General features: G+C 35.6%; 1 protein-coding gene and 1 long non-coding RNA gene across 2 annotated transcripts; both read left to right on the forward strand.

Annotated features, from left to right (window-relative positions):
* Positions 1 to 4,226: 4,226 nt before the first annotated feature.
* LOC131551511 (integrin alpha-M-like) lies at positions 4,227 to 44,636 on the forward strand. The gene is given in 24 exon segments (XM_058794515.1): positions 4,227 to 4,345; positions 4,925 to 5,030; positions 11,089 to 11,192; positions 11,313 to 11,383; positions 11,698 to 11,809; positions 11,911 to 12,041; positions 12,118 to 12,263; positions 12,660 to 12,807; positions 19,264 to 19,414; positions 19,604 to 19,677; positions 28,219 to 28,336; positions 28,420 to 28,443; positions 28,446 to 28,558; positions 28,664 to 28,810; positions 29,491 to 29,694; positions 30,431 to 30,564; positions 30,653 to 30,789; positions 41,213 to 41,364; positions 41,551 to 41,682; positions 42,200 to 42,273; positions 43,635 to 43,776; positions 44,154 to 44,252; positions 44,323 to 44,409; positions 44,550 to 44,636. Coding segments are annotated over 23 exon segments (2,598 nt in total). The 5' UTR covers positions 4,227 to 4,305; the 3' UTR covers positions 44,362 to 44,409; positions 44,550 to 44,636.
* On the forward strand, positions 8,878 to 10,773 carry LOC131551512 (uncharacterized). Its single transcript, XR_009273787.1, has 3 exons — positions 8,878 to 9,076; positions 9,961 to 9,995; positions 10,391 to 10,773. It is a non-coding gene; the product is annotated as an uncharacterized LOC131551512 (long non-coding RNA).
* Positions 44,637 to 52,636: the final 8,000 nt, after the last annotated feature.

The following is a 52,636-nucleotide window of genomic DNA, read 5'->3' on the forward strand; positions in this document are numbered from 1 at the left end:
GCCCTCCACCTCAGCCAGATGCGTGAGGTTGACAGGTGTAAACAAAGCCAGGAGGGACAGATTGATTAAGCTGCGAAAAATCATGGGATTGTTGCCAAGTTTCACTAAGACAAAGGAAGTCAAACTTACTGTCATTCAGGAGATCATAAATAAGAGGTCCTTTGTTTGCTAAGCAGCGAATATTGAATAAACCAAAAGTAAGATCAGTCATACCGGATTCGATGCTAGTTGTCCTGGAGATATTGGCCAGCACACTGTGGTCAACAGTCTGTATTGACTTCTTTGGCGGACGCTGAGTGGACGACCAGAACGATCATATTGGACCGGTGTCATCGTAGATATAATTCCATCATGACCCATCCTTTAAGTTAAAAACGCTCGGCAACGTCGGACCACTCAGTCAGGTACAAGTGAACTTTTATGTTAAAATGACCAGGAAAAGGCAACAGTTGCAAACAGGGTCCGAGATAACTCTGTGAAAAGAGAGCGTCGTCATAGGTCGTGTTTAAAAGCATCAGGTTTACCAGTCAGTAAGGATCACTGAGTCGCAGATTTTCTTATTAGGTATAAACGGTCCTTTGATCCTTCTAGTTATGACAACCAAAAAAGCAACAGTAATCAAACATTTAAAATAAACAAACAAACAAACTAAAGCCATCGAGGAGCAGCGGCAGCAGTACGTGTCAGCGTTCACTCCGGAAGTATGACCACAGAGAGTCAGGACCTCGGTTTAACATCTCATCTGAAGGACGGTGCTTTTTAAAGTATAGTGTCCCCATCATACCGGGGCATTAGGACCCACACAGACCACAGGGTGAGCACCCCCTGCTGGCCTCACTAATAACTCTTCCAGCAGCAACCAAATTTTCCCTGCAGGTCCCAGGCTTAACCTTGCTTAGCTTCAAAGGGCAACCAGTCTTGGAATGCAGGGTGATGTGGCTGTGGCCACATAGGACAAAAACAGTTCATATACAGAATTTATTTGATTCAGTGGCAAGGCAGTCTTTTGCAATCATAAAATACTCAAAAAACATTTAGTAAATGTTTTAGGGTGGGATAGGAGCAGCAACAGCAGCCAAAGGGAGTCTTTGGTTAGAAAACTGCTATCAGTATGTGTTACAGTTCATTAAATGACGATCTTATTGTCAGGTACAGAAAAACTACCCAGCACCTGCGTAAAAAAATATTACAAAATAACCCAATTAAATGATCCAACAGGCTGAACCCAGCATTTAGGTAAAAAACTAAACAAAACAAACAATAATAATAATAATAACCCAACATTTTTTAGAGTGTAGTAAGAATTGTTTTGTCTTTTTAACTCTACAGTGGCCATTTTGACTAGTCATAATGTAAGGGTGGGGGCAGCTGTGACTAGTAAGATAAGAATTGTTACTAGCAACAATTAAAATAGACGCTAGAGTCTAAAAAAAAGTACTAGTGCCTAATGAATGGCTACTAGTATCTTTTAAATAGGTAGTAGTATGTACTGAAAAGTAATAGTATTTAATAAACAAGTGCTCATATCTAATGAATGCTTACTAGTTATATTTAAAAATACATTAGCCACAACTGGAATAGCCTACATAATAGTCAAAACTGAATAGTTGATATCTGAATGAAAGATCTTTGTAGAGGATATTGGGAAAATTTGAAATGTGTTTCAAAAATAACAATTTTAAATAGTAACAATAGAATAGTCACTATTTACTATTGAAAAAAGTAATAGTATCTAATAAAAAGAACTACCATCTAATGAATAAGTACTAGTATCTTTAAAAAAAGATACTAGTACAGAAAGAATAAGCATTGGTACCTAAAGAATAAACACTAGTAGCCAACAAATAAGTACTAGTAGCTAATGTAATAGATACGATTAGCTAAAAAATAAGTACGTTTTATTTTGGACGTTTTATAGATTAAGTATTAAACGGCTCGCCATAACAGTTTGATTCGACTGCCCAGTCAGCAAACAAATTTGGCCCAGATTTGTCATGCATCTGGCACAGCTGGCATTCATCCGACACTGGCATACAGCATGTGGGCCAAACATGGCCCGGGTTTGGCAGAGATGGTACCGGGTTTAAGACGGCACACAAGAATGGGCCAGATGTCAAATGTAGTATTTGGCCCAGATGTCAAATATAGATATGTGGGCCACATAAGTATTGCCGATCTTAACCCACATTTAAAATCCATTTCAAATATTTTTGAGTAAAATGCCAATGTTTTCCCATACAGAAAGGTAATATATTCACATATATGTGAAACACTGTTAAATATATTTTGAAAATATACTTTGAAAATGCATAACATAAAGCTCATGTTGTGTGTTATTATGTGTTTACTTGTATGCAAAATTATATTCGTCTCATATGATATTATATAATATATGATATCATATAGTATATTATAGAATAGTATATTCTGTTGTTTTATATATACAGTGGGTACGGAAAGTATTCAGACCCCCTTAAATTTGTCATTCTTTGTTATATTGCAGCCATTTGCGAAAATCATTTAAGTTCTTTTTTCCTCATTAATGTACACACAGCACCATCTTGGAGTTCTCACCATCTTGGAGTCTTTCAGGTGTTTTTTAGCAAACTCCATGCGGGCTTTCATGTGTCTTGTACTGAGGAGAGGCTTCCGTCGGGCCACCCTGCCATAAAGCCCCGATTGGTGGAGGGCTGCAATGATGGTTGACTTTCTACAACTTTCTCCCATCTCCCGACTGCATCTCTGGAGCTCAGCCACAGTGATCTTTGGGTTCTTCTTTACCTCTCTCACCAAGGCTCTTCTCCCCCGATAGCTCAGTTTGGCCGGACAGCCAGCTCTAGGAAGGGTTCTGGTCATCCCAAACGTCTTCCATTTAAGGATTATGGAGGCCACTGTGTTCTTAGGAACCTTAAGTGCAGCAGAATTTTTTTGGTAACCTTGGCCAGATCTGTGCCTTACCACAATTCTGTCTCTGAGCTCTTCAGGCAGTTCCTTTGACCTCATGATTCTCATTTGCTCTGACATGCACTGTGAGCTGTAAGGTCTTATATAGACAGGTGTGTGGCTTTCCTAATCAAGTCCAATCAGTATAATCAAACACAGCTGGACTCAAATGAAGGTGTAGAACCATCTCAAGGATGATCAGAAGAAATGGACAGCACCTGAGTTAAATATATGAGTGTCACAGCAAAGGGTCTGAATACTTAGGACCATGTGATATTTCAGTTTTCTTTTTAATAAATCTGCAAAATGTCAACAATTCTGTGTTTTCTGTCAATATGGGGTGCTGTGTGTACATTAATGAGGGAAAAAATGAACTTAAATGATTTTAGCAAATGGCTGCAATATAACAAAGAGTGAAAAATTTAAGGGGTCTGAATACTTTCCGTACCCACTGTATATATATATATATATATATATATATATATATATATATATATATATAGCAAAAGCTGATTGTGTGGGCCGGAGCTGGGCCAGAGAAAAATTGCTATGTGGGTGGTTGGTATTATTCACTATGGGGTTTTCAAAACATTTCTCTCTGAGTCAAAGGCATTTTTTTCTATGCAGAAACAATCATAGTCCTCAGTATCACATCAATCTTAGTGATTCACTTTAAAGGAAAATTAAATAAATAAATACAAAAATTGAGGTTGTAAATAAAGATTATTGGAGTATGTTTTACAAGAAAATACTTTTTCAGTTTTTCCACTTCAGTTTTACTACTTTTCAAGTTGAATGTTTAATTCAATTATTTGTGCAATATGCTAGCAATTTCTGAGTTAAAACTGTTTCCTTCCAAGTAAATCCTACCATTTATGTTCCTCAGTGTAGCACCAAAACCAAGCATTTTAATCAGATGGTCAGGGACTGGGGAAATAGTTATGACCTTAATCAAAATAATATATATTAGCTGTGGTCCATTTAAAAACATTTGTAAACAACTTTAGTTAATGTTTATTTACTATTGCACTATTGTTATTATTATTTTAGCATTTTAGTTTCACCTGCTTGTATGTCAAAATCATTGCTGTTTGTTTTGATTTCAAGGTACACAAAATAGTACTTTCAATACGCTGAAAATTATTTGTCATTATTTTTAGTCATTATTTTCGTTTGAGGAAAAAGAGGTTTTATTGGTAAAATCTTGTTTCCTCTGTGGTAGTTCCTCTTTAGTCATATGCGTCACGCTATTTCCATTTGATTTTTCTCTCAGTCCCACCTAATATTCTTCACTCTGTCTTGCGACTCAAGTATCAGTCTCTGTTGTTCATACTCCTCCTCTGTTTGTACCTTGATGCAGAAATGGACTGGAATTTCCGGTGGCTCTTATGTTTGTTTTATGGTAAGATCAAATTTATTTGTAATTAAATGTGGCATAAGCTGTACTGAAATGACCTAATGCCATAAAGAACATAAACACAAACAAAAAATCTTTTCTTCAGTTGTATATTTGCTGTAAGCTGAACACATTGTGGTTTCTATGTGATATGCTACCTGTCCTTTGTTTGATTCATCAAACAAAATTACTGTCCATTTTGTTTGATGAATTTTAATAGCCTGATAATGTCAAATAGCAAATTTCTGTATGCAGTAATTTTCTCTAATCTGTTGGATATGCATTGTTGTCAAGTCTTCTGTATCATATTTGATACGCAAATTTCTAAGGCCTCTTTGCTGAAAAACCTGTTGCACACAATCTACTACATGCCTTCTTAGACATTTTTTTTTGAGAGATGTGGAGTGGCAACTGATATGTTTAGGCAGTTTGTGTACATAGTCATGGATTTACATTATACACAGAATTTCATCTTACTCTTTGGCTATAAAAACATCAATATCAGCACCAAACCGTTACAGGGGAAGGTGCTTAGTTTCATAATTCATTTCAAGATTTGTCATTTTCCTTTCTTTTGCATTTTAGTATGTCATTCATTAACAGCCTTCAACATTGATCCTGTGACCTGGAAGACCTTCACAAACAATGAAAACACTGGCTTTGGCTATAAAGTGATACAGAAAGATACAAGGTGAGCTCACTCAACATTACCACAGATCACTCAAAACATACAGCTGAACTGTTGAAAACAAATACACGGCTGACTTTTAGAGCTACAGAACATTTAAATCCAAGACTGATGTGGATGTTAAAGCCACTAATCAAAAGCCTTACTGATACCTGTAACAAATTAAAGAATTACTCTTAAGATGACAATCTCAGACAATGTATCTAACAGAAAGCCTTCATTTGAATTTCTAAGCTAAACTTTCTACATCTGAGTTGCACAATTGTGTTTCAGTTTTTGTTTTTTGTTTTTAGCCAGAAGGCACTGCAAATTAAATTACATCTTTACTTTACAGTTCTCACTGTAATGTACCCAGTCAACAATTTGATCTCACAGTGATGTCACCATGAGCTCACAGGATACTCGTGATGAGCTCACAATGTGAGGTAACAGTGAGCTAAAAGTGTAACCTCACAGCGCCCTCACTGTGTGCTCATACTAATGTGAGGTCAAAGTGCACTCACTGCACAGAGACTAGGTACCCAGCATGCATTGCAGCATGAAGCTTTTGATTGTCACCATTGTTGAGATTCATACACCGATTCTTGATGTATCTCTTTGTGTTTAAATGACACAGTATTTCAAAGTGTGTGTCTTATCATGCTTTTAAAATTCTTCTTAAATGATTATAACACTGCTGGGTCTTATACTGTATAATCACAGAGCTATCATAAAAACTTAAGTTTAATAACTTCTCACAAAGACTGCATACTGAATCTAGGTGATGGTTGCACTGTTATCATCAGTAACAAACCAATATCACCTGGTTGCAGTCTCTTTTTGGTTTTCCTTGCCATAACAAATGTGCTTTTCAAACACAGTTACAGCAGCCCCAAAAAACATAATGTTATAAAGTCAAGGGTCAAGAGCCCAACTAAAGCAAACACTAATCACTATGATGGTAATGTCAAACAAAACAATAAAACATCATCATCTAAATCTCTGTTAATTCTCAATAAGCGCTTTTGTAGACGTCTGACAGAAATAAAGTCAGTCTGGTTAATAATAAGTGAAGCTGGTGATTCGTTTATTTTAGTTGATTTCATCGAAGGCTGTGTCTGGAAGTCAGTTGTATGTTTGGAGAAGGTTCTTATAACAGAAATCTGTCAGCTGGGCGTGCACTCGTGAGCTCATCATGTGAGAGCACTGTGATATCTTTGTGATAGTGTTGAGAAACAGGAAGTAGAATGTCCCCCGGTGACTGATATTTGAGCTGCCTCCTCTCAACCTGCTCATCGTTTTGGGTTCACAATGAGCTCATATATTACTCACACTGTGAGGATCACCGTATGAGAATGGTGTGATGTCACTGTGATCATCGCGTGATCTCACGTGTTGACTGGGTAGTCATGCTAGTCAATTACATGCTTGTCAATTGCTAAATTAAAATAAAAAATAAAAAATAAAAATAAAGTCACTGCAGACTGTTCTGGTCCAGTTAAAAAATATTCTTTGAACATTAATAGAGTTTAATCAGAAAGCAAACCTTTTGAATCCTGCCTTTGCCAGTATTTTTAATTTCCCCTTTCTCTAATTTTCCTAACATAGAAATATTTTGCAACGCTGACCAAAAGAATACATTCTCACTCTCAACTCGTCACATGTTGACACTTGGTCAGGACCTTTTGGTGTCACTTTTTGATGCACTTTTAAGTTACCCCTTTAGTGTCATTTTTCGACATGCAGGGACCTCCATTGCTTTACATAAGAAATCTTTGGTGTCAATATGCAGACGTGAAAGGCATTGAGAATTTTATCATCATGATTAAATTATATATTGGGTAATAATATTGCCATTATTGCATATATGTTGGGGTGTGATTTTTCAATGTAAACATTCACAATTTTATTTACATTACATTATTTACACATTTATGAGCACGTAACCCAATACCCTGCCCCTAAACCTACCATTTCTCAATAAAACATAGGATATAGCAGGTAGATACAGCTAGTCATCATTTATTTAAAAAAATATTAATATTCCAAGTCTACCGCGGCAAAACGATTGATTTGTGAGAGGAATAGACGCAATCACCGTCTCCATCTGCTGTAAAGCTCAGATCCTGTGTGCAGTCAAGTCACCTTTATTTATATAGCGCTTTTACATTTACATTTACATTTATGCATTTAGCAGACGCTTTTATCCAAAGTGACTTACATTGCATTCAAGTTACAGTTTTTTTACATTTTATCAGCTCTTGCTTTCCCTGGGAATCGAACCCATGATCTTGGTGTTGCTAGTGCCATGCTCTACTATTTGAGCTACAGGAAAGCTTTTAACAATACAGATTGTGTCAAAGCACGTAACAGTATCAAATTGAAAGATAGAGTGTCAGTAATGTATAATGGTAAGATTAAACACTCAATTTTCAGTTAAAGGCATTTCGTTATTGAATTCAGAGATGTCATTGGCTAGCTCAGTTTAGTTTAAATAGTATCTGTGCAATCAAATCGACGATAATCGCTAGAAATTAAGTGTCCCCAACTGAACAGTCTGTGCACAAATTCAAAAATTGCCGCCAGAAGAAGCCTTACATCAGCTTTGGTTGTGAAATGCCATTGGCTCTTTTGTGTCTCGTGACCAATTCCATCATGCTATGGAGTATCTTTTTGAATGAGATGTGAGCGCTTCGAGTGAGCGGGATCATTTTCAGTGATTAAAGCCTTCTTATTTACTCTGTTCTTCACATAAAGATATCATATGAGACTTGGAAAGCAACACGTTTTGTTTGTAATACTTATGTATATTGCTTTTTTCATGGTCAGTTTTTAATAAATATCTGTGACTGTCACTGTAATGTTACTTTTATTTGCCTGTTATGTGTTTTATATTGTTCAGAAGTGAGTAGGTTTAGGGTAGGGGTGGGGTTACGTGCTTCAATGAAAGTATACATTTATATAAAATGATTTCTACTTTTACAAATGCATGCAAACCATTACATTAAGGCAAACAACTGAAAGCAATGGAGTACCCACTACGAAAAGTGACGCTAAAGTTGGGTGACCAGATTTCTCATGGTGGAATATGGGACAGGTGGGCAAGAGGTGGGCAAGGGGTGGGCAATATGACTATGACATGATAAATTTTATTATCTAAATGATATTCATATATATATATATATATATATATATATATATATATATATATATATTTGTTATATAAAAAATAACAAAGAAGCTGGTCACTCTAAGCTAAAAGGCCCAGCCGGCACATGACCGAACTTCAACGTTGAAATATGGTTGAAATAAGGTTGAAATAAGGTCAGTTGTTGTTTTAACGTTGAAACAATGTTAATATAATGTTTAATGCTGAACGGTTGAAAACCAGCCGGCACATGACCAACCTTCAATGTTGAAATATGGTTGAAATAATGACAGTTGTTATTTCAACATTTCAACAAATGCTAAATGGTTGAAAAAGGTTACCAAAAACACTTGTAAATCAATGTTGATTTGTTTTTTGTGTTTTACAAGAACTGTATGTTGAATCAACTTAATGTCTTCAACAGCATACAAAAGAAAATTCTGCCTTTTAAATTATTATTACTAAATTATTTAAGATCATTATTATTATTTTATTAGCATTTTACAATATTTTGATCGTTAAACCTATTCTAAAATCTAAAGGTATATGTTAAAATATTATCATCATTAACAACAATAAAAATACATTTCACTGCGTTTACCTTATTGCTTTGATCATGATTGGTTAATCTGGCTGTCATCCAGGAAACTGGCCAATGAAACTGTTCGCGCCTTTCTAAGTTTGAAAATATGACCGTTTTTATTGTCTTTCTGAGTGAGGCGGCTGACTGACTGTGTGTGTGTGAGCTGCTGCTCATTGAGATTGCTTGGTCGGGCCCGAGTTATTTTATATTTGCCTGTTAAATTTTTATTTTGAGCAAATTTGAGTCGTGACATGTCAACAGAGAACAAAAACTAGAATGTGAACACAGGAAGGGTCAGGTGTGATCTGCGAGGTCCAGCAAACACACGGACAAAATCAGGTAAGAAAATCGCTATCTTACCTTTCAAAAATAGTAAAGTATAATGTTACCAGAGTTTACAAATGGGTAAATGACATGTAACGTTAACCTGCAGAAGATAAATACCTGTGTGTGTATTTTGTATTGCTTTATCACAGATGCTAATGTTAATGTGTGTGTTGCTAGTAAGTTGTGTTAATGTCTGTCTTAGAGATTTTTCACATTTTTCTGATGTGAATGCCATGCATTGTGTTATATTTTTAATCGTGTAATAGTCTCAAAGATAACATACTCTGTTCATGTTTTCTAAATATCATATAATCACAAATTTAAACGAATTAAGATTGTTTAAAGCAGTGAGTCTCAAAGTGTGGTATGAGTACCACTATCTCAGACTTCCTCTAGTGGTACGCAGAGGAATCACTAAATTAAATATAAATGAATGTTAATACATTTTAAGTTCATCTTTATTTGAGTAAAGTGTTTTGTTGTTGTTGTTGTAGTTGTTTACATTTAAGTATAGTACAGTTTTTATTTAACTTTTGGTACAACATATTTTAATTGAATCATTATTTAAGTTTTGTTTTTACCTGTATGTAAGCACCGTGCAGTGTTTATGTTCAAACTGTATTTACAATGTTAAAGTGGCTGACAACAATACATATTCTTATTAGGAATAAAACTGCCTCGTTTTGAACTGTGCAGAGCTGTAGCTAAATAGTTGGGCCTATTACGCTACTGTATTTTAATGTTGGACATTATGGTGGTACATGGAGAGCCAAATATTTTCTGAGGTGGTACTTGATATAAAAAGTTTGAGAACCACTGTTTTAAAGGAATGGTATAAAATGAAAAACTGCTTTTTAAGAACTTTTCAGTAAACCATTTCTTCTTTCCCCTTGTAGAGTCATCAAGGATCCAGCTGTTTATTGGCAATTTGGTAAGGCACTGTCACTTCTAGTAGAGATTCATTGACCTTTTGTGAAAGGTTTTGATTTTACTTAGTTTAATAAAAATTTACTTGATTTGATTTTACCTGTTTTACTAAATCCACTGTATAGTTAGGATTCTGATTTAAAACAGTGTAACTGGGGGCTCTGAAAAAACTGCTTTTGAATAATTTAATATTGCAAACTTTCATCTGAATACATTAAATAGGTGTTTAATGAATAGTGTTGTGCACTTTGTTTCCAACCCCACTGTTATTGAACTTAAAGTGAAAATATTGTATGTGATTTGTTTTGTATTCAGTTTTCAGTTAAAGATATTTCACAATATCAAAGTTGATATTTTATGAGTATTTATTGTTGGTGTTTTTATTATTTATACATACAGGACAGTACAGAAAGTGCACAAGTGTGAGAGAGAGGAGGAGACGGCATCAGAAAGGACCTAGAGCTGGGACTCTTACAAGGATCACCCAAAGCACAACCATGCTATATGCACAAGGCAGTTGGTTCTAACATTTTACCAGAATTTAAAGAAACATTTCTACTTAAAATATTAAATGCATTTCATTCAAGGATTTGGATTTTACAGGTTTTTAACAATACATCCAAGCACAAACACTGCAAGCTAATGTTTGGGATTATTTTCATCAGTTTTATACAGTATGTTTCCAAAATAAAACTGCTGTTTTACAATTTTCAGCTTGTGGTAGTTTATTGAAGTTGATCGTAAAGCCATTGCTGCCAGTTCTACAGGTTTTTAACAATACATCCAAGCACAAACACTACAAACTAAAGTTTAAGATTATTTTCATGTGTTTTATACAGTATGTTTCCAAAACAAAGTTTTGGGGGGTACCCTGTGCATTAAAAAAATTATGCTAAAGGGGTACCTTGAATGTCAAAAAGTGACACTAAGGGATTCTGAGAAAGCGTCAATATGTGCCGGGTGAGAACATGTTGACCAAAGCCATGCTGATACCCACACTTTTTCGTCTTTCATTTTTTGCATCATACTCAAACAGCATACCCAGCCAAGAATGCCACAGATTTGTCTTTTTTAACCAGTTCTCTATTCTTCCATAGACTGCTTGTGAGTGATCCTTTAATACAACACAGTCAGACTCAAAGAGGACAAATTTATCACTGTTCTGTTACCAGAGGAAACTGCATGCCACTGGCCATTACTGGTACTAAGTTTTTATATGATGCTTTCAAGTATGTGAAATAGGATACTAGATTTATTATACACAATAATAAATGCTTCCAAATATATTTCCAAAAAACATCCACTTTTTAATTCAACAAAGTCCCAGATGAGGCTGTCAACATGTCCCTTGGACTTTCAATGTCTCTAGATCCTCAGTCTTCAAGAGCAGTGGTAAATTTCATATGTTATTTAATCCCTGTTAATGTCAGAATATAAAATGTTAGTACTGTTTATATGCATTTCTAAGAGAAATTCTATTATGATGTCCTAAACAAATGCTATCAATTTTACTCCAAAAACATGAAAGAAAAATGCTAGATTTGGTGCATGTATATATTTGTATTATTTGAATTTTTGTTAGATTTAAACCTACTTGCAGACAATCATACATTTGGTCAAAATAATTAAATTTTTCACCTCCAATTTCACCCTAGTATCCAAATTAGAGTTTGTCATGTTGAAAATAACATTTTAATTTCTCTCAGGTTTGTGGTCCAACCATACCTAAGAACTGTGACGTAACCACTTACAATGGCATGTGCTATAAAATAAGTTCAGATAATCTTGTGAGCAGATCTGTGCCAAGGACTCTGAGAGGTATTTGTAAGGGGTTGTATCAAATCAGTCTTCATACTGTATATGACATGAGCAGCTTCAGACTGATGAAAACGTGAGTTTCTTTGTTTCTCCAACCTCAGAATGCCCAGCATCACAAATTGATATTGCTTTTTTAATGGATGGATCTGGAAGTGTAGAAGGTGTGGATTTTAATAAGATGAAGGCTTTTGTTATAGAAATGATCAAAAGTTTTATAGACCATGATACACAGGTAGGATAATCAATGCATTTATTTTACCCAAAATTTCCATGGCATCAGGAACTAAATCTACCTATCTGTCTTACAGTTTGCCATTGCACAGTTTTCTACAGATTGTTACATTCATTACAAGTTTCAACAAGTCAAAAAAGGCAAGTGGTGGGAAGATGCAGTGACTCGGATACCTCGACATAAAGGATGGACTAACACCGCAACAGCTATAAGACAACTTGTGTAAGACATGCTTGCTGATATTATATTAAAATTGTATTTAACCATGAGATACTTCTGACAGAAAAACCATTGAGACTGATGCGCACAGCCCAAAATTATTACAAAAAATAGACGACCTGTGCAAAAAGTAACACTCATAATGCAAAGTATAATGCATGTATTAATGCATGAATGAACAGATACACAGTGTTTCAGCTTTGTTTTTGTTGTTGTTGTTGTTGTTGTTGTTTTTTGCGTAGTGAGAGTCAGTCTAAGAGCCCTAAATGTTTTACAACACTTAATAATTGAACAATTTATTGATAACAATTTAGCATTTTTAACCTAATGAGAAATGTTATACATATGCATAATTAAACTGTTTTTGATTAAATATTCTGTGTTATTTTCTATTAACAGGAGGGAGCTATTCGTAAGTCAAGGAGGTGCAAGACCATCAGCCAGTAAAGTTTTGGTTGTTATCACAGATGGTGAATCAACTGATAAGTACTTGTCTGAAGCTGTTGAACAAGCACAATCAAACAATATAACACGATATGCTATCGGGGTAAGATTTGATTTGCACTTTAATTTTGTCTCTGCTAGATTAGAAAAGCTCAGAAAAAGTCAGTACACTCCTGACTGTGCATAAAACGATTAATTTTATTTAGGGGTGTCAACGTTAACGCATGCGATTAATCTAAAAATTTTAACTCGTTTATATTTTTTTAACGCAAATTAATCATTTGATAAGGTTTGACCCCAACTTCTTCCCGTCATCGCAGTGCAGAAGGCTATCTATCATTGTGTGATGAGGGTACAGTGAACCAGCATTGCCAGGGTAGTGGCACAAGTGGGCTATTTTTAAAATACAGTCGCGGGAAAAATTACAGAGCCGTGGGTTGCGGTTTTTTGGGCTACTTTTATAATGTACCATGGCCGCCCAAGGTGTATATTGTCAGAGAGTCACAGTCACAGTCACCGCCATCAACAGCAATCACCAGATCACAATCACCTGAGTTCTAATCACCCGCACTTGTAATCCCTCATCAGCACTCCCATATGTACCACTCTCTCTCTGACACTCATCGTCCGGTCTATGGTTCACTACCCTGGACAGTAACCCAACTCCACTCGTGCTTACCTGTGTTGACTTTCCTGTTGTTTCCCGAACTTCTCCTGCGATCCTCCAGCGTTGATTCCAGTTCTTCCAAGTTCACAATATCCTGGTTCCCTGTGAAAGAGACTCCATTCAGTTCCCCGCCGTGTCACTCTACTGGATTCCACTTCTAGTCCTGGAGGAGCTGGTCAACACTCTTCGGGCCTCGCTCCTGCTAGCACCGCTTCCTCAATCTGCCTCTGCCAGTCCCATGGCATTACCGACTGCCTATGCGGGTGATTCGGCTGAGTATGGCGGCTTTCTCCTACAACTGGCATTGTATATTGAGATGTAGCCACAGAAGTTTCCCACCGAGCGCTCCATGGTAGCCTTTTTAATCACCCTTCTCTCAGGTAGAGCATTAACATGGGCTAGAGCCATATGGAGCTCCAATACTGCCATAATAAATTCCTTTGAAGCATTCACTAACCATTTCAAAGAGGTGTTTGGATCAGCTACCGGAGCACTCTCGGTGTCGGACCAGCTACTGCGCCTGCGTCAAGGCACTTCCTCTACCAACGAGTACACGTTGCAATTCCGCACTCTGGCGGCATCTAGCGGTTGGAACGAAGTGGCTCTCCTCAGCGCTTATCGGCAGGGATTGGATACTGGTATCCGCTCTCAGATGGCGATATATGACGATTCCATATGATTGGAAAGCTTTATGTAAAGAGCTAACTGAATCTCCCAACGCCTATCTGCCTGCCACACCGCCGAAGCCGCTCACCATCCTGTCTCACCCGCCACCGGTTTCCCAGTACCAGAACCCATGCAAATAGACACAGCTCGTCTCTCCAGCCACGAACGTGCCCGCCGATTGGCAGCTGGGCTGTGTCTCTACTGTGCATCTGCAGACCACTTCATCAGATCCTGCCCCATCAGACCCCCACGTCCAGTGGTGAGCACTCTCCAGACAGATCCTATAATTTCCAAGCTTTCTGTGCTTACTGTTCAACTATTCACTCCAGGCCAATCTGTTGCAGCCTCTGCCTTGGTTGACTCGGGCTCCTTGGGCAATTTCATCTCCCAAGACCTCCTAAGTCGTTTACGCCTACCCCCCCAGCAGCATGCCCGGGAGCTCCGAGTCGAGACAGTCAATGGAAAACTGCTAGGACGTGGGTATGTGAAGTTCGAGTCTCCTCCGATGAAGCTTCAGATCGGCAATCTGCATGAGGAAGAGATCAAATTTCTGGTACTGGAAGGACCAACTGTGGATATCATCCTGGGACGCTCCTGGCTCATACTCCATTCTGCAGAGATCAGATGGGAGTCAAGTGAGGTAATTTGCTGGAGTGAATGGTGTCATCAACACTGTCTCAGGGAAATTCTACGTCCACCTCTCAAGTTACCCGCCGCTCAGGTTGCCTCCACAAGGGTTGAGAGTCCCGAGTACAGCGAGACTCCCACGATCCCGTCTGATTATAGGGCGTTCCAGGATGTCTTCAGCAAGCAGGCAGCCACTCAGTTACCACCTCATCGGCCATGGGACTGTGCCATTGATCTGCTGCCTGGATATAAACTCCCCAAAGGTAGAGTATATCCTCTGTCCATCCCGGAGCGCAAGGCTATGGAGGATTATATCAAGGAGGCTCTTAATCAGGGTTACATCCGGCCATCCAGTTCACCAGCGGCAGCAAGCTTCTTCTTCGTGGGTAAGAAGGACGGGGGCTTGAGGCCATGCATTGATTATCGCCTTATTTACTCCCAGAACCTGGCCGACCATCGCCACCACGTTGCGCAGGTCCTTCAAAAGCTCCGTCAATTCCATCTGTACTTAAAGCTGGAGAAATGCGAGTTCCATCGTCCCGCGGTGCAGTTCCCCGGCTATATCATTGGAGAGGAGGGTATTCAGATGGACCAGGGGAAGGTAACAGCAGTTACGGAATGGCCGAATCCCCAGTCTGTTAAGGAACTGCAGAGATTCCCTGGATTCGCCAATTTGTAACGCCGTTTCATCAAGGGTTTTAGTCTGCTTACAGCCCTGCTTACCACCCTGCTCTGCGGAAAGCCCAAGTCCCTGTCCTGGAGTTCCAGTGCCCACGAAGCCTTCAAAACCCTCAAGACTGCATTCAGCATGGCCCCCATCCTTCGTCATCCAGACCCCCATGTGCCATTCGTGGTGGAAGTAGACACCTACACCACGGGAGTCGGGGCCGTGCTGTCCCAGCAGTATGGTGAGCCTCCACGCCTCCAGCCTTGCGCTTATTATTCTAAGAAACTGACCCCAGCGTAGCAAAATTATGACATCGGTAACAGGGAGCTATTAGCCATCAAGCTGGCCCTAGAGGAGTGGCGGCATTGGCTGGAGGGAGCTAATCATCCGTTCACGGTCATCACCGATCACAAAAATCTCCATTACCTCCGGGAAGCAAAAAGGCTCAATCCCCGACAAGCCCACTGGCCCTGTTCTTTACCAGGTTTAACTTCACCATTACCTACCGTCCTGGAAACCGTAACTGCAAGGCTGATGCTCTATCCCGTATATACTCGCCTGATTCTCCCACAGATCCCAAGCCAATTCTCCCTCATTGTCAACCTCATTGTCTGGAACATCGACCAGGACATCAGAACCGCCACTCTCACCAAACCTGCTCCGCTGGGAGGCCCAGGCTCAGTTCACAATGTACCGGACTCTGGACATCCAGGCAGCCAACGGACCCTCTCGCTCCTACAAGCTCGGTACTGGTGGCCCAGTATGTCCCATGACATCATCAGGTACGTCTGTAGTTGCTCAGTCTGTGCCATGTCCTTGACTCCTCGTCATCTGCCGGTGGGCAAGCGCGTACCTCTCCCCATTCCTCGTTGACCCTGGCCACACATGGGAATTGATTTTGTGACTGACCTCCCTGACTCCGAGGGAAATACCTGCATCCTAGTAGCAGTGGACCGCTTCTCAAAGGCATGCAAACTGATTCCTCTCCGTGGATTGCCAACGGCCCTAGAGACTGCGGAATACTTATTCCATCATATTCAGGAACTTCAGAGTACCAGAAGACATTGTGTCAGATCGCGGTCCACAGTTCATCTCCCATGTGTGGAAAGCCTTCTTCCACCTGCTAGGAGTCATGGTGAGCTTGTCCTCCGGTTACCATCCACAGACAAACGGCCAGGCTGAGCAGAAGATCCAAGAACTCGGACGGTACCTCCGGGCATACTGCCAGGAAGATCAGTACAGCTGGACCCTTTTCCTCCCGTGGGCCGAGTATGCACAGAATTCCCTCCGTCAGAACACCATGGGCCTTCCAGTGCATACTCGGCTACCAACCCCAGCTCTTCCCGTGGACGGGAGAGCCATCTGAGGTTCCAGCTGTAGACCACTGGTTCCTGGCGAGCGAGAGAGTGTGGGACTCAGCTCACATCCACCTCCAGCGGGCAGTGCGAAGACATAAGGACTTCACGGATGCCCGGCGTGCTCCAACTCCCATCTACCACCCTGGAGACTGGGTGTGGTTATCCACCCGAGATCTGCGACTCCGCCTGCCCTGCAAGAAGCTGAGTCCCCACTATATTGGTCCGTTCTCGATCCAGAGGCAGATCAACAAGGTCACGTACCAGCTCCAACTACCCCCCAGGTATCGAATTCACCCCACATCCCACGTTTCCCTGCTCAAACCATGCGCTTCTCTCACTCCAGATCAGCACGAGCCGGATGAGCCTCCTCCTCCAGAAATTCTGGATCAGTTGTCGGTATACCAGGTCCACAACATCATGGACTCGTGGCGACGGGGTGGCTGGCTGGAATATCTCGTGGAGTGGGAGGGCTACTGACCTGAAGAGCGATCCTGGGTGGCCCAGGATGATATCCTTGATCCTATGTTATTGCAGGAATTCCATCGCATCCATCCTGATCGTCCCGCACCCAGAGGCTGTGGTCGCCCCCGTCGCCGCATGAGGGCCCCAGGAGCCACCCTGGAGGAGGGGTAGTGTCAGAGAGTCACAGTCACCGCCATCAACAGCAATCACCAGATCACAATCACCTGAGTTCTAATCACCCGCACCTGCAATCCCTCATCAGCACTCCCATAAGTACCACTCTCTCTCTGACACTCATCGTCCGGTTTACGGTTCACTACCCTGAACAGTAACCTGACTCCACTCATACTTACCTAAGTTGACTTACCTGTTGTTTCCCAGAACTTCTCCTGCGATCCTCCAGCGTTGATTCCAGTTCTCCCGAGTTCACGATATCCTGGTTCCCTGTGAAAGAGACTCCATTCAGTTCCCCGCCGTGTCACTCTACTGGATTCCACTTCTAGTCACTCACTCCGCCATCTGCTTTCAGTTAATAAAACCATTGTATTTCTACTTACCTGTTTCTCCTGGCTCTGTTTGTGACATATATATAGACAAATAAAAATAAAAATAGATCCTTTTACTAATGTGTATTATGCTTGGAATGTATACCTGGCAACTTAAGAACGGAGAGGCGGTTGTAACATCACAAACAACGTGAGTTTCAGCCAGAGCATACATGTCAAGGCTTTTACACAGCAGAAATAAACATGACAACAGCCACTATAGATTATATAAGATAAGAAACACACGATTACGATAGGATATTTGTATGTGATTTTCTTGAGAAGAATGTGTACATCTGAAATGCTAATTTGTGTAGCGATATAAGAGGCTATAAATAGCATATTTTTACAACAGTAAACGACCAAATTCCACATGTGATCATAAAAGGAAATTATTACAAACACTCGATGGTGGTTTGAAGTGAGTTCTGAGTAAAAGTGTACTAATAATCTCATAAATTGTCTTATGAAGCATGATACTTATATTAGCTCTAATGCACCTCCAGAACAGGTCCAATTCTTCTTCATAATGCATTTTGTAATAATACTTTATGTAAGGTCGCAAGAAAATGTTTTGTTGTATTTATTTAGAAATACTTTTGATAATAGTTGGGTAAATGTATACAGGGATTGAAGCGATGTGGCTTGGTAAACGTTTTATTGCCAGTATAAAGGCTGATAATGGCTGAATAAAAACAAAAGAATAATGATAAAAGAATAATAAGGATTATGTCTCATACCTGGCGGAAGTGTGAAAGGTTCTGTTTCCTTAAACTAGTTTGTCATGCATTTCTTTATTTCAACACATTTACAGGTAAATCCTAGTATTTTAAATTTGTGATTAATCATAGTCCATGACTGTGGTTAACGCGATTAAATTTTTTAATCGATTGACAGCACTAATTTTATTCTGATTCAAGTCAAGTCAAGTCACCTTTATTTATATAGCGCTTTTACAATACAGATTGTGTCAAAGCACTTAACAGTATCAAATTGGAGGATAGAGTGTCAGTAATGTATAATGATAAGATTAAACACTCAATTTTCAGTTAAAGGCATTTCATTATTGAATTCAGAGATGTCATTGTCTAGCTCAGTTTAGTTTAAATAGTATCTGTGCAATCAAATCGGCGATAATCGCTAGAAATTAAGTGTCCCCACTTAAGTCCCCAAGAAGTGTCATTCAGATCTAGATACTCAGGCACAATCAATATGTAACTCTTCCTGATGTGTTTTCAATGTTATTTGTACACTTTGTAAATTAAATTTATAACTTAATTTAATTGGATATGCTTAAAAAGGAAATGCTATCATTTACTCAGCCCTATGTCATTCCAAACCTGCATGACTTATTTTCTTCTGAAGAATGCCCCCCCACCCAATACATTAAAAATCATTGAGGACCAGACTTGTTTTGGATCCAACTGACTTTCATTTTATGGGCAAAAACAGTTAAATAAAATATCAAAATTCAAAATATTTTGTGTTACATGTTTGGAATGACTTGAGGGTGAATAAATGAGGCCAAAATTTTATTAAAGGTATAAACATTATTATATTTTCTTAGGTTGGCAATTCTTTTAATATTGACAAAGCAACAAGGGAGCTGGCGATTATTGCATCTTTACCCACCAATAAGCATGTGTTCAAAGTAACTGACTTTGATGCACTGGAAAGTATTCGTGAGCAACTCAAAGAGAATATTATTGCCATTGAAGGTATGTTTGCAGAGGAAATCAAAGAATGAATGACAGATAGAATGTTTATAGTTTTCAGCTGTTATGTCAGTACACGTATCTTGCATTGGGTTGATTTATAATATTAACAACAACAACAACAATAACAATAATAATAATAATAATAATCAAATACTATTTAACTATGTTGTTGCTTCTTTTCTTGGCTAGGAACCCAAACCTCTGGTGATTCATCTCGGATGGAATTTGCACAGGACGGGTTTAGTGCAGCCTTAACATCAAATGTAATTATATTAACTTATACTATGGGTCTGTTGAATGCTTGAATATGATTGGCTGACAAACGTATGAGGGGCAGTACAAACCATAATTCATTCTGGCACTGTAACACACTTACATTCTCCTTTCACATACGTATATTTCTGCTCTCTCACACATACAGTACATTCTTCTTTCACATAGATATTTTCTCCTCTCTCACACACTTACATTCTCCTTTCACATTCATATATTTCTACATTCACACATATATATTCTTCTTTCACATACATATGTTTATGCTTACATATGCACTTTACTTTTCAACACATATGTATTCTGACTTTCACACACATATATTTACACTTCTACATGCATGTATTCTTTATTCTTACATACCTACATTCAAACTCATATACATATACTGTCACTTTGACATATGAATGTACTTCAAAGTCATATGCATGTATGTCTCTTTTTTTTTGGTACCCATTACTTCTTCTTTAAGCAGGAAGTCACTGTCAAACCAGGAAATACATGTGCAAGACTTGCTCAGCACATCCTAACACAACTCTGCAATAATGCTATTCAAAGTCATTCAAAGTTTCCTTTTCAAGTACAGTTTTTCAGTTTTTCTGAATTGCTAAAACACATTTCTCGAAACCATCACACATTTGTTTTTCAAAACCTTAAACGCAAATCCAAATCTTCAAACTAAATTCACAGAACCCCTGACTCTTCTGGCAAAATCCAACAATTGCTTCACTGCAAGTAAGGCGAAGGTTAGGATCCAGATGCAGAAGTTTAATGATGTAAAAGGAGTAATCCACAGTCATAGTCAGACAGACATAAGGTCATACACAAAATCAGTCCAAACAAAAGCATAGTAAGGAGCTCAGGAAAACAGAGCTTTCGTGGCTATCAGGCTTAAAGGTGTCATGAACTGCCTTATTTATTATTTTGTACTGTTCTCTGAGGTCCAATTATAATGTTATCAAGATTTGTAATAGTTTAGCAACTTAAAAGCTACATGGCATTTCTCACTAGCAAGGTAATTGTCACGAATCTGGTCTGCACTCCCGTTCATTTACCACTAGAGGTCACCCGCTCACCACATGGACTTTCACACCACACATCACATGGACTCCAATTCCCATCATCCAACACTGATCACAGCTGTCACCAATCACTCATTGCACCAATCACACGCACACCTGATCACACAGCATCACTAATCACACACACTATTTCAACCCTGGATATTCTCTCCCTCGTTGCCGAGTATTGTACGCATTATTGCTGCCCTACAGAGCCCTATTAGTTTTCCTAGCCTAGCCTAGCCTTGCCTTTGTCGGATTGTGTTTTCCCCTGCCTGGACTATCGCTTACGTTGTTGGATTACCTCTCCTGTCTTGCCCCTCTGGATACTGTTCGCTGATCGTCGACCCACGCTTGCCCTAAGTTTTACTCTTTGTCTTGTCCCTGCCATACCTTTTGCCATTGTTTGACCCTGCCTGTTATGACCACGTCTCTGCCTAATAAAAGCCTGCACATGGATCCGCACGCCTCTCGTCTCGTCAGCCCCATAACAGAATACTCGGCCGCACAAGGATCCAGCGGCTTTTCACACGGACATTGGCCAGGTATGGACCCTGCGAGACAATTATTAACCCTCGAGCAGGGCTTGCGATCGCTCGAGGATTACATACAAGAGTACTTAGATTTAGCCTATTTTTCTGATCTGCCGGACTGTGTACTCATAGACTTCTTCTGCGAGGGCATTAACCAGCCGCTCAAATCGCGACTAATTCGCGAGGGTCCCCGTTTGTCTTTAAGTGATTTTATGGACTATGCTCTATTAACTGTGGGTTCTTCGTTCACTGTGGGTGTCACGGAGGAACGTGACACCGCACTCAATTGTGTGATCGCAACCGCGCACGAGCACGCTCACAAAATGGTGGTGACAGCAGAGCCCGTTCACAAAATGGCGGCCACAACAACACCCTGTCATGTTCCTGCTGCCAGCCATAAGCCCAGTCAAGTCACAGTTGATGCCAGTAATGAGTCAAGCCAAGTCACAGCTTCTCTTCGTGAGTCAAGCCAAGTCACAGCTTCTCTTCGTGAGTCAAGCCAAGTCACAGCTTCTCTTCGTGAGTCAAGCCAAGTCACAGCTTCTCTTCATGTATCAAGCCAAGTCACAACTTCTCTTCGTGAGTCAAGCCAAGACACAGCTGGTCTTCACAAGCTAAGTCAAGTCACTGTTGATCATCATGAATCAAGTCAAGTCACGGTTGATGTCAGAGAGTCAAGCCAAGTCACAGTTGGTCATCAACCGAGTCACGTCACAGCTGTTTGTCCAGAGTCACAGCATCTCATCTCAGCTGATCTCCTAAAGTCAAGTCACGTCACGGCTGTTTGTCCAGAGTCACAGCACGTCACAGCTGTTCGTCCAGAGTCACAGCATCTCATCTCAGCTGATCTCCTAAAGTCAAGTCACGTCACGGCTGTTCGTCCAGAGTCACAGCACGTCACGGCTGTACGTCCAGAGTCACAGCAACACATCTCAGCTGATCTCCTAAAGTCACGTCACGGCTGCTCGTCCAGAGTCACAGCGTCACGTCACGGCTGCTCGTCCAGAGTCACAGCGTCACGTCACGGCTGCTCGTCCAGAGTCACAGCGTCACGTCACGGCTGCTCGTCCAGAGTCACAGCGTCACGTCACGTCACGGCTGCTCGTCCAGAGTCACAGCGTCACGTCACGGCTGCTCGTCCAGAGTCACCGCACGTCACGGCTGTTCGTCCAGAGTCACCGCCGCACGCCACGGCTGTTCGCCCAGAGTCACCGCCGCACGCCACGGCTGTTCGTCCAGAGTCACCGCCGCACGCCACGGCTGTTCGTCCAGAGTCACGCCACGCCACGTCACGCCACGTCACGGCTGTTCGTCCAGAGTCACCGCCGCACGTCACGGCTGTTCGTCCAGAGTCACCGCCGCACGTCACGGCTGTTCGTCCAGAGTCACCGCCGCACGTCCACGGCTGTTCGCCCAGAGTCACCGCCGCACGCCACGGCTGTTCGTCCAGAGTCACCGCCGCACGTCACGGCTGTTCGTCCAGAGTCACCGCCGCACGTCACGGCTGTTCGTCCAGAGTCACCGCCGCACGTCACGGCTGTTCGTCCAGAGTCACCGCCGCACGCCACGGCTGTTCGCCCAGAGTCACCGCCGCACGTCACGGCTGTTCGTCCAGAGTCACCGCCGCACGCCACGGCTGTTCGTCCAGAGTCACCGCCGCACGTCCACGGCTGTTCGCCCAGAGTCACCGCCGCACGCCACGGCTGTTCGTCCAGAGTCACCGCCGCACGTCACGGCTGTTCGTCCAGAGTCACCGCCGCACGTCACGGCTGTTCGTCCAGAGTCACAGCAGCACGTCTCCGCTGATCTCCTAAAGTCAAGTCACGTCACGGCTGCTCGTCCAGAGTCACAGCGTCACGTCTCCGCTGACCTTCCAGAGTCACAGCATCACGTCTCCGCTGACACACCCAGATCATCAAGGTCAGTCTTTCATTATTCCAGTCTGATATCCAGTCTGAGGGATTCACCGCTGGTGTCTGCACGCACAGCTGGTATCTGCACGCACAGCTGGTATCCCCAAACCCACTCACTCTAGCCCTCCTGTTCCTGAACTGATTCCCCTGTCTGAAACGCTTCCCTGATGGGGATCGCATTTTGGTGTGTTTGGGCTGCATACACCACCACAGAACTCTCGTTCTGTCCTGTCACGGCTATGGAGGCCGTCAATGAACTCTCGTTCTGTCCTGTCACGGCTATGGAGGCCGTCAATGAACTCTCGTTCTGTCCTGTCACGGCTATGGAGGCCGTCAATGAACTCTCGTTCTGTCCTGTCACGGCTATGGAGGCCGTCAATGAACTCTCGTTCTGTCCTGTCACGGCTATGGAGGCCGTCAATGAACTCTCGTTCTGTCCTGTCACGGCTATGGAGGCCGTCAATGAACTCTCGTTCTGTCCTGTCACGGCTATGGAGGCCGTCAATGAACTCTCGTTCTGTCCTGTCACGGCTATGGAGGCCGTCAATGAACTCTCGTTCTGTCCTGTCACGGCTATGGAGGCCGTCAATGAACTCTCGTTCTGTCCTGTCACGGCTATGGAGGCCGTCAATGAACTCTCGTTCTGTCCTGTCACGGCTATGGAGGCCGTCAATGAACTCTCGTTCTGTCCTGTCACGGCTATGGAGGCCGTCAATGAACTCTCGTTCTGTCCTGTCACGGCTATGGAGGCCGTCAATGAACTCTCGTTCTGTCCTGTCACGGCTATGGAGGCCGTCAATGAACTCTCGTTCTGTCCTGTCACGGCTATGGAGGCCGTCAATGAACTCTCGTTCTGTCCTGTCACGGCTATGGAGGCCGTCAATGAACTCTCGTTCTGTCCTGTCACGGCTATGGAGGCCGTCAATGAACTCTCGTTCTGTCCTGTCACGGCTATGGAGGCCGTCAATGAACTCTCGTTCTGTCCTGTCACGGCTATGGAGGCCGTCAATGAACTCTCGTTCTGTCCTGTCACGGCTATGGAGGCCGTCAATGAACTCTCGTTCTGTCCTGTCACGGCTATGGAGGCCGTCAATGAACTCTCGTTCTGTCCTGTCACGGCTATGGAGGCCGTCAATGAACTCTCGTTCTGTCCTGTCACGGCTATGGAGGCCGTCAATGAACTCTCGTTCTGTCCTGTCACGGCTATGGAGGCCGTCAATGAACTCTCGTTCTGTCCTGTCACGGCTATGGAGGCCGTCAATGAACTCTCGTTCTGTCCTGTCACGGCTATGGAGGCCGTCAATGAACTCTCGTTCTGTCCTGTCACGGCTATGGAGGCCGTCAATGAACTCTCGTTCTGTCCTGTCACGGCTATGGAGGCCGTCAATGAACTCTCGTTCTGTCCTGTCACGGCTATGGAGGCCGTCAATGAACTCTCGTTCTGTCCTGTCACGGCTATGGAGGCCGTCAATGAACTCTCGTTCTGTCCTGTCACGGCTATGGAGGCCGTCAATGAACTCTCGTTCTGTCCTGTCACGGCTATGGAGGCCGTCAATGAACTCTCGTTCTGTCCTGTCACGGCTATGGAGGCCGTCAATGAACTCTCGTTCTGTCCTGTCACGGCTATGGAGGCCGTCAATGAACTCTCGTTCTGTCCTGTCACGGCTATGGAGGCCGTCAATGAACTCTCGTTCTGTCCTGTCACGGCTATGGAGGCCGTCAATGAACTCTCGTTCTGTCCTGTCACGGCTATGGAGGCCGTCAATGAACTCTCGTTCTGTCCTGTCACGGCTATGGAGGCCGTCAATGAACTCTCGTTCTGTCCTGTCACGGCTATGGAGGCCGTCAATGAACTCTCGTTCTGTCCTGTCACGGCTATGGAGGCCGTCAATGAACTCTCGTTCTGTCCTGTCACGGCTATGGAGGCCGTCAATGAACTCTCGTTCTGTCCTGTCACGGCTATGGAGGCCGTCAATGAACTCTCGTTCTGTCCTGTCACGGCTATGGAGGCCGTCAATGAACTCTCGTTCTGTCCTGTCACGGCTATGGAGGCCGTCAATGAACTCTCGTTCTGTCCTGTCACGGCTATGGAGGCCGTCAATGAACTCTCGTTCTGTCCTGTCACGGCTATGGAGGCCGTCAATGAACTCTCGTTCTGTCCTGTCACGGCTATGGAGGCCGTCAATGAACTCTCGTTCTGTCCTGTCACGGCTATGGAGGCCGTCAATGAACTCTCGTTCTGTCCTGTCACGGCTATGGAGGCCGTCAATGAACTCTCGTTCTGTCCTGTCACGGCTATGGAGGCCGTCAATGAACTCTCGTTCTGTCCTGTCACGGCTATGGAGGCCGTCAATGAACTCTCGTTCTGTCCTGTCACGGCTATGGAGGCCGTCAATGAACTCTCGTTCTGTCCTGTCACGGCTATGGAGGCCGTCAATGAACTCTCGTTCTGTCCTGTCACGGCTATGGAGGCCGTCAATGAACTTTCTGTGTTCCCTGCCTCAGTCCTTGTGTCTGTGCATGTTCTGTCTCCTCCTTGTGTCTCCGTTCTCCCCAGGTCCCAGGCTCTGCTGTGTGTTCCTGATCCGTCGTGGCGGGCTCCTGCTCTATCTGCTCCTCCGTGGTGGGCTCCTGTCCCGTCGGCTCCGCCCTGGTGGGCTCCTGCTCTGTCTGCTCCGCCCTGGTGGTCTTCTGCACCGCCGTGGTGGTCTGCTGTCTGGCTCTGGTGGTCTTCTGCACCGCCGTGGAGATCTTCTGTCCTGTCTGGTCCGCCCTGGTGGGCTCAAGTCCCGTCTGCTCCGCCCTGGTGGTCTTCTGTCCCGTCTGCTCCGCCCTGGTGGGCTCCTGCTCTGTCTGCTCCGCCCTGGCGGGCTCGTGTTCCGTCGGCTCCGCCCTGGTGGGCCCCAGTCCCGCCTGCTCCGCCCTGGTGGGCTCCAGTCCCGTCCACTCTGCCCTGGCTTCCTGCTCTGCCGGCTCTACCTCGGTCCCAGATCACTCCGCTGCCACGAGGACCTGGCCTCCATCCTCCCCTGTTCCGCCTCCGCCCACCTCCCTCCTGATTATAGACTGTGTGGAGCGTCTGGAAGCCGCTCTTTGGGGGGGGGGCTTTGTCACGAATCTGGTCTGCACTCCCGTTCATTTACCACTAGAGGTCACCCGCTCACCACATGGACTTTCACACCACACATCACATGGACTCCAATTCCCATCATCCAACACTGATCACAGCTGTCACCAATCACTCATTGCACCAATCACACGCACACCTGATCACACAGCATCACTAATCACACACACTATTTCAACCCTGGACATTCTCTCCCTCCTTGCCGAGTATTGTACGCATTATTGCTGCCCTACAGAGCCCTATTAGTTTTCCTAGCCTTGCCTTGCCTAGCCTTTGTCGGATTGTGTTTTCCCTGCCTGGACTATCGCCACGTTGTTGGATTACCTCTCCTGTCTCGCCCCTCTGGATACTGTTCGCTGATCGTCGACCCACGCTTGCCTTAAGTTTTACTCTTTGTCTTGTCCCTGCCATACCTGTTTGCCATTGTTTGACCCTGCCTGTTATGACCACGTCTCTGCCTAATAAAAGCCTGCACATGGATCCGCACGCCTCTCGTCTCGTCAGCCCCGTAACAGTAATAATGGCGCTGTTAGTGAAGCATACACGCTTATAGTTTTGTTATTAGTAGAAATGCTGCTCCCGAACAGTTTGAGAGAGTGGGAAAAAGAAAGTGTGCTTTCTATAGACAATAAAACATTTTAGTAGGAAAAACATGGAAATATTTTGCCATTTTTATCCTCTTATTTTATATATATATATATATATATATATATATATATATATATATATATATATAAAAATTTTTTTTTTTTTTTTTGCTTGGTCAGTGTCTTTTGGGGTTTTGGTTCTTTTGCAGTTGTAGGTACCAAGTAATGTGCATTTTAACATGGTTAGCACTGCTTTTAACCCCACAGTGGTGCCAAAATTGTACAGTGTGAAATGATGAGATGTTACAGCAAGGCTTTTAGCAACAAACACCCACTTACGTGCCTCATATTCATAACTCACGATGTGATATGATTCACAATAGTGATTTCATGATACAATTTTCTCCCATTTTTTTTATTCTTTTTTAAAAGAGATTTAAGACTAATTATAAATTAATGTGTCACTTTATTATTTCTCAGACAAAATGCTGCACATTTCTTTGTGAAATTGAAATATGTTAAATAACAAAACTTGAAATTTGTTATTTACCCTAATTTGAAAACAAATACCAAATAAATAAAAAATACACATAAATCTCTTCATATGAAAAACTAAGGATTTGCCTGTGCTCTTTCTATATAAAATGAGAGGCAACCAAACAAATCAAACTAAGATGTTGCAGACATAAAGCATAAACTGAATAGTCTGACTTTAGTTTTGTGAAACTATCCTACATAAATATCTGCACAAAACCAAAACAGTAGACAGCCTGAATGAGATGAAAATTCACTCTCACAGCAGGTGGCGCTTATGGAACAGCAGCAATACGGCATTTCCTTGGTTACTGCTGTAAACAAAGTAGCGCTGCACTTATAAACACTGCTTTAATATCAAAGTCCCTTTAAGGCAAGCCATTTCACTCGGTGGCCATCTTTGAAATACCTCTTGGGCATGCAAGGGTATCCCCTATCTCTTTGAATGGGAAAACATCATTGATCCAATCAATGATGCTGACACCGCAAATATGCAAATAAGAACGTAAACCAGTGTGAAACATCAATTCATGAATATACAGTTAATTGTTATGAGCAGTGTGATAACTACGATTCTGTTTAGAATGACCAAGGGTAATATTTCAAGTGTTAAAAGGCCTAGATAGAACTTGTATGCTTATAATACAGTAATACAGTGGAAAGATTATTTATTAAATATTTATTTTAATATAATATATATATATATATATATATATATATATATATATATATATATATAATATAGTTAACATTTTTATTATAATATCTGCATTCAGACAGATATAATAATGACTGCAGTGGGAGCTTTCCAGTGGAAGGGTGGATATCAGCTGTACAAACCAAACGTGCAGTCAAATATCTTTCAAGCTGGAAGTGAGCATGACAGTTATTTAGGTAAGATCTCTGCTTTGACTGTGAAAATCAAAATAAATCAGTCAAATACATCAGAATATTTTTAAAGTCTATTTTATTTACAGGTTATTCCTTGGCAATAGCGACAATGTTCGAGCAAAGTATGCAGTCATGGGAGCACCAAGACACAAGCACAAGGGACAAGTAACTGTTTCAAGAATTGATAATAATCGAAGCAAATTAGAGCAACTGGATCCTCCAAAGGTTACACCACTCACATTTGTGTAAAATATTAGCACATTGCACATTAATGTAATCGAGTGAAAGTAAGTAAACTCAACTATATAGCTTCTCTTCTTCTTTTCTCAGCCTCAGATTGGCTCATATTTTGGAGCTGAGGTTTGTGTGGTGGATTTGTACAGTGACTCCAATACAGACCTCCTTTTGATATCTGCACCAACATACATGGAGCCTGACCGAGAGGGCAAAGTGTTTGTTTACATCATCAAGCGTCGGGTAAAGCCTGAGACACACTGCACAATTTTCAGCTGTCCCAGATGAAAGATTGGCATCGTAAAACATTCGTGGCATTTTCTGTGATCGTGGCTCCTAATCGGTGGTTCTGTGTCTTACAGTGAGAGAGGTTGAAAAGACGGCCGTTGTCACGGTCCAAAGATAGCCAACGATACAGCATGATCATCGCACAGTGTGTTTGCTGTTACGATCCACGTTTACTGACCAACTAATAAAAATGCTACATGAAATCAATGCGACATGGCCCTAAAACAAAACTGCTTACCTCAAGCTCTTATCCCTTCCTTATTCGCCGCTTTCACTTTTATTCAGCACACATAAAAACTACAACTGCTAAAGTGTGATTTATCATGCACTATTTATTTACCACTAGCGCATGTTGATGATGTTTTATTCTTCTATAGAAACATGCGTCGTAGCCTACGAGTCAATAGGTGTCATCGTCGTACACTCTATACACATATCGTAGCCAAGTTTATTAGATCCATGTCGCACAGTGTGACATGCAGTGATCTTATAGGATTGCTAAAATCGTGCAGTGTGTCTCGGGCTTAAGTGATGGGGATTTAACGTTATAGATCATTTTGAAAATCAGTTCTGATTAAAGTTTAGATATTTGATTGGCTTGTCTGTTTATTTCTCTCTTTGGCCTATCTTTATAGTCGTACTTCAGTTTTTCTGGTGTGGTGCTGGTGGGAATAGCAGGTCAGAGGAGTCGGTTTGGCTCTTCTCTGGCCAGTCCAGCAGATCTGAATGGTGATGGTTTCAGGGATGTGCTGATTGGAGCTCCTTTAGAAGAGGATGGACAGGGCAGCATCTATGTCTTCAATGGAGGAGAAGATCAAATAAATCCCACATATTCACAGGTGCAATGGGTTGGAAAAGAGTTAATTAAAAAGGAAAAATGAACAGTTAAACCCACTGTTTTGGTACTTTGCACAAATATGATGTAAATATATCATATTCAAATATAATTTGAAGTATTAGCGTAGGGGTCACCAAACTTGTTCCTGCTGGGCCGGTGTCCTGCAGAGTTTAGCTCCAACCCTAATCAAACACACCTGAACCAGCTAATCACGGTCTTGCTTGGTATACTTGAAACTTCAAGGCAGGTGTGTTGAGGCAAGTTGGAGCTAAACTCTGCAGGACAATGGCCCTCCAGGACAGAGTGTGGTGACTCCTGTATTAGAGACCTAACTCTTAACTATTAGATATTTTAATATTTTAAAAATGTTATTTAAAATTAACCCAGAGGCTAATTTTAAATAAGGCATATTTTACTCTGATTATAGTTCTGACTGCATTCATCAAGCACAACCATTATTTAACCCCATTACCCAAGTTGTAAGTTTTCTTTAATGTATGGGAAATAATGTTATCGGTATATACAGAACAACATTCCAAGTGTTTATTGTCAACACAAACCAACCGAGAAAAAAAAAAAAAGAAAAAAAAAACTTGTTGAACCCTGTTTGTGGTCAGTGCCTATTGTAATTGTCTTAATTGTAACACAGCATACATCTGTTTTTCTATTTTACCTGAAGTCCCTCCATTCTAAAATCTTGTGTGTCTCATTCGCTCTCTTTCCTTCCCTGATGACAGAGGATTGCCGGATCAGCTGTGCAACCAGGTTTGCGGTTCTTTGGGATTTCATTGAGTCAGTCCTCTCTAGACCAGACTCAAGACAGCCTTCCTGATATTGCTGTTGGGTCCATGGGAGCAGTTCTGCTTCTCAGGTCTGTTTTGTTTCATAAAGTATTCTAAATATACATATATACAGATTCAGTCATGATAATTCATGTGTGTTATATGTGAATTATTCAGGTCCAGACCCATCATGCTTTTGGAAGCCAAAATAACTTACAACCCATCCAAAATACCAACCGGTGAAACAGACCAGTCACTGAAAAACACCATGAAAGTGTGCTTCACCATGAGTCCATACAGACACCGCATAAGAGGTTATCCCAAATTATAAATATTACTTGATGTTGTAAATAGAAGTGTGTAACTTTTTCAGTGTGCAGATAGTTTTTTCTATGCCTGTTTAAACTGCAGAGACATCTATAAAAAAGGTTACTGTCTCTATCGTGTATCAAAACATTTATTTGTGAATCCTGATACAGCAGAATTGGCTCAACCAATGGCGTGAGTGTGGGGGTGGGACTATCTGTGGGACCAACCAATGGAAAAAAGGGGTGTGTTCAAGAAACCTGTCTGAAAACAGAAGTATGTTGACGTAAAAAGTGGCACAGATTTAAAAGCTTTAAACACAAGTTTTATTTACTCTGAGAGAATTCATGTAAGTAGAGTAAGAAACCGATATGACTGAAATAAGTTTGGAGTTAAGTTTTCTTTTCTTTTTTTTGTCAAACACATTTTTTTATTCAGTCATCGAATAACCTTACAATAATCACACATTCCAGGATTAATTTTCTTATATACATAAAAAAAACAACAATACACATTAAATGTAATATTCCTTCCCCAGTTAATATACAATACAGTGACATTCCAAACATCTTTTGAGTTACAATACATTGAATTAAGGAATAGAATTGCTCTTGAGGTAACAGAAGAAAGGGTCCCAAATCTTGTGAAATTGTCCAATGTTGCCTTTTAAAAGATATCTGGTTCGTTCCAAGTGCAGAATAGATATCAATTCCTCAAGCCATAGTTTGGCAGCGGGAGAATTTACCATTTTCCAGAACAGTAATAACAGTTTCTTGGCTGTTATCAAACAATACATAAGGAATTTCTGTTGAGCACTGTTCAATGAACATGTATAATTAGAATGTCCTAATATGATGAGCGCAGGGTCTGGATCCAAGTTTACATAAAGGACATCTGAAAGCACTTTAAAAACCTCACACCACAATCCCTGTATTTTATGACAGAAAATAAAACTATGAGCTAAATCAGCATCCTCTGATTTTCATTTATCACAAATAGGAGAGACATTGGGGAAAATCCTATGTAATTTCTTTTTAGAGAAGTGTAATCTATATAAAACCTTAAATTGAATGAGGCATAATCTAGTGTTGACCGATTGTTTATCAATATCCTCCAAGCCACTCTGCCAAATCTCCTCAGAGATTCCAACTCCAATCTCTTGCTCCCATTCCTCTCTGATCAACTTTGTAGAAGGGGAAATAGCTGCTAGTAACCTTCCATAAATTAAAGATAGCTGACATTTGTTTCCCCTGAACTGTATGAGACAATCATCAATGACTGAGGGCGGGACCTCATCTAGGGAAACATTATGCACGCAAGTAATTCCTTATTTGTAAAAATCTGGAAATTTTTTTTTGAGAGGTTATATTTCTGTTGTAATTGCATAAAGGAAGCTAAAGCCTCATCCAGACGAAGGTCCTTGACTGTGCATATACCCAATTCCTTACACTGAGTAAAGGTTGTATCCAACCTTGAAGGGGGGAATGATGGATTATTTGCAATTGGAATTAAGAGAGAGAGTGATTTTATCTTAAGGTATTCTCTTAGCTGTCTCCAAATGCGTAACTGACTCTTTATGACAATACTATTAACTGTTGTTTGGTCTAATATCACTGGGGAGAGTAGCACTTCTCCAAGATCATAAGGATGGCAGTAATCCCGCTCTATCTGAAGACAATCTGGGGCAACAGCTGACTGTTCCAACCATAGTGCAAAAACTTTTAAATGAGTATCCCAGTAATAAAGGTGAAAATCTGGAAGGGACAAACCCCCCTCATGTTTGTTTACAAAGATTAACTTTTTTGATTCTGTGACTCTTATAATTCCATAGAAAGGGAAGAATAATTGAATCTAGGTGTTTAAAGAAGGACTTGGGCAGTAGTATTGGAATATTACAAAATAAATATAATATTTGAGGAAGAAATATCATTTTTATCGAATTTATTCTGCCCATTAGCAGGATCAGGAGAGTCCTCCAATAGTGTATACAGTTTTGTAACTTAGACAGTAAGGGGCTGAAATTAGCTTTGAAGAGCAGATAATATTTATAAGTAACCACAATTCCCAAGTATACATTTTTTTTCTGTGGAAACTTTAAATGGGAAAGAATGCATTATGGACAAATCCTTCAAACCAAAGGGCATGAGTTAACTAACTTTAAAGCCAGAACAAAGGTAGTGATGGTCTTGAGTATAACAGGAAGGCTCACCTGTGGTTGAGTAATATAAAGCAAAATATCATCTGCATACAGCGATATTTTATTAATGGTATTTGAAGTACTGAAATCATGTATGCAAGAGTGAGAACGAATGGTTTCTTCAAGAGGCTCTACACTTAACGCAAACAAAAGGGGTAAGAGGGGACAGCCCTGTCTGATTCTTCTTTGAAGATAGAAAGAGTCTGAAATAGTTTTATTTGTTAAAACCCGTGCTGATGGACTACTGTATAAAATTTTAATCCAGGTTATAAACTCATCTCCCATATCAAATTTCTCAAGAACAGCGCACAAGTAATGCCACTCCACTCGTTCGAATGCCTTTTCGGCATCCAATGAGATCACAATCAAATTGTCTCGGGCTGCCTTAGGGTGATAAATTATATTAAATAATCGTCTAATATTATGCATAGTGCTTCTTCCTGGAATTAATCCATTCTGATCTGTGTTAACCAATTTATTAATTAATTTGCAGAGTCTATTAGCAAGGGTCTTGGATAATACTTTTTGATCAACATTGAGAAGGGAAATAGGCCTGTATGCCTCGACTTCTTCAGGATTTTTACCTTTTTTAGGAATTACTGTGATGATAGTCTCAGAAAAAGTCAGTGGTAGTCCAGTTGTTAACACTTGCTGAAAAGTTAAGCAAATATGGAGCAAGGATGTCGCTGAATTTTTTATATTATTCAACCAGCAGCCCGTCAGGACCCGGAGTTTTCCCTCTCTTCAAAGTATTTATTGTGTTCTTTAATTCCTCTAAAGAAATTTCTTTATTGAGAGATGTCCGATCTTCTGGAGATAGCGTGGGGAGATTACATTTACGTAAAAATGTATCCATTACTTGTGGGTCCAAATCAGTGTCTGAAGAGTATAACTGAGTAAAATTCCTTAAAACATTGGTTTATCTCTTTAGATGCAATACAGTGCGTCCCACCTTTGGTCTTTATTTTATGAATTGTTCTTTCACTATCTATTTTACGCAATAGAGTGGGGAAACTATGACGTCACTTTGTAGGCAGATTGGCTGATAGCATCGCACTGGTTCCCTCGACAAAAAGCCAATAGGATTTTTCCATAGGCTTTTGGATAATCGTAAAAATAATCTCTGTGTTCAATCATAGTTCATGAAACTTAAATGTTCTGTCCATCAAGATAATCTTCACAAAATATTATTACTTTGACAAATTTTGAAGCCTAAATAAAATCGCCAGAACTAAAAAGCTAAACTTAGGCTATAAACGAACTACTGCACCACGGTTGCTCGCTTTCAACATCACCACCACTGCGCTTCCGACAACTTTTTCAAGCTTATTTTTAACGTTCAGTGAAAAGGATTTACTCTGTATATTAATTTTAATCCACGCTACATGAGCCGTTTCATATAAACTGGAATAAATACAAAACTAGAGCCAAACTAAAACTGAAATGAGACATTAGTAATAAATAGTATAGTGAATAAATGAAATAATCTTAACTAAAGGACATTTGAAACCAAGTATTTCTGTACATTTCGAAATAAGGTGCATTAAAAATCAATAAATACTTGATTAATATGAATGTTTTAATTAAAAAACATATCCCCACGTACTATTCAATAAAATTCTAGTGCATTTAATCTATTAACCCTCTGGGGTCTGAGGTCATTTTGGGGCCCTTGAGATGTTTTGACATGTCCTGATATTTGTGCTTATTTCAGCTACTTAAAACATACTATTGACCAACATGTAATTTTTTTTGTATTCAGCACAAACTGTGCTACAATAACATGTGACCAAGATGGATGTACATGTTTGCATTTTTTAGAAAAAACATTTTTATGCATGGTTAGTAAGTTTTGGGGGAAAAATTTAGCTGAAATAAGGCCATAAAACCCACACTAAATAGTTCTGAATGAGACTTTTGAGTAATCAGTCTTGTAGACTAGAATATTTCACAATTATGTGAAAATCATTCTGCTTACTCATTCACAGAAAACAATATATTGATTTAAATTTTTCAAGACATGTTTTGTCATCGAGCGTCATATGCGAGAGAGTGGCAATGGCCATGAATATTAAGTGAGTCTCACCTGAGAGACAAAGGGCCCTCCCCTATGGGCCCATCAGTGTGACTGTGACTGTGAGGCAGGTAAGAGAGAATGTGAGGAGATTGAAAAAAAGGGTTTTTTTAATTATTTGTATTTTATTTACAACACAGTATAATCAAAACATACATAATGAAGGTCAAAGACACATTATTGTGCACACTGATCTAACCACAGAGATGTGAACAGACTTTGAGTCATTCCTGCAACAGATTCTGTTCAACAAGTGAAACAAGTAAATCATACCTGATATTAACGCGCTGTTATTTAAGTGTTTCTACTTCTTTCCATGGATTCAAGAAGAAAAAAACAATCAGTAGAAAAGGAGCTTGTTTTAACATAGAATATCAGTGTAGTTGAACATCTGATGTTGGTACAGCGCTCTCAAAGGAAAAAAGTTTGAAGAGACATCAGGATACATCTGGTGCTGGTATCTGACTCAATAAAATACAAACAACCAAAAAAAACAAAAAACATTTTGTACATCTGTATATATATATATATATAGGTTTTGTAGCCATAGACTCACACATGCTTTGTACTATCATAAAAAAAGATAAAGAAATCTTATATCTGAGAAACTAATTATTATTGTTTAGCACATTATTAAAATCTATTTCTGAACAGAGTAGGCTATTAATAATAAACATGTACTAAACATACTTAGACTCGTAGCATTCATGTTACAGTGTACACATATTACTTTTATTGTTTTATATAGAGCATGTGTCACGTCCTCTGTCGTGTGTGTGTCATGTGTTCCTGCCTCTTGTGTCCATATTTGGTCTTGTTCCTGTCCTCGCCCTCGCCTCGCCTCGCCCTCGCCTCGCCCTCGCCCTCGCCCTCGCCCTCGCCCTCGCCCTCGCCTCGCCCTCGCCTCGCCCTCGCCTCGCCCTCGCCTCGCCCTTGCCTCACCCTCGCCTCGCCTCCTCCCTGCTGTGTGCACCGTGACAGCATGAGAACATCATCGCGCAGTAAGAAATTTAAATACAATGAATTGCCCATCATATTCAAAATGTTTTACACGATTTCAAACATTGTAGTCAGGAATTAGTTTGTGAAAAACCCAACTATGATTTTGTAGTCATAGTTGGGTCAGACACAAATAAAATGTTTTTTGTAGATCAGTTTCTTTAAAAAACAAAACTTTGTAAACTAGGTACTGTAGATTCCTATTCTTTGTCAACATTGCAGCATCATAACACTATAAAATTGATTATTACCACATGAGAATCAGTCCAAACATTGTGCCATTAAACCTAAGCCAAACAAAGAGACCTACAACAGACAATACATGTGACAAAAAATTAAAACGTTACAAGTGGCCAGAAAAAACTGTTGCCCTCAAATACTTCACACATGAAGACTCATGTCCATCAATATGATCTACTGCATGCTGGAGAAATTCCCAGGAAGGAAGATGTTAGTGTAGCTAACATCAAGCACAAAAAAAGGACTTGAAAAAGATAAGCAACAAGTCCGTTTCAACGGCATGGCCCGAAACAATGGCGAAGGTGTGGGATGTCGCTGTCTCGTCACCAAGGCACAAAATGTACAGGAATGCATCACCATGTTGGTCCCCACCTGTTAATTACACGACACTTAGTCTTGCAACATAACTTACATTTTTACAAGTTGTAACATTTAAGTTGACTTAAATAACGTTTAAGTGTATTTTATGGAAATCAGCCAAACCATCTGAGTTTTCCTGTGAACTGGTTCTGGTAAAGGTTGCTCAAACTAAATATTTATTGTGTTACTGATTTAGGTTTCTTTCTGCTTACTGGCACTTCTTGGTTGTCTACCTAAATTTCATTCAACCAACATGGCATAAATTATGGGGTATTTAAAGCCCCCAGTATATATATATATATATATATATTGTGACGGGAGGAGCCAACGACAGACACAGTGGGTGTGGCGTCAGGCCTCGGAGAGGCTTTTATTATCAGAAATATTAAAATAAAGTGTCCAAGGGGAAAAAGTGTCCAAAATAAACAGGGGATCTGGTGTCCTCGTCGTGCTGCGGGGCTTGTGCAGGAGGGCAGTGTTCCAGGAGGAAGGGTCCAGGAAGGGCGGAGTCCGGCGGCCGCACGCGCTCCCACTCGGGTCCGGGCGCGAGGCGGCGGCTTCATCACAGCGGCGGCTCTTACACGTCGTCCACGGCCTTTGGCAGGACTTGTACGGCCCGACATCCTGGCCCGACGGCCGTGTCTGGTGCGGCTTTCGTCCGGACCGCGGGTTCGGCAGCTCACGTCTCGGTGGCGCGGAAGTCCTCACGCTCCTTCCTGGACCCACGAGGACACCAGCGTGCATGCACGGGGAAGAGACCGGTCCGTCACATTATATATATATATATATATATATATATATATATATATATATATTAGTACTGTGCAAAAGTTTTAGGCCACTAGTATTTTAGCCAGCTAAATTTAAAAAATGGTTTTAAGTCAGTTATTTCTATCTTTTGTTGTAATGTGTCTGTACGAAATATCAATTTACATTTCCAAACATTCATTTTGCAATTAATTGTAATAATCCAGTGACATTTTGTTTGATCTGATCATCATCCAGTCTGTCTGGATTGGAATGACAGGATGATCACACCAAATGTTGATTTAATTTAGTTAATAGAAGTTAATTGATAAAGAAAATCTATTTATGACATTATTTTTGACAGCATCCTCATTTTACAGCATTTTTTCACAAGTGTCTAAAACTTTTAACTGTACTGTAGGTTTGCAGGTAGGTTTCTTGAAGCGTCTTGGAGATGTTGCCACAGTTCTTTTGGATTTAGTTTGTCTCAGTTTCTTCATGTCATTCCAGACAGACTGGATGATGATCAGATCCGATCTGTGTGGAGCACTGGCTGTTGTCAGACATTTACTGGATTATTACAATTAATGACAAAATGAATGTTTGGAAATGTAAACTGATTTTTCCTACTGACACACTACAGCAAAAGATAGAAATAACTGACTTAAAACCATTTTTAACTGTTGAAAATACTAGTGGCCTAAAACTTTTGCACAATATGGTACATCGGGGCTAAAGGCGCCTGCAAAAGGCACCTTTGATATTATTTTCATCTAAACCACTAGATGGCACAAAAATGTGGCGTAGCACTTTGCAAAACATTCGCTTTTCAACATGCACGATTTTATTTGTCTGATCTTTGACGCGATCACACGCAGCAGTGCAAAGTTGATTCTGTGCTTACTTGATCTTATATTATGTTTTTAAAATGTTGTAGATTTAAGTAGCAAATGAGAATCGCTAAAAATAATGCATATATTTTGAGACAAAGGCCTTCTTTATGATTTTCAGTTTTGCTTAAGATAATTAAAGCAACAGTTTTAAATAAAGAAAGAATATGTAAAAGTATGTATTTAGTAAAAGCGCCCTGCTGTTGGGGCTAAAGGCGCAGTAATTAACATGATAATTAAAAGATGGCTGACTTTTCCATTTGTTCACATGACATGGTTAGATTCAGATGGTAAATATCATATATTATGTTGTTATAAATATCATATATTATGTATGTGTCCATATTAAAGATAATCACAATGTTTAAAATTAAACCATCATATTTAAAAACATGATATTTATCATATAATAAAATATCATTTGTTGTTAGCCTACTACTGTAAATATATTTTCAATTATTATTGAATCTCCTTCAATACTTTCAGAATCTTTACTTATTAAAATGACTATTTCTGTATTTTAAAATATATTTTTATATTAACATATTTTAATGACAGTAGGCCTATATTTATTGAACACCTTTTTTATATTAAGCAGAAAACAGTACAAACTTTGCTAAAGTGATTGTTTTTAACAAGTATTAACTTAGACATTATAAAAAAAAAACATTATTTTAGCTGAAGTATTTGTATCAATACTGTGTGCCCCATGTGTGGGGTAAAAGGCCCCTTGTCACCTCATACATTTATAAGATTTTTAAACAAAAACAACTTGAATGATTTATTTTCACACAAAATCTGTTGCTCCATTAATGTTCAATACAACGTATATATTTTTTCGGCAATTATACATTTTTATTGCAGCGCAGTGAATACCACATTTTTTCTTAAGGTGGGCCTTTAGCCCCGTTGTACCCTACTGTGTATAGAGTAGAAAAAGTAAAAGAAACTTACAGGTTGTACGTCAAATGAATGACTTCCAGGATTCTGGTTGTGGGTCTGAAGACCTTTCCTCCGTTCTTGTATATTGATTGGGGAAGCAGAGTGGGCAGGACTTTGAAAGCACTCTCCTTTTAGCATCTAAACCATGAGAATAATACAGTGCAAACTGTGAAACTGATCTCACAATCAAAGATGTTAGTGATGTTAGTGACGTTCTGGTAGAGGTGCTGCTGCTGTGTACACTCACAGAAAACAATGTGCTCAAATTTTAAAGATGTGGGGCAGCTCCTGTAATATCGCCTTGACTATCGACATCAGCTCTCAGCGATATCTCTGACTATCGTCAATACACTATACTATCGTCTATCTGCACAACCCCACTAACAATTTAACAATTTCAAATTTCTGTAAACGAAACCATAAAATCTAAATTATTTCTTACCATGCCAAGTTTTTCTAGAAGCCTGGAGAACTCCTTCAAGATTTCTGGGATGCTTGTAGACCCATTGCTGCAAATCCACCATTTCTCAAATTTCTTTTGGGAGGCAAAACAAATTCTGTAAAATACGGATGAAAAACTGGGTTAAAAGCTAGCAAAACCATACAGTATGCCAGCCTGGAAATCCAGTGATCTGCCTATTATTCATCAATCTCAAATACAAATTGTTATTTCTAACAGTAACATAAAGAACACATTACATGCCCTGCGTCCCAATGTGCATACTATCCACCCTATCTGCCCTAAATAGTATTGAAAATTACTACTATCACATAGAATTTAGGATGGATAGCATGCACATTGGGACACAGGCATAGCTTCTCTAACTTACTGTTAACCTGGATAAACTTGTGTTCCGATTAAAGCAACAAAAGCATTCACTAAAACAGAGGAAGAAGGACCTTAAACACCATGAGAGATTAAGTCTAACTTTAGACAACATTTTAAGTAAAATATTTAAGAATATTACATACCATTTAAGAATAATATTACATACCTGCAATATTGTGGTTTAACGTTAAGGGTAGCTATGCAGCTAACGTTACCTGAGGAAAAAGAGCGTGGAAATAAGTTATTGTTGGATTCGCACGTCGCAGACAATTTACTTGGAAAAAAAAAAAGACCTTAAAAGACGAAAAGATCTAATTATGACAAAACATTACAAAGCCACACAGAAACGTTACACAGACAGTAAGTTAACTGAACTTACCCCTGTATTTCTGACCTAACGATAGTCCATACCTTTTCCATGAGGCATTAAAATATAAAACTTTGCGCTCGCTCACTCACTCACTCATACTATTCATAACTAATATATAGCCTATATTTATAACTTTTATATAATGATAAAGAGATTGCTGAGGCCTTTTTTGTCAACAAAAAATGTAGGCGGCTACTTCATTCACAGAATAACGCTAACTTTAACCTGCACAGCGACAGATCAAATACCACATTAACCGTGAAATCAGTGTGCTCTCACCACAGCTTATAAAAATAGAGGTAAATAATCATATTATTATATTAATTTACCTTATAATCCTACTTGCTGCGAGTTGCTTGACCGTCTGAAGACGAGACGAGTGAAGAACCCAGAAAATTCGATGAAGAGGAAAAATAAACAAACCGGATGGGTCAAAATAACCCAACCCAGGTGTTCAGTGGTGAAAGAACCCCTTGCAGTCATTTGACCCAGTACTAACAACCCAACTATGCATTTACAGTACCTCAAACAACCCAGAATTATGACCCAGCACAATTAACCCAACAATGTGTTTACAGAAATAACCCAGCACTTTTAAGAGTGTACCAATGGCAAACATGGTAGTGTATTTATATAATATATAAGCCCAAAATATGAATATTCTGTGTTTCTACTACATTTTTAAAATGTTTCTCTTTTACAATTTAAATAAAATGTCTTCCATGTATTACTTAGTCTGATTTATTTTTTTCTTTTAAAATACAATTTATCTTTATTATCTAGACTTAACAGCAAATATTAATTACAACATAACGCTGGATGCCAAGCGACAGAAATATCGAGCGTACTTCTCACCCAAAAAACGCCTCCTCAGTGATGTGATGAACATTAGGTTTTCTTCAGAAACTTGCAAAAGTCATCCTTTCCTTATATATGTAAGTCTGAAACATTTTCTCACTGGCATATATCAGTCTTTATATATCTCTGGCTGTATGAAATAATTATGGATGGGAATAATTCAATATTATACCTTATAGTAAGATGCAACAATGTGCCAATCCAAACTGAAAATTTTATGGTACTTTAATATATTTTATGTACTGTATCCTTGTCCCAATCAGGCTTTCTCAGAAGATGCTCTGAGCCCATTGTCCAATCAGTTAACATTCACTTTTGAGGGTCTACCATCTGCCACAATGCAAAACATAAGACCAATACTGCTGCCAGGGATAAAGACCACCGCAGACCACAATGTAAGAGAAAGCAAAATAATTTCAAAGCAACATCACATCTTTCAAATGTAATGTTAAAGGGATAGGCTCACCAAAAACAAAAACAAAAAAAAGAGAGAGATTTCAGTCACTGTTTAATGCATGTCATCTGCAACACAAAAGTAAAGACATTGAAAAATGTCTATGCTTGTACATACAATGAAAGTCATTAGGGTTGAGTGTTGTTTTGGGCCTCATTGACTTTAATTGGACAAGTTGAAACATTCTTCAAAATTTATTTTAGGTTCTGCAAAGAAAAGTCATATAGAAAGTCATTTGGAACAACACAAGGCGTAATGACAGAATTCTGATTTTTGGCTGAGATATTAAACTCGTAACTCATGTTATTATTTTAATTTACTGCACTCTTTTTGACATTATGTTATAAACATGAATTACTATACATTACTATATATTTCGTGTAATTGTGTAGTTTTATATGATTTAAGTTTTTTTTGCAGCATGTATATCTAAATATGTTAATATTTTCATTGCACAGCTGGATTTTGAGATAAATTGTGGACATGATGACATTTGTGTTGATGACCTCAGGATGGATTTCAACTTCTCTGGGTGAGCAAATATTTACATTTAGTTATTCTGTATTAAATTAAAGATCACAAATAAATTTGCAAATAATAGCATTTCTTGTGTTTTACTTGAACAAAACCAAAGGCAATTTTCCAGGGTCAGAAGCAATGTAACAGTGTGCTCCGTACACAAACAACAACAAACAATGAACTGAGGGAACTGAAGGTCTTAAATACATAGGGGAAATAACTCAATACAAAACAGGTGTGGTCTAATTAGTAAAAATTAATAACCATGACAACTGATGAAAAGTGGGAAAATTGGAACAAGGAAACAGGAAACAAAGAGAAACAAAATGAAAGTGCATGATGATGAATATGAAAGAACAACAGAAAGTGATGGCTTGCAAAAATATTTTTGCAGAAATTTTGCGTTTTTCCTCCAACCTCATACTATTTTCTTTACAACGGTTTTGCAAGCAAACACAAACTCTCTCACAAAACAGTTTTGCAAGAGAATGCAAATTTGAAATTGAAAATTTTCATCAAATTTTATTGTTATTATTTTACAATCACCATGTTCCTTTAGGGGCTCCATACAACAATGTCAAATTATGGAATCAACCTTGCTTCATATATATATATATATATATATATATATATATATCACGAATCCTGTGCCTGCACTTCTCTTCATTCACCACCAGAGGTCCCTCGCTCACCACATTGACTCTCACAACACCCATCACACTGGACTCCATTTCCCATCATTCATTGCACTAATCACACGCACACCTAATCCTACACACACACTGATTACATGCCTTTTATAAACCCTGGACTTTCTTTCCCTCACTGCCGAATATTGTATAGCGTTTATCACTCTCCCAGCGATAGCTACTCTATGGAGCCCAGTTTATTTACTTAGCCTTGCCTTGCCTGTTTTCCTGTGTTTTATTCTAGCTCGTGTTTCCTGTATTAACCCTTTCCGTGCCATTCCGTGTTTCTGTTCAGTTCCTGTATTGTCCTGTGTTTTTCACTCCCCTAGTGTTAGCTGCTGTACGGAACGTTTGTGGTTTTCTAGTCTGTGTTCCCAGTATTTACCCCTGTCTCACTGTTCGGACTCTGTTTATTCCCTTGCCTGGATTATAGCCCGTGTACCTGGATTATCTCTCTGCCTTGCCCCATTGGATATTGTTTGCCGATCGTAGATCCACGCTTGCCCTAGGATTACTCTTTGTCTTGTCCCTGCCATACGTGTTTGCCATTGTTTCGACCCTGTCTGTATATATGACCATGCCTTTAAATAAAAGCTTGCACTTGGATCCGCACGTCTCACGTCTCGTCAGCCCCGTTACTATATATATAATTTTTTTTTTTTTTTTTAATGTTTCTGTAATCCAGATCCACAAACATAGAGGTTGGGATCATGCAGGAGATCAATGTGACAGTGTTTGTGGAGAACAGAGGAGAAAACTCATACAACACTCACTTCACCCTCAACTACCCCTTTGGACTTTCCTACAGGAGAATCACATCTAATCAGGTAAAAACTATTTTAATAAAGACGCCAAGAATGATATCTCAAAAGATAACTATAATGATAACTACATTAGTGTCCACATCAATTGTCATTCTGTATATTAAAAACAATCACTGCAGTTGTGTTGTCTGTTGATCTTTAAAGATGGCTGGATTCTAATTTGACGTCAATGTTTATATTGCTCATCGGCTGGAAAAAAATAATTCTGAAATTGATTCCTCCCAATATTGTTCCTCTGTTATAGGTGTGGTGTTGACTTCCCTATTGTCACAGTGTTATAGTTATAGTGTATCATCCTATAGTTATCATCCTTGGTTTGAATAGCAATTGGAACGTCAGTTATTGAATGAATGTTTGCACATCATTTTATGTTTGAGCAGGGCAGAGTGGAGTGTGTATCTCTTGATAGTGAGCAAAAAGGTTCATTTGGAGAGACTACCTGCCACATTAGCAAACCCACCCTCAAGGGAAATGCTCAGGTGAGGTCATATTCAATACTGTCATGTGTCCCGTTTTCTTTAGTTGCACTCATCCTTTTCTCTGTGTCAGCGTCTAGGTTGTGTTTCATATTGCATACAGCATCGATAAAGAAAGCACCTTTGATCAAAACGTCACATTTACTGCTAGAATCAACAGGTATGAAGCATTTGTTAGACATCACCTTCATCTGCAATTAACAATCAAGATCTTCATCAACCATGAGTTGTAGCTGCTCACATATGAGAAACTGACAACTGGAAATGCTACCACTAACCAAAACCCTCCATCGCTTACAGTGGGAATGACCAACACTCTCAAAGCAGTGAATTATCCAGAAAGAAAAGTATTGGTGTCAAATATGCCATCTATATTGCCTTAATAAGGTTAGTGCTGTTGTTCTCTAAAATAGACGTTCTCAACTGGATTTGTTTCAAAATTTCATTTGCATTTTCTTACAGCTTTGAAAATAATTTTTGGACAAGTATTGTGTAAAAATATTTTATACTATTTTACTTCATGCTTTATCCGATAAATGCAGCCTTGAGCATAAGAGTGTTTCTTCAAAAATGTTTTTCAAACTTTTGACCAATAGTATGTATATTTACACACAAAAAAACAAAACAAATAACTGACACATTTTTCCTTTTATATTAATAAGACATGACGATTCAAGCCTCCACATTAATTTTACTGCACAGAAAAATGATACTGATAAACCAGTCAAACAGATACTAAAGGTACTGTAACGGAAATCACACACATCCATGAACACAAAATTGAATGAAATTAAAATTATCTGATCCAAAACTAGAGTTTAGTGTCTTTATTTTTTTAAATCAATATTTTCTCAAAATTGTCTCTTTCAGGTTGAAAATGATTTTCGAGAATTAAATTTCAAAGTTCTCATCAGAGTACCAGTGATGTTGGGAGATAAATCATTCTGGACTAATAAAGACTTAAAGGTATGAATGTGTTGGAAAAATCTGTCTAGAATATATTGATTTACATTCATCAAAATAAAGACAACCAAACACTAGAGTATGTACTTTTAGATTCCAGGCTGTGTGAAACTGAGGGATGAGCAGCCAGTCATAACTGATTTTTTTTTTTTTTTTTTTTTTTTTTTTTTTTTTTTTTTTTTTTTTTTTTTTTTTTTTTTTTTTTTTTTTTTTTTTTTTTTTTTTTTTTTTTTTTTTTTTTTTTTTTTTTTTTTTTTTTTTTTTTTTTTTTTTTTTTTTTTTTTTTTTTTTTTTTTTTTTTTTTTTTTTTTTTTTTTTTTTTTTTTTTTTTTTTTTTTTTTTTTTTTTTTTTTTTTTTTTTTTTTTTTTTTTTTTTTTTTTTTTTTTTTTTTTTTTTTTTTTTTTTTTTTTTTTTTTTTTTTTTTTTTTTTTTTTTTTTTTTTTTTTTTTTTTTTTTTTTTTTTTTTTTTTTTTTTTTTTTTTTTTTTTTTTTTTTTTTTTTTTTTTTTTTTTTTTTTTTTTTTTTTTTTTTTTTTTTTTTTTTTTTTTTTTTTTTTTTTTTTTTTTTTTTTTTTTTTTTTTTTTTTTTTTTTTTTTTTTTTTTTTTTTTTTTTTTTTTTTTTTTTTTTTTTTTTTTTTTTTTTTTTTTTTTTTTTTTTTTTTTTTTTTTTTTTTTTTTTTTTTTTTTTTTTTTTTTTTTTTTTTTTTTTTTTTTTTTTTTTTTTTTTTTTTTTTTTTTTTTTTTTTTTTTTTTTTTTTTTTTTTTTTTTTTTTTTTTTTTTTTTTTTTTTTTTTTTTTTTTTTTTTTTTTTTTTTTTTTTTTTTTTTTTTTTTTTTTTTTTTTTTTTTTTTTTTTTTTTTTTTTTTTTTTTTTTTTTTTTTTTTTTTTTTTTTTTTTTTTTTTTTTTTTTTTTTTTTTTTTTTTTTTTTTTTTTTTTTTTTTTTTTTTTTTTTTTTTTTTTTTTTTTTTTTTTTTTTTTTTTTTTTTTTTTTTTTTTTTTTTTTTTTTTTTTTTTTTTTTTTTTTTTTTTTTTTTTTTTTTTTTTTTTTTTTTTTTTTTTTTTTTTTTTTTTTTTTTTTTTTTTTTTTTTTTTTTTTTTTTTTTTTTTTTTTTTTTTTTTTTTTTTTTTTTTTTTTTTTTTTTTTTTTTTTTTTTTTTTTTTTTTTTTTTTTTTTTTTTTTTTTTTTTTTTTTTTTTTTTTTTTTTTTTTTTTTTTTTTTTTTTTTTTTTTTTTTTTTTTTTTTTTTTTTTTTTTTTTTTTTTTTTTTTTTTTTTTTTTTTTTTTTTTTTTTTTTTTTTTTTTTTTTTTTTTTTTTTTTTTTTTTTTTTTTTTTTTTTTTTTTTTTTTTTTTTTTTTTTTTTTTTTTTTTTTTTTTTTTTTTTTTTTTTTTTTTTTTTTTTTTTTTTTTTTTTTTTTTTTTTTTTTTTTTTTTTTTTTTTTTTTTTTTTTTTTTTTTTTTTTTTTTTTTTTTTTTTTTTTTTTTTTTTTTTTTTTTTTTTTTTTTTTTTTTTTTTTTTTTTTTTTTTTTTTTTTTTTTTTTTTTTTTTTTTTTTTTTTTTTTTTTTTTTTTTTTTTTTTTTTTTTTTTTTTTTTTTTTTTTTTTTTTTTTTTTTTTTTTTTTTTTTTTTTTTTTTTTTTTTTTTTTTTTTTTTTTTTTTTTTTTTTTTTTTTTTTTTTTTTTTTTTTTTTTTTTTTTTTTTTTTTTTTTTTTTTTTTTTTTTTTTTTTTTTTTTTTTTTTTTTTTTTTTTTTTTTTTTTTTTTTTTTTTTTTTTTTTTTTTTTTTTTTTTTTTTTTTTTTTTTTTTTTTTTTTTTTTTTTTTTTTTTTTTTTTTTTTTTTTTTTTTTTTTTTTTTTTTTTTTTTTTTTTTTTTTTTTTTTTTTTTTTTTTTTTTTTTTTTTTTTTTTTTTTTTTTTTTTTTTTTTTTTTTTTTTTTTTTTTTTTTTTTTTTTTTTTTTTTTTTTTTTTTTTTTTTTTTTTTTTTTTTTTTTTTTTTTTTTTGGTGTTGTAATGCGTACACTATTTTCTTTCAGGCTGGTTTCTTCAAAAGCCAGTACAAGCAGCTGCTAGAGAATGCGGAACAAAGCCCTGAGGAGGGCCAACCACAAATTAAGTTAACAAAATAAAGGTTGGAAGTTTGTAATAAAGGTTGGAAGTTTGTAATAAAGGTTGGAAGTTTGTAATAAAGGTTGGAAGTTTGTAATAAAGGTTGGAAGTTTGTAATAAAGGTTGGAAGTTTGTAATAAAGGTTGGAAGTTTGTAATAAAGGTTGGAAGTTTGTAATAAAGGTTGGAAGTTTGTAATAAAGGTTGGAAGTTTGTAATAAAGGTTGGAAGTTTGTAATAAAGGTAGGAAGTTTGTAATAAAGGTTGGAAGTTTGTAATAACTGATAAATAGAAATAAAAATAAAAAATAATATTATTTTCTTCAAAATAAAATTGTAAGATGAAAAAAGTGAAAGAAAAAGGAATTCCTCTATTTGAAATAGACGCTTTCTCTGTGCCTCTGCGACGTTTCGAAGTGTAGTCACTTCTTCTTCAGGCTAGCTACAGTAAAAGCGTCGTAGAGTATCTTTTTCTATCAATCAGCAACAATAAACACGAGGGTCAGATGTTGACGGCTCGAGCGATTCAGAACGAATGATTGTGAAGTCGCCCCCGCAACAATATATCACTCGCGGTGACGTCATCACCCCGCGACCCCTCCCCTCGCCGATTTATCACAAAAACATGAATAAATATATGTTTATAAATATGAATTTCGGTAATCAGGGTATCAAAAAATTCGTCTATACATTTTACATCACATCATGTGCTTTGTGTATTTTTAGAGCGCTGCCCTCGATCGCGATCTCGAAAAACGTGAGTAAACATATGTTTATAAATATGAATCTCCTTAATCAGGGTATCAAAAAATTCCTTTATTCATTCCACATCACATCATGTGCTTTGTGTATTTTTAGAACGTTGCCCTCGATCGCGATCCCGAAAAACGTGAGTAAACATATGTTTATAAATATGAATTTCGGTAATCAGGGTATCAAAAATTCGTCTATACATTTTACATCACATCATGTGCTTTGTGTATTTTTAGAACGTTGCCCTCGATCGCGATCTCGAAAAACGTGAGTAAACATATGTTTATAAATATGAATTTCGGTAATCAGGGTATCAAAAATTCGTCTATACATTTTACATCACATCATGTGCTTTGTGTATTTTTAGAACGTTGCCCTCGATCGCGATCTCGAAAAACATGAATAAATATATGTTTATAAATATGAATTTCGGTAATCAGGGTATCAAAAAATTCGTCTATACATTTTACATCACATCATGTGCTTCTTATGTTTCTAGAGCGCTGCCCTCGATCGCGATCCCGAAAATACTGTTTCTCCCGATGTTAAACTGTTGCAGACTCAACTGGAATATTATATTGATAATTAATATAATCTTTTAGTTGTATATCGTCCAATGTAGGTCGATTGAACGATTGTGTTGGTATAAACATGCTGTTTTTTTATCCTTGAGCTCTGTTTTCTTATATCATCATGCTATTTAGGTGGTGTATCTGTCCAGACCAGTAAATATATATATATATATATATATATATATATATATATATATATATATATATATATATATATATATATATATATATATATATATATATATATATATATATATATATATATATATATATATATATATATATATATATATATATATATATATATATATATATATATATATATATATATATATATATATATATATATATATATATATATATATATATATATATATATATATATATATATATATATATATATATATATATATATATATATATATATATATATATATATATATATATATATATATATATATATATATATATATATATATATATATATATATATATATATATATATATATATATATATATATATATATATATATATATATATATATATATATATATATATATATATATATATATATATATATATATATATATATATATATATATATATATATATATATATATATATATATATATATATATATATATATATATATATATATATATATATATATATATATATATATATATATATATATATATATATATATATATATATATATATATATATATATATATATATATATATATATATATATATATATATATATATATATATATATATATATATATATATATATATATATATATATATATATATATATATATATATATATATATATATATATATATATATATATATATATATATATATATATATATATATATATATATATATATATATATATATATATATATATATATATATATATATATATATATATATATATATATATATATATATATATATATATATATATATATATATATATATATATATATATATATATATATATATATATATATATATATATATATATATATATATATATATATATGAGACCTGTGCTGGCAAAATGAGTCACAAAAAGAAGTTTTTTATTCCACATTATCCATTAAAAGACCTTCAAAATGATATATGATGTTAGAATCGGATGAAAAATGACTGAGCTACACCAGTTTGAAGTCAATATAGTCAGCAAAGTAAATTCTGAGAAAAAACAAGTTTTCTGAAGATTCCAAAGCAAAATTACAGAGCAATGGTGCATACTTTCCCCAGTTATTTTCTTAATGATCATTACTATATTAATATTTTTTTTTTTTTTTTTTTTTTTTTTTTTTTTTTTTTTTTTTTTTTTTTTTTTTTTTTTTTTTTTTTTTTTTTTTTTTTTTTTTTTTTTTTTTTTTTTTTTTTTTTTTTTTTTTTTTTTTTTTTTTTTTTTTTTTTTTTTTTTTTTTTTTTTTTTTTTTTTTTTTTTTTTTTTTTTTTTTTTTTTTTTTTTTTTTTTTTTTTTTTTTTTTTTTTTTTTTTTTTTTTTTTTTTTTTTTTTTTTTTTTTTTTTTTTTTTTTTTTTTTTTTTTTTTTTTTTTTTTTTTTTTTTTTTTTTTTTTTTTTTTTTTTTTTTTTTTTTTTTTTTTTTTTTTTTTTTTTTTTTTTTTTTTTTTTTTTTTTTTTTTTTTTTTTTTTTTTTTTTTTTTTTTTTTTTTTTTTTTTTTTTTTTTTTTTTTTTTTTTTTTTTTTTTTTTTTTTTTTTTTTTTTTTTTTTTTTTTTTTTTTTTTTTTTTTTTTTTTTTTTTTTTTTTTTTTTTTTTTTTTTTTTTTTTTTTTTTTTTTTTTTTTTTTTTTTTTTTTTTTTTTTTTTTTTTTTTTTTTTTTTTTTTTTTTTTTTTTTTTTTTTTTTTTTTTTTTTTTTTTTTTTTTTTTTTTTTTTTTTTTTTTTTTTTTTTTTTTTTTTTTTTTTTTTTTTTTTTTTTTTTTTTTTTTTTTTTTTTTTTTTTTTTTTTTTTTTTTTTTTTTTTTTTTTTTTTTTTTTTTTTTTTTTTTTTTTTTTTTTTTTTTTTTTTTTTTTTTTTTTTTTTTTTTTTTTTTTTTTTTTTTTTTTTTTTTTTTTTTTTTTTTTTTTTTTTTTTTTTTTTTTTTTTTTTTTTTTTTTTTTTTTTTTTTTTTTTTTTTTTTTTTTTTTTTTTTTTTTTTTTTTTTTTTTTTTTTTTTTTTTTTTTTTTTTTTTTTTTTTTTTTTTTTTTTTTTTTTTTTTTTTTTTTTTTTTTTTTTTTTTTTTTTTTTTTTTTTTTTTTTTTTTTTTTTTTTTTTTTTTTTTTTTTTTTTTTTTTTTTTTTTTTTTTTTTTTTTTTTTTTTTTTTTTTTTTTTTTTTTTTTTTTTTTTTTTTTTTTTTTTTTTTTTTTTTTTTTTTTTTTTTTTTTTTTTTTTTTTTTTTTTTTTTTTTTTTTTTTTTTTTTTTTTTTTTTTTTTTTTTTTTTTTTTTTTTTTTTTTTTTTTTTTTTTTTTTTTTTTTTTTTTTTTTTTTTTTTTTTTTTTTTTTTTTTTTTTTTTTTTTTTTTTTTTTTTTTTTTTTTTTTTTTTTTTTTTTTTTTTTTTTTTTTTTTTTTTTTTTTTTTTTTTTTTTTTTTTTTTTTTTTTTTTTTTTTTTTTTTTTTTTTTTTTTTTTTTTTTTTTTTTTTTTTTTTTTTTTTTTTTTTTTTTTTTTTTTTTTTTTTTTTTTTTTTTTTTTTTTTTTTTTTTTTTTTTTTTTTTTTTTTTTTTTTTTTTTTTTTTTTTTTTTTTTTTTTTTTTTTTTTTTTTTTTTTTTTTTTTTTTTTTTTTTTTTTTTTTTTTTTTTTTTTTTTTTTTTTTTTTTTTTTTTTTTTTTTTTTTTTTTTTTTTTTTTTTTTTTTTTTTTTTTTTTTTTTTTTTTTTTTTTTTTTTTTTTTTTTTTTTTTTTTTTTTTTTTTTTTTTTTTTTTTTTTTTTTTTTTTTTTTTTTTTTTTTTTTTTTTTTTTTTTTTTTTTTTTTTTTTTTTTTTTTTTTTTTTTTTTTTTTTTTTTTTTTTTTTTTTTTTTTTTTTTTTTTTTTTTTTTTTTTTTTTTTTTTTTTTTTTTTTTTTTTTTTTTTTTTTTTTTTTTTTTTTTTTTTTTTTTTTTTTTTTTTTTTTTTTTTTTTTTTTTTTTTTTTTTTTTTTTTTTTTTTTTTTTTTTTTTTTTTTTTTTTTTTTTTTTTTTTTTTTTTTTTTTTTTTTTTTTTTTTTTTTTTTTTTTTTTTTTTTTTTTTTTTTTTTTTTTTTTTTTTTTTTTTTTTTTTTTTTTTTTTTTTTTTTTTTTTTTTTTTTTTTTTTTTTTTTTTTTTTTTTTTTTTTTTTTTTTTTTTTTTTTTTTTTTTTTTTTTTTTTTTTTTTTTTTTTTTTTTTTTTTTTTTTTTTTTTTTTTTTTTTTTTTTTTTTTTTTTTTTTTTTTTTTTTTTTTTTTTTTTTTTTTTTTTTTTTTTTTTTTTTTTTTTTTTTTTTTTTTTTTTTTTTTTTTTTTTTTTTTTTTTTTTTTTTTTTTTTTTTTTTTTTTTTTTTTTTTTTTTTTTTTTTTTTTTTTTTTTTTTTTTTTTTTTTTTTTTTTTTTTTTTTTTTTTTTTTTTTTTTTTTTTTTTTTTTTTTTTTTTTTTTTTTTTTTTTTTTTTTTTTTTTTTTTTTTTTTTTTTTTTTTTTTTTTTTTTTTTTTTTTTTTTTTTTTTTTTTTTTTTTTTTTTTTTTTTTTTTTTTTTTTTTTTTTTTTTTTTTTTTTTTTTTTTTTTTTTTTTTTTTTTTTTTTTTTTTTTTTTTTTTTTTTTTTTTTTTTTTTTTTTTTTTTTTTTTTTTTTTTTTTTTTTTTTTTTTTTTTTTTTTTTTTTTTTTTTTTTTTTTTTTTTTTTTTTTTTTTTTTTTTTTTTTTTTTTTTTTTTTTTTTTTTTTTTTTTTTTTTTTTTTTTTTTTTTTTTTTTTTTTTTTTTTTTTTTTTTTTTTTTTTTTTTTTTTT

The sequence above is a fragment of the Onychostoma macrolepis genome, chromosome 12 (genome assembly GCF_012432095.1).
Source record: "Onychostoma macrolepis isolate SWU-2019 chromosome 12, ASM1243209v1, whole genome shotgun sequence".
In the NCBI taxonomy this organism is placed as follows: Eukaryota; Metazoa; Chordata; class Actinopteri; order Cypriniformes; family Cyprinidae; genus Onychostoma; species Onychostoma macrolepis.